Source organism: Acartia tonsa, chromosome 11 (genome assembly GCF_053477335.1).
Source record: "Acartia tonsa isolate MP-2025a chromosome 11, ASM5347733v1, whole genome shotgun sequence".
Classification (NCBI taxonomy): Eukaryota; Metazoa; Arthropoda; class Copepoda; order Calanoida; family Acartiidae; genus Acartia; species Acartia tonsa.
In genome coordinates this window covers 32,147,425-32,209,347 of record NC_137270.1, presented here as the reverse complement: position 1 = coordinate 32,209,347, position 61,923 = coordinate 32,147,425, and the positions used below count along the sequence as shown (strand labels likewise).

Below are 61,923 nucleotides of genomic sequence, written 5' to 3'. Positions count from 1 at the left end.
ATCTAACATCACCAGGAATTGATTGCATGATCTTCATATCTAATAGTCAGCGCTTTGACCAGCATACCACAATAGACAACATATTAAGTTCAAAATTTTTAAGATGTACTCAAAGAGAGAGAAAGAGTAAAAATTGAAAGAGGCAATATAGACAATGTTTAGATTTTTTTATTATTAGTTTAAATTGACTATACTAATATGATATCCTCTATAGCTCAGTGGTTAAGATCAACATTTAATTTTGATCCCAGCAGTCTGAAGCACATCAGATCAAAACCACTTCAGAGATCAAAAGAAAAAAATATTTTTCTAACATTGTGAACAATGTCGATAAAAAATAAAATAAAACTAATTGTGAAAGATCACTCAAAATCTTTTTTAAAAAGCAATGAAAAAAAAAATATTTTCAACAAGATTCGAACCGGCCACCGTTAAACCTCGAAATCTAGACAGAGAGAGAGAGAGAAAAAAAGAAGAGAGAGAAAGAGGGAGATATTTTGAAGGTGTGATTTATTGTTTTTTTTTTTTTTTTGGGGGGGGGGGAGTCAACCATCTACTATTTTTAATTTTAGTTTTTCAAAAAAATAGTTAGAAATCTTTCCAGGGCCTATGATAAGCTACCCTGTAAAAGAGAACCATATCGGTTCAGTGGTCAGCGTTTCCTCTGGTACAAACAAACAGACAGACAAACAAACATCCGGTTACTTTATTATATGGATGATATCTATAAAAGTTAAGATTACTTACAGGGAATTAAACTGGAATTTTTAAATAAATCATGTCGTAGGTTTGAACCGGCGACGTTCGCGCTACGTGAACATCGTTTTAAAATTTAACTTTTGGGGATACTTCTTATAAGAGGATAAAAAGCAATAAAATTTTTAAAAATTTCCCTGGGCCTATTGAATGCTTCACTGTAAAGAAAATATTTCGGTTTAGCTGTTAGAAGATCCTTTCCTGCAGATACGAAAAAGCTTACTACTTTATATAATGGGATATAGTTAATAGATTTAAAGGGCGAATATAGGTTTGATATAATATGAGCTTATTTCAAAGGTGCCATTATATAGATTATAAATAACTTAAAGATATTGACATATCTAATTGTATAAGTCTGTTTATAGCTTAAAACCCGTCTAACTCAAGATAATATTATGTAATTAGTGTGGTTCCCTAAAAACTCAAACACCCTAGCATCACACAAGGCTACGTAGCAAGGTTGAATTAAAAAGCTTTCGTTAAAGGATAGTCGTAATAACGTGGAAACCAATTAATCAGGGGTAAATATACCCATCTTCTACCTTCATAAAAATTATATAAAGTAAAATATTTAAAAGTTTAAAAAAACATTAAATAATGTAAAAAGTAAAAAAAATAATCGATAAAATTTTCTTGGAGGAAGAATGATTTCAAATCCCTGTTTTTTAAGGTTCGTGTGTGTGTGTGTTAAAATGGCGTACTGAGGGTTTTTATATTTTCCAGAATTAACCAATGATCTTTGTACAGAAAATAAACTTTAAGACGTATTATTTACCCTAATCAAAACTATTGGCGTACTTTTACGCAAATTATTTGTACGCTTTTCAAAAATTGAATTAAAGAGTATATAATCTAAAATAATAAACATTTAAATTATCATTTAAGATGCGTGCCATTGTAATAGTCAATCAAACTTAAGCAAAATAGTAAAAAAAAGTCTTGTAAATATATATTAGTCAATTTTTTATTTTAGTGTGTTGTTGATTTATCATTTAATCAAACGCCTTGTTTAAATCCAAAATACAATAATTGAGAAGTACTCGCAACTTGCTTAAGATAATCGATCGATTGAGCTTTTAATGGAAGCAAAATTCAGCTTTTTAAAATTAATAAAAGAATGGTTAATGTTATTCATAACACAAAAAATTGAATTATATGAGTATTTTCAAACAAGAATTAATATACAATTCAATAAAAGTTGACTCTGTAACAAGTGAAAAAATCAAGCATTTGTTTAGAAGAGGAATAAGAGAGAGCAATTGAAAAAGAGAGAGAAAAATGGATAGATAGAGAGAAAGAGTAAGAGGGAGAGAGTGTGAGAGAGAGAGGAAAGGACCTCGACGTAATTTAGTGCCAAGGGCTTGTTACATTATTGTTGGCAAATTAATAGATTTATTGATAATACCTGCCAATAAATAGTTGGTTCTTTCACTTAAACTTATTAATTGACCACCGAAACCCATACCCCATATTTTCATATAGCATATAAAATTAATATGCTCCTATATGTACACAATCGTTACAGTAAAATACATGAAAAGTTTGAAATACCTAACTTAACATTCAAAGCTATCCGATACGGACCTACGAATACACTCTCAATGTAGAATCTGGTTCCTTTATAAAAATGACAGTGGGGTTTCTCAGAGAGACAGAGGGGCCAATGGGCTGTTTATTGCACTAGTCCCCAAAGTTTTATAATAACGTTTTCTTATTCGTTAGCTTAACAACTTTGGGGACTTTAGTAAATTTTGATTGGTTGGTTTATTAAGTTGCGTGTCCAAACGTTTCAACCACTAATATTTATTCTAAAGAGCTCGAAACTTTATGCATTATTATTGGGGAAGTACATCAATTTATCGTTAATTGTTTTATACCTTTAGATACCCGAGATTGAGGGTTCTTGAAAAAGCTTCTTAATGTTTGTATATGAATGAAGAGACGATTGAACAATGACTTTGTTGAGTGTCCGAACGTTTCAACCACTAATTGTAATCTACAGAAGGGGTAAAATTTTGTAAAAACATTGGATATGTACAATTTATCGGCCATTGTCCTATCCCTTTACTTACATCCCTGCGGGTTTCTAGCTTTGAAACAAATATCCTAATAAGTTTGTATATTGAGAGAGGTGTTAGAGAATTAAACTAGAATAAAACCAAGGCTTGAAAAATATCAACATTCTTGATATCAATAATGAGCACAGAAATCAATTTATGTTTTTAAAAATGTATCATTTCTATAATTACCATTGCAGGTAACTAAAACCATCTATTGAAATTAATAAATGATCATATATTATCCATAATTTAATGATAAAATATCTTTAATGGCGCTTTTCTAACATTGAAAAATGTAATAAAACTAATATTTGACAATGAATTTATTATTACATGGACGTTGCACCAGATTTTCATGTGTTCTCATAAGGTGATGCTCGCAGCTGGCTAAAATAACGACACCCTCCATCCCCTACTACTGGATTATCGATGCGACCAATAAATAAGTTAAACTAAGGACAATATTTCCCCTATCAATACTTTCATGCAGCGTTTCGGAGCCGTTTGATTTTGGTGCGGCTCCGGCCTAAAATCAAGAAAAACTCGACATATTTTTTCCCCCATAAAAAAAATATTTTTACTTTTGAAGGTTTTGAAAGTTCAATTTTTGATAAAAATGGACTTGCAAAACTTAGAAAGGGCATTTGCACATGACATAACAGAGTTACCAAATTATAATTTATGATAAATCTCTTTATTTATCTAGTCCGGAGCCGTTTTTTAACGAAAATTACGGCTCCGGCAAAATATGCTCCACGACTCCCGGCTCCGAAACACTGCTTTCAAGTATATCCTATATCCATTTATTGGACAAATTTGATATTACCATTTTAAGTAAGACGACAATTTGCTTCTTTTCTATTTCTATTATATTTTGAATATCTCCATCCTAGCGGGCACAGGATGCCAGCAAACCTAGCATCTAGGTAAAGAGGGTTAACCAAATAATACATTTTAGCAGAAATCAGCGGCCGCAATATTGCAAGCCGAGCGGCAGAGGGTTATATAGTTGTCTAGTTCAGCAACTAGATTTTTTTTTTATTTGTGGGGGGGGGGGGTAAAGTGTATAAACTAGTCCTTGTTTTATTATTGTATTAATGGCATCTAGAGAGGATAGAAGTGGTTATGAAAATAGCCTAGACTATCCAAAGACATTTATAAAGCTTCTATAAAAAGTACATTCAATTCTCACCAGTATCTTGAAAGAACTTTAGCTTAAGACAAAAAGACTATACTAGCATATATTGTAGTAAGGATACAGAATGATTATACTTAATACCTTTTTACTTTGAAAACTAAACAATGTTAAGGGTTTCATAACAGATTCGTACCTTGTAAAATGCATATCTTCAAAACGCAGACTAACTGACATTAATAATCCCTAATTATATGGTAGCTTCGCTAATAAAAAAAAGTTAAAGTATAGTTTGACTTTATTGCACACACTCGAGACAAAATCATTTTATTTTACAAATATATAAAAATTTAATTTACAACAATTAATAAAAAAAATATAAAAATAATAATAAAATAATTATGTATATTTAAATAATAGGGTTACGTTTGAGAATTTATTATTAGAAAAATTTTTGAAAGATATTTTTTGTTGTATTCAAAATGCAATCATAAAATGATTGCTATTAAATCAATGAAAGTAATACAATTAAAAAGCTTAATAGAAAATAATCATAAATGACGTCTAAGCTTGTTTTTTAGGGGGGAGGAGTTTTCAAATATTGAGTGGGAGGGAATTTAATGTATTCCCAAATATTTTGGGAGTAGGGAATTTATAACTTTTTTGTTTCTGTTCTTTAGATTTTAAGGCACTTTTTATTTAAGCTTCACATTTCTTAAATATTAATATATGTAGAATTCTTTTAAAAAGATATAAATGCTTAAAAAGATACATTTTGGTACATTTATGTAAAGTATTGATATTCCAGTATAGTTCAAAATCACATATCGTATAAAACAATAAAAAAATCATAGGAGGGGTTAAATTTTGTTAACCCAAGCCTTTGGCCTCTCGGGGCCAACAAAAAAAGTAATTTTCATTTTCAAATTCGTCTATTATTACTGGTCATACGATAAATATATATTATCTAATTTTTAAGTAGAAAAGTTATAAATCACATAATTGAAGAATGTATGTAAACATGGAAATGAGTATAAAAATATAAATGCATAGGTAAAAGGCACCCAAGATAAAAAACTATTATACTTTTAAATTCTTTATAATTTCAACTTTTGCTAGGTATCAAATACAGAAAATAAAAAACATTTTGCCTCAATGATGATTATTTAGAAGGATAGAAATATTGCTGCTAACATAGTTAATATCTCTAGATCCCAAATTGAAGTTCAAGGAGGGAAATTACATTGGAAAATAAACTTGTTTTAAAACCATATTCTCTCATTCGTGGGAATCTAGGCTAGTCTATACAAAATAGTAGTGCTCAAACTTTTCCACCAATAACTTTATACTACAGAATAAGTTTATTTAGGTGGTAATTAAATTACAGTCCATTGTCCTATCCGTACAATACATTTAATCTTTAAGTAGACATATAATAAGGTAAAGTTTGGAAGACTTTATTATTGTTGTTGTTTCATATTAGAGATTTTTATGTACATGGAAGAAAATTGATTTTTTAAAAACATGAAAAAATAATATTTTAAATTATTAGGTATCACTTTTTAAACAAAAATGAAAACATTCTTAAGCAGCGAAGCAAAAAAGAATTTGTATAGATAACGGGAAAAAACTATAAAGCAGTGTCATAAAAAAATAGAGTAGCTTCGCTACTAAAAATACAAGTAAAGAAAGTATCTAAAATTTGTTTTTAGTTTCCTGAGCTGTGTTACAGCCGGAAATATAGACGTTTTAAAAAGTACTTCGCTACAAAAACATTTAAATGCAATATTTTTACTTATAGAATGAAATTATGCTTGTACAAGAATAAACTTTAAAAACTAATAAAAATTTCATGATCAAAATTTAACATGGAATGATCTTTAAGATGCTTTAGGACTAGCCGATTTTTCAACAAAAAAATAATCAAATAACTCATAACAATGCGGGTACTAAAAGCTGCAACAAAAAAATGCCTGTTTCAATTATTGCGATTTGTTGAGCGGCGTTAGTGAGATTGTCCCAACTGACAACGGCATCATAAACTTTGATGGCACGCCGTTGGGTAGGGACCCAGCCGCCGAGCCTATCGGCGGCCCATGATAGGATAATTTTGGTGGCAGCATGTTTGGTGTGGCTGTGGCTATAGCTGCAATGGTTGAGTTGGTGGTGGTAGCTGCTGGGGAAGGTTTTGTAATTCGTTTTAGTGTGATGACGGAACCAAGTCCAAGCTCTTTCTTCAGGGTTTCTGCTATATCAGGCTGAGGTACAGGCACTGGGGAATAGCTGCTTATTTGTTGTTGCATGGATAACTGAAAATAGAATAAACAATATATTTTTAATAACACATATATAGTATAGCAGTAAAGTTTTATTATTTGTAGTCTATCAAGAGATCTACAGTGACAAGACAATTGCCAGAAAAATCTAATGAAGATTCACAAAATTAACCCCTTCTGTATTTAGTAGTTGAAACATTTGGACACTCAATTTAATCTAACAAACCAATCAAAATTCAATAAAAGTTTCCAAAGTTGTAATAAACAGCCGCAGCTATAGGTTCTAAAGGGAAGGGAGTTTCAGAGATCGATATAGATTTAGATGAAAACTACCATTCATGAAGCTAATGTCCCTGTTTTGTAAACAAAACACCAAAAGCAAATCTCACCTGTCTAGCTAAATCTTCAGTATTTAGTTGACGAATAACTTTATTGAGTGACAGGCTGCTGACATCATGAATGCTGGGTATTGTTTTAACATCTGCCATGCTAGACATTGCAGCTGCAATGGCTGGCTTTCCGAAGGACGTTGGCGATATTTGTTGGCTGCTGGCGATTGTTGTTGGTTTGCTGGGAGATGGCGTTAATGGTGTTATTTTGCTTTTTCTTCTATATTCACCGTGCACTGTTCGCATGTGCTTGTTTAAATCGGAAAGCTCCTGCATAAAAAAACCTGTATGAAAACCATGGTGAAACCATAAGGTATATTGAATATCAATTAAAAGTCTTTAGTTATAAGATAATACTTTTAACAATTCTTGTCCAATTATAAGTAGTATATTCAATATACATTTACTCATAGAAAGATAATGTCTAAATAATTGAAATTGTGAAATTTGCAGGGAGGGAGGCGACAATGTCAGATTAATCAGTTGAATACAGAAAGTGGGTAAATTACCTTATTACAAATCTCACATTTCCTTCGGACTCCATCGTGCACCATAGCTATATGAGGCTCTAGACTGGCCCTAGAAATAAATAAAAAATCGTAGATTCAATTTTATTTAAAATTTTCGCAAACAGATTGCAAGGAATCCTAGATCTATAGAAAAATCATTGCATATAACAAAAAAAAGGAGAGAAAATGAATCCTAGATTCTATTAATTGAAAAGTTCCTCGTAAAAAGGATGAAAGGGATTCAAAATGATAAAAAAAACATGTTATATTTTTCAAAAAATTTTCGTAACAAGGATGTAATTAATCCTAGATCTTACCTCGTAGTAAATACTTTTCCACAATAAGGGCAGGGATCACTGTAGTCCTTAATTCCATTGTGAATAATCTTGATATGACGGTCTAGATGTCCTAAAATAATGTGAGGGTTAGCCAGAGCAAAAACCAAAACTTGTGGCGTTTGAATTGTGAAGTTTACTAACTAATTAGTTAATCGAAGCAGCTTATAGTGCCTAATAAAAAAGGTCAGTATACATTTTAATTGACCAATGGTAAAGTGTATAATGGCCTATCATTTGCCATTTGAATTGAATGACGTCATTTTTTATTGGGCACTATAAGCTGCTTCTAGTTTATGATATGAATTACATAAGCCTTAGCCTTATTTAGTACTTTGTAATTATGTAAGGCTTAAGAAACCATATTTGGTGGGGAGCGTTGAAAATTTAAAGTATTTGGTATTTTAATACCAAAACTTTATAAGTAATCTTTCCTACTTAAGTCTGGTTTAAATGCCAGGAATTTATATTATAAATATTGTGATCTAAAATTCAAAGAATAAGTTTATAATGGATATATGAAAATATGGATGTCACTACTTAATAAAAACTACCATTTTAACTTTACATAAACATTACTGAATATCGTCTTCAAGTGCATTTATTACAATATATTTCAGCAGAACAAAGCTTATTTCCATTTTCGGCTAGTGGGTATAATGATGAAAATAACAAAAATCTCCTAATTACAAAGAAAAAGAATATTTACCTTTTTTACTGAAAACCTTTTCACAAATAGGACAAGTGGCGGGCTTGTGGATTTGAATGTTCAAATGGACCTAAATCATTATAAATCAGGAATAAAGCATCTCTTTAATAGAAATTAATATATTTAAAAGTGTGATTTCTCGTCTGTTCTTTGTTGAACTTAAAACAATGCATGATAATGAGTTGCTCCTGTTCTTGGGCCAAGGCATTTCACCCACTTTAACTATTCATGTCGCGCACCTGACATAGCAACAGAAGAGCCACTTTAAACGTCTTTGATTATCACGTGGTGTTAGGCTGAGATTCGAACTTATCACCTTCCCTAAAGCGAGCGGATGCGCTAAATGTCACGCCACAGTTAAGATATGGCATTATTACCCTGCCACCAATAATGATATGTACCTGTTCTATATGTCTGTTGAGTGTGCACCTCTTGCTGAAGCCATTGCCGCAGGCAGGGCAGATGGTCCCCCTATATTCCCCGACGTGGTCCTGGGCCATGTGTTCCACCAGGTCATGGTAGTCCTACATAAAAAATAATTAAATTCAAGGCATATGTCATAGATAATCTTCCCCCTTCCTACCCATTTTTCCATCTTATCTAAAAAAACTAATTTTATTCAGATGGCCAAATAATTCTAATTTTAACATTTACCCGCATTTGTTTTATGCATTGATTTGAAATTTTTTGAGCAAAATTTTATTTTAATCAAGCGGCTATACACCCCTGATTGCCTTTTTGAATAGAGGTAATTTTTCTTAGGAGGATAGTAGTACTCTTCCAAAGATTAAATAAAAATACCAAGGACCTTTACAAAGCATGCAAGCAGCGCCATATACAATATATGCCTTAATTATTTAGCTTTGTTTTTATTGTTTTGTATTTTGCACCTTTACATTAAAGGTTTGATACTTTACAAAAAGCATGTGTCGTTTTAAGACAATTTTATGAGAAAATTTTATGTTTACCTCCGAACAGATTGTACATTTCACTGGTTCGCCTTTCATTACATGCACCTAAAAAGTAATGAAAATTTCATAAAATAATCTTTAAAGATAGATAAATATATTAATACTCGGATGTTACACCAATTTTCATGTTTAATAATTAAGTGAAACGCGCAAGGGGCTAATATCATGATACCATCATCCACTCCCATTAACCAATCGAATCCCACAAGATGAACGAACTGACCAATAAAAGTCTTCCAGGTCAGCAACCAAAATTGACACAGTTTTTTCCCTCTCATAATATTACGTATTCACAATTGTGTGCCATGACTTCCACAAAATGATCAATAACCTTATGCCGTGATTAATGAGAAAAATTACTACAACACAACAAAAATTTTCTTATTCCCTTTGCTCTTAATTAGTTGCAGTTTATTTAATCTATATTTAAACCCCAAAAATAAGTATTTTTAGCGCAGCAAGTAAGGATAAAACTAATTTTGATTATTTGTTTATTATAAATATTAGACAGACTGACATAATAATGGTATATCAATCTAAAAAAATGATGTACAGATAAAAAAAATACCTTTAATCTATGAAAATTTAGGGCAGTTTTAGTTTTGAAGGCATCTTCACAGTCGGGACACTCAAAAACCTGCGCAGTTGGGTCTACAGCCAATGTAGACAAGCTTCCCTGAAATTGTAAATTGTGTAAATTTTGTTCATAAACAATGAGCTAGTTGACAAAATTTTATAGCTATAGTTAAAAACAAAAGTAAACAGTAGGTAACAGTTGTAAATACATTAATAATGATGAAAATTTTATCAGTTTAATTAATGATTATTTGAATTTAATCCCCCCAAACCCCTAATTTATTAACTATTATTTTAAATCTGCATAGGATGTGTTAACTTATCAATTTGGAGGAAATAATCTCAAGAAAATGGGAGAGATATAGGACTGTAATTTATACTAGTACCCAAAATTTTCTGATTTGTTGGCTTAAACTTTAAGGTACTTATATTAAATCTTAATTAGTTTGTTCAAAATTACAGTCTTTTCAATCAACAATTATACTATACAGAATAGATAATTCTATTTAAGAAACCCTAGAAGAAATACACGGATCTAACTGCTGAAAGACTGCCACAAGTAGATCCAATAACCCAAATTTGAAGCCTTCAGCTTTAATAACAAAAAGGCATTTTAAAATGAAATTTTATGTACAATGAAAATTTGGAAGATTTTCATTGCTCATGTTGAAAACTTTGAAATTAAACTACATAGCCTAGAAAAAAAATTATAGGCTTATTTTTATCATAAATTTAGGTTGCCAGTAACTAATTATATTTTAAAAATAAAAATACCCATTGTTATAGTCAAAATCATTAAAAAAAATTAAGTTTAACTTACATCGTACCAAGAGTACTGTAGTATTTCCAGTCAATCAGAAGGCTGAATCAGCTCAACGACCAATGACAGCTGAGCATATGTTAGTTTGATTTGTTTTTGCTATGATTTTATGCTTAGAACAGTTAGGGAGTTGAATCCATTTTTATAGAAGCAGAAATATAATCTATGATTATGGTTTGGACCCTCTAAAACTGTAATCTACCCTTCCACTTTCCCCTCTCTTGGTGAAGATATCTTCAACGCCGATACGATTTTTGAAATATAAGATTCCACTTTTGTCTCTCTTGAAGATATCTTCACCAAGAGAGGCAAAAGTGGAATCTTAAATTTCAAAAATCGTATCGGCGTTGAAGATATCTTCACCAAGAGAGGGGAAAGTGGAATCTTACATTTCAAAAATCGTATCGGCGTTGAAGATATCTTCACCAAGAGAAGGGAAAGTAGAATCTTAAATTTCAAAAATCGTATCGGCGTTGAAGATATCTTCACCAAGAGAGGGGAAAGTGGAAGGGTAGATTACAGTTTTAGAGGGTCCAAACCATAATCATAGATTATATTTCTGCTTCTATAAAAATGGATTCAACTCCCTAACTGTAGAAACGCAAATTTAACTGAATTTTTTTCAGAGATTTGGCAAAGTGGTGTTTTTATTGTAAAAAAGTAATCAGTTACCAGCAACCTAAAATTCTGACAAAGATAAGGTTATAATTTTGTGTCTAGGTGATGTAATTTAATATTGTAATTTCTTTAATAAGCAATGGAAATCTTACAAAATTTTTATTGTAGATAAAATGTAATTTTGAACTGCCTATGACTTTTTTGTTATTGAAGCTGAAGGCTTCTAATTAGGGGTACGGGGTATACTTGTGGCAGTCTTTCAGCAATTAAATTGTTGTACTACTTGCAGGGTTCCTTTTATCATCATTGAGAAATTAGGATGTATAATAATTTTTTGTGGTGAAGGTAGGGATGGAGGTGATGGCTTGTTTATCAGTTTACAGCAAGAACCCTACATACCAATGGCTGATGACATTCGGGTTCACGATGAACCACATAGAATAAGACAAATTCAAGAGTAACTAAGTTCAAGCAGAGCATGTGGCCACATATAAAAGGGAATGGTGTTCCTAGGCCTGCTTCATTAATTCGCTTAAAATCCAGTTTTATCAAGTTGTAAACAAATTCAAATTACCTTGGATTAAGACAGATAGAGATATCAGGCAAACCTTTTATTTTAATTAACAGAGTTTTGGAATATTCAGAAATAAATATGTGAGGCCAGCCATTAACCATATTAATGGCCAACATACCTTTGATGAAATATCAGGTTTTATAGACCAAACTTTATAAAGACACAGACTATTGGATAGGCGAAATTATATACAGCACAAAGATATGTTGGAACAGTTGGTTCAAAACTGTAGTTGGATATGTGTTCCAACACCACCATTTTCTTCAACAAAAGAGAACATTAGATCCTACAATAATTAGACGTTTTTCGATCAATGTCATCAAGCCACAGTAGGTGATACAAGAACCACTGCAATAAATACAAGTTGGATGACCGATTTTGAAAGAAGGAGTAATCTTTCTCTGAATAACCTTAGGTTGGTTGTCATCCCTATCAAACCCCACTTTCCATGCCCAAAGAATGTCAAACAGCACCAAAGGCAACTGTATCAATTCGGCATAGCCATACCAAATTTAATGAAGCTATTTGAACAGAAATTAATAGAATAAGGAGATGGTTAGGAAACATAAAAATGGCAAGTGTTAAAGGAAAAACAGTATATGTATTGTACATGGTTTCAGAGTCATTACCACCATCCATGACAAATGAAAAAATGCTAAAGTTCATCTTTAAAATGGACTTTCTAGAAAATTCCTCTGTAACATTATTGTTGCCCTGGCTCCTGGGGGTTTATATATTTTGCACCTTTAAAAAGGGCTTTGCACCTTTTATTGATGTAGTAAATAGTTTGAAGACTATTCTAGATAATGTTGAAAATCAAACAGGAGGAAGGGTGAGATATACATGGCCTACTAAGTTTGATGAACAATGGGTGGACAGAACAGGAGTAAAGCAAGATATTCCTCCACCAGCCAATGTAAGAGGAACTCCTATGGACGTGCAAGTGAGCAGTGCAAAGACCTGGTTGATCTCAACCAGGTACAACAGTGAACAAGCATTTATTTCTGACTGATGATATTTTAGTGGACAGTAAAAAGTGCTATTGAGAACAAATTTTGTAAGGGTCATTCTCTTTGCCATGAACTGCCACCTAGATGTTCTTACACCAATGTAGGGTGCAGAATAGTATACAATGTAAACACTATCAACTGGTTAAGACTCTTTGCCCCATGAGCCCAATACTTTTCATCTGTCACATATTTATGGAAAGCTAATAAACAGGTAGATAGACAACCTGATACAGCAAGGACTGGCACAGAAAGTAAATGTTACTAACAGTGAAGATACTGGATTTCTTGATCTCGACTGAGCCATGTTATATAAGTTCTGTACTGGACCTTACTTGGCAAGGATGGTGGACACATATGACACTGATTTGAGGAGAGATATGGTTCTGGAGCAATAAGAGGAAATGCCACAAAATGTACCAGGCGTGATACATTATTAAAATAACCAGCCTCAGACATTAGCAAATATCTACAATGATTTTTATCCTAAAATATTTGTTGTCTGAAAAGGGTTTCACCTGTAAAAAATGTATTGAAATTTATAAAAATTATGCATTTGATATTAAAATAGTCAAGTTTGTAAAATCTTTAAGTAAATTTCACAACTGGATAAATTGCCAAAAACTTCTAATTCCTGGTGTACCAAGCAGGATGACAGGAGGGGTTGAAACATCAGTTCTGATTGCATACCAGCCTGCATCAGTAAATAATGATGATATGAAAATCCACTTGGATTTAAAACACCAAGTCTAAAATGAATTTAAAGTATGCCTGTGAACCAATGGGTGCAAATCTGGGACAAGGGTGTCGGCCCCTTGCTGTCATGTTACAACAGGTGTTGCCCTTGCTGCCTGCCTCAATCATATGAAAAACAAATATTAGAATTAATTTGTTGACCCTTCTCAACTAGTTCTTCAAAACCTTGAAATAATTCAGGGAGTTGTATAATTCTTCATTATTAAAATGAAATTAAATTAAAAATCATTGTTTTAACTTATTGCTATAATTTATTGGTTTTTTTTTGTTATTGTTATGAACTATTGTTATTATTGTAATGTTATTGTATTTTGGCCGATTAAAGCTGACAAAAATGTACTTAAGTTAAAGAATTTTCTAACAAAATCTAATAGACAGGACAAGGATATTTAAAACAAATACAAGAACACCAATGATCTCTTTGCCCACCTCTCCCCCGAAGACCATCAAGTCATGGACCTTTATAGGGACACTTCTACACTTGCTGCCAAGACAAAGAATGATTACTGTAGTCAAATTTTCAAAAATAAAAAGGATACATTATGGTCAGCACTACACAGAGCTGGATTTTCTATCAGTGATTTTATTGCCTGCAAAGGTTATCCAGTAAAGGATAAAAAAGATAAACATTTTGATTTCCAGTTTTGCATACCAGGACGAGAATTTATTGATACAGTTGACTTGAAGGGGGAGCAGTGGGCAAATGTAAGAATGAAGATCTATGCATACACAAATTTTCTGAAATTTCTGGGGGGAATAGTAGGCACAGCACTTTTTCTCAACAAGTATAAACACAAGGAACTGCTTGGAAACTACAAGCTTGCTGTAGAGATCACACTAATGAAAGAGCTCAGTGAAAAGGAAAGGAGGGTGAAAAAAGGCGAGGATTCGATGTCATCAAAGAAGTTTGATAAAATGGTTACTGAAGAAGGATCGATAGAAGAATTAATAGAGAATATGAATTATGTAGGAACTAAAATCATCCCTCTCATCCAAGAGAAGCTAACGGAGATAAAACATGCTATAGATCAGGCCCTAGCAGATGGAGAGAAAATGTCAAAAACATATGAGGAGCACATAGCTAAGATTTGGAAACATGTTATTTATCTGATGGCTCTTGTCATGAGCACGTATGATGGCAACCGGCGACAGAATTATCTCTACCTAACACTAAAAGGTTTGGGTACCTGACCAGGTAGTAACATTATAACTATGCATGCCTAAACCAGTCAAAATCCATGCCAGACAAGCAACCAAAGAGGTGCATTAAAAACCAAAACTCCAAACCCGACCATCTCTGTGCATAGTCACATATGTAATTTCGTCATTTCACAATTCATGCCCACCAATAGAAGAAACTATTACAGGTATTATGGGATAACCATAGAGTCACATAAGAAAGAGTGGATCCACTTGCTGGTACTATCAAGTGGTACTGACATTCAAATTGGTCGTAGTGGAATTCCAAGGACGGTTATTGCGCACTTGGATGGTAAAAATCTCATAAATATAGTCTGTTTGTTTGCTGATATCAATGAAAAAAAGATCAACTCGTTCACCACAAACCGCCTCGCACAGGTAACTGGTGCGTGGAAGGTAGGTGTTGGTGGCGAGTTGGTCTTTTGTTAGTTAGTTGACCCTACCTAACTCAAGAGGTTAGAAATCAGGATCTTACTGAGTTGAGTTCAGAATTCTGAGTTCGAAACTCAGTTTTAGGTAGGTTAGCGCAAGTTAGGTATAACTACATTTACTATAAATAACTATACCTGTTCAATGGTGACCAGTGGTTCATGGGGAGGTGGGGAGGAGGACATCAGTGATGGGGAGGATGATGGCGGAGAGGTGGGTGGAGAGTTGGGGAGGTTCAGTTCTGTCCCGTACCCTTCCCTTTTTAAATCCTGCACACAAAGTTATTTATTTCAAGTTGACGTTCAACAGGGACAATAATGTCTATAAGTAGCTTTGATGAACATAAACAGTAAAATGTTTCTTTTAAAATAAAAATATGAAGTTTTTAAAAGTAAGAAAATAGGTAAATACAAAAGTATTAAATTTTCTAGTTTTTGAAATTGTAAAATTTTGAAGCAAGTTACCATTATTTTCATTAGTTTAAGCTAACCTATAGTAATCATTTTGCGAGTTAGAATAACTAATGAAAATAATCGCCACCCATCTTTGGAGAGGCCCCTAGAGGCTGGTGACGAAACAGATATTTTTTTCTTTACTTTAACATTATTTCTGATCTGCTTTGGGATAAAATAACTTTACCTGTATTGGAACAGGTTGGCTTGGTAGAATCCCCTTTAAACTGGGGAAATCAATCAAAGATGTTTTTGTGTTGTCCTTTACAAGATATTGTGATATATTTGAATTTGTGTTTGTTATACATTTATTTCCAGTATGGCGTTGAAACAGATTAACATCCGCTGGATTAGAACCGGTACTTAGTCATACTGAAAAATTATGTATTGCATCGTATTACAGACAATTTTCAACGAATGTTAAAATAAAAATCTTAAAACTGATACCAGTTTTGGTAGCCCGGGCTTTAAATAATGGTTTATTCGGAAAGCTGTCTTTAAAACAATGCGCTAAAAAACTATTCTAGTATGATTATCTTACATTCTGTCTTAATAATGATTATCTTTTACTCAAGTTTGATTTGATTTTAAAAAGTAGAAGGTAGGGTTTCTCTTTGTCCGTTAAATTCTTCCTAACCACTGAAACGTTTTAGTTCTTCACTTTAGGGAAGCTAAGGTCACTATATAGATGGTTTTTACCTTATTTATATTACAATCTAAGTCTTTGTATGGTTTCAGGCTATTGAAGTTTCTAACACGAAATAGACCCCTAGAAAGATATGGCGTAGCAGCTAGTATATAAATAAATCACAAATGCCTTGATGCTAGTTGTCTGAAGGCTGCTGGGTGTTAGGGCAATCCTCTTGGAGGGTGGGGTATCAGGCGCCGCTATTTCAGCCTCCAAATTGCTGCGTGATATTGTGCTCAGGTTTGGTACCAAAATCTGAAATATAATTACATTCCCAAAGATTTAAAACAAAATGACCCCTTCAGTAGATTAAAGTTAGTGGTTCAAACGTAAGAACTCTCAACTTATTGAACTAACCAATCAAATTCACTTAAGCCCCCGTAGTTGTAAAGCCAGCCAGCTTTATTTATATGCACAATCTCTATGTCTATTTTTCGTACGTCTGTCTGTACTTTAAAGACACTTACCTTATGAACATTGATCATGTGTCTCTTGCAAGAATCCACATCGCTTAATTTCCTGCCACAGATTTCACAAGTGGTCAGTGTAGCTCGTTCATGCACTGTTCGGATATGCCTACAATGTAAACAAGGATGACAATATTTATAAGTAGCGAAGCACTACAAAAAAAACCTGGATGGACTAATGAATTAAGTGAGTTAAAGAGCAAATGTTCAGTTGTAAAACAAATGAAAATTAAAAATCACGAAATATTTATATATTGATATTTTTATATATTGTGATATGATGACAGACAGACCGGCGGACCAAGTATACTGAATGGTCATTGGAAAAGGGTATCTTAACCCAAAAATCAGCTAAATTAATAGACAAAAACATGTTTCTAAGAACACAATGGTGCAAAATCTAAATAAGCTGTTACTAGCTTTTATTTATTGGGTTGGGAGGTGATTGGTAAAAGCAATATATTTCTAACAATTTTTGGTGAGGGGGGAGGGGCTTACCCACCCCTTTTTTCTTTCATGCCTAGAGATAACTTTGTTACAGAGAAGCTGCGCTACTGAAATAATGACGATACCTGTACAAATGTTTTCTACCAGAGAATGATTTATTGCAAATTGTACATGTTGGACTTCCATTCCCATTTATTTGGGCAGCTCCCCTGAAAAGTAAAATCATAAACTTAATCTAAGCTTGAACAAATAAATTAATGAAACATTCAAAAAGTCCTTATTTAATCTAAATATGTCGACCTGTCAGTCTGACAATATAAAAAGAAAATTTTTTAGGGCATTCAATATGTCTTTATAAATCTAAATGTCGGCCTGTCTGTCTGATGATTGGTGTGTAGTGAAACTTACTTGAGATTGTCACTTTCTTCTTCATAGGTGCAGGGTAGGATGTCATCTTCTGTGAATTCATCATAATCAGAGTTTATATCAGGGGTGATCTCGATAATACCATCATCTACAAATATAGATAAAATTATAATTGCATATTTTCTTAGGGATCTAAAGGGATAAGACAAACGACAAAATTACCCCTTCTGTAGATTATAATTACTGGTTGAAATGTTTAGACATTAAACTTAATGAACCAACCAATCAAAATTCAATAATAGTCTCCAAAATTGTTAAGCCAACGAATAAGAAAACGTTATTATAAAACTTTGGGGACAAGTGTCATGAACAGTCCAATGTCCCCTACCTGTATTTTCTGGTAAGACACTTTTTAATCCCCCCCCCCCCCCTACAATTGTTTGAGGGATGATAACCAAGTTGTAGAGTAGCTAAGCTAAAAATATTTGCCCTATAATACAAAAAAACAATGTTTTGAATATAAGACAATGTTAGTTATGTTCATATGTAGCGCAGTAAAAACAAATTATCTTGATTAAAATGATAGTAAAATGCAAAATATTATAGAAAATGAATTCCTAGTTTATATGAAAACTGATACCTTTTTAAAATGAAAAACGATTACTATCCTTTCAAGTAAAGACATACAAACCCCTCTATAAAAATATAGAAATAATATTCTGAAACGTACACACAAAATAAGTTTGATATCCATATAGCGACTCTTTGCCTCTTTAATGACATCAAAATCGACTTACAACAACAAAAATTCTTAACTAGACTGTCCCCCCGAGCGACGTCAGTATTCACATAAATCAATTAGGCTTGATAAGCCGATATTAAAATTCTTCTAGTCCTAATATAGCCAAAGTTAGATTTTTGTAACTTACTCGTACGGACGAATAGAACATATACTAGTTATAGAGTAGCTGCTCGACTAGAATGCTGATAAATGTAATTTAACACTTTGTATCGTAGATTAACAGATAATAGGGAAAGCTGTTTCAACTTTAAAATCAATATTTTATGTTTTTCAATTAAATAAAATCCTTTTTATATAAGTTGTAAGATGTCTGACTGTATGTGTGTCTGTCTTTTGAGATCTCGCTAACCGCTTGTTCAATCTAATTATCATTACTCTGAAGCTTCTTATATGTCCCGAGAATAATTTTGTCTATTTTGTAAGAAAAAAAAACCAACTCCCCCCCCCCCCCCCCCCGAAAATAATAAGAGAAGCCTATAATTTAAACTAGTTAGGCTTTTTTGCCTATTAAGTTGCCTTAACCACTGAACCGATTGATTTATACATTTTAATAAAACATGTCTACTGGTCAAAATACCATCCCTAAGTGATATTTGTTATATATGTCAATAAAATACCCAATAGTTCAACAGAGATATCGAATATATCAACAATAAAACAATAGTTATTTATCGCATTGTATTATAGACAGCTTTCCTCGGATATTTAGTTGAAAAAATATAAGATTAAAACCATGGTTTTGATAACCCTGAGGGGCCGAAGGCCCTGGCCTGTTGAACAAAACTAGTATTAATTTTGTGATTTCTAAATTATTAGTGGAAAATTGTCTATAATACGAAGCAATACATAACTGGTTATATTGCTGAGGACCGGTTCTAATCCAGCGTATCATAGGCGTCCAAGGGGGGGGGGGGTAATTACCCCCCCCCAAGCAAATTTTACCCCCGGAGTAAAAATTTTGGGGGGGGTAAAAAAAATTTGAGGCGCGCTTCGCGCGCCATTTTACCCCCCCCCCCCCAAAATAAAAAGCTTGGACGCCCCTGCAGCGTATATTAATCGGTTTCAAAGCCATAAAAAAACTTACCATCTTCCTCTAAATACTCTTCTGTATCATATTCTATTTCATCCTCCATTGTAAATATATCTTTCTAAAACTTTAAATTAATTTATATATTAAGGAACTTTTAAAAAAAAACAGCGTATAGTGTCCCATAAAAAATGACGTCATACAATACAAATGACCATTGCTAGGCCAGTATATAATTTACCATTGGTCAATTACAATGTATTCCCGTCATTGGTCATTTGTATTGTATGATGTCATTTTTTATGGGACACTATACGTGTTTCACTTTTTAAGTTTTTACACCAAGAAGTATTTTTAGTTAAAAAAACAAGGATAAAATGTCTTTGTGTAGCGAAGGATCTCACTGAAAACTAAACCAATTTGGTTCTCCTAATAAAGTGAATTTTCACTTTTTGGGGAAGGAAGGGTACCTCCAACCTACCAACAGAAATTACCAAAAAAATACTCTCAAAAATATATTTTTCTTATTTTAATTAAATTTATCACCCTATCATCTACAAGTGCCCCTAGATGACTTTAGGGGCGTAGACACCAATCCCTTAAAATTTTAAGATATCTCTTCCAATGAACCCGAATAATTTTTAAGTAACTTAAATTCACTATTCTAAAGATATTTTCACAATTTAAAAAAAAATATTGCTTAGCCAGCAAAATATATAGATAATAAACACATAAGTTTGAATTAACAATGTTTCAATTCACTAACAAATGATTGAAGAAATTAATTTATTTATTTACAACTACTAACTGACTAGCCTAGTAGGCTAGCCTACAAGACAGTCTGTCCTGTTTTACTGTCCAATATAACCCTAGGGAGGGAGGTAGAGGGGAGTATTTTCTAGGTGGGTCCCACATATACACCCCCTCCCCCCTTCTCAATCCCTCTTACTAAGTCCCACAGGTTTCTTCATCCCCGCACTCCCCAATTGGAATTTTGTACTCCCCCCAACCCTTTTCCTTCCCCCGATGTATTAAAGTTAATTTTGATGATAAGAAGGCCCGTCTGGGACCTTATACTCCCTCCTCCCTCTTCCCCCCAACTTCTTTAAATTTCTCCCAATATTTCCCAAGGCCTGTATTAGAAGAGCGCTGCGCCCTAAGCCCCCCCCCTTCCCTCCTCCCTGCAAACAACTTGTCTCAAAGACGTATCGTATCGCTCAGTTGAAACAAGTGTAGAAGAGAGACGTCGCTCCGATGTAACAAAAAAATCAAAACAGCGAATTACTAAAATTGAAAAAAAAATGATTTCAAGGAATATATAAGTAGGACAATTTCTAAACCAGTGGCGTACACAGCGATTCACGATTAGGGTAAGAACCCAGCAAGGTATTTCGCCATAGAGTCACCTTCGAGTTGTGCAATATATGTACCGAGTCCTATGCTACCTTGAAACCCATTCGCCATGAATTAACACCTAATTTTTGGCGATAAACGTTGGAAAATCGGCCTTTCAAGCAAAAGGTAGCATGCAAGTTCGCCATCGATATCGTAGCAGAGTATAAAGCAAAGTCGCACAATAGTAGAAGTGAGAAAAAAGAGCTGAGAGGCTTTTATACTTTAGAAAGAACCGAATAGAGAGCAGCACTATGTTACTCTGCTACGATATCGATGGCGAACTCGCATGCTACCTTTTGCTTGAAAGGCCGATTTTCCAACGTTTATCGCCAAAAAATTAGGTGGTAATTCATAAGCTACCATTTGAGATATCGAACAATGTAGCATGCTACCTTTTTTTAAAGTTTCGCTGGGAAGTCATTAGGAGTGAAAAATTTGCAAGATGGGCTTGCTAATTTCGATTTTACTGTTGTTGTTGACGACCCTCCTATCACACTTTTTTCGCCAGTTTAAAAATGATCATTAATGAGATAAAATATATTATTTTCGGGTATAAAAGATAACATTCAAATACAAAGACATTTCTTTTTAGAAGATGTAAAGACCTGTTTATGTGTTTTTTTAGTTGGCTTTTCAAGTAAGATTATCCTCTTAAAATAACTAAATTTTCCTTAAAATAACGTATGTATATAATCTATTGTTTTCATGAGTCTTTCATTTTTTTTGCTATTTTAGAAAAAATATTTTTGCGTTATTTGAGGAAAACTATTCCAGAGCTCTGAACTCGCAACACAACACAACAACCTGTTACACCATCAAGCACACACACACACACACACACACACAAATACACACAAACAAACAGACAGACACACACACACACAGACAAATAGTGAACCCTACCTACCTCTGTATATAAACCCTCCCACCCACCCTACTCTCTATACAGAGTGGTCCGTCCGTCTGTCCGCCCGTCCTTATAGGACTACGCCCCGCATACGGCTAATAAGGCGCAGCTCCCTATATATACACACGGTTTAACTCTCGCCCTCTCCTTCTCTTTCTCCCGTTAATCTATCTATTTCTGCATATTCTTCCAATTTTAATCTTCTTCAAAATAAGATTTGTAGTAGTTCCAAAAGGATATTTTGTATAATTTATCATTTTTAATAGTTTTGTTCTTCTTTGTTTCATTTTTATTTGTCATACTTTTTGTAAATCTTCAAAACTGCTTATATATTTGTTTCATATGGCCCACCTAATAAAATTCTCTGGAACTTCTCCCCCCCCCCCCTTCAAATTTTTCTCTCCTCCTATTAACACACACACACACACACACAGACATACCCCTTCTGCCTGTCCCCTTCAGAGAAGCCTAGACACATATAAATAAGGGCGTATAGCGTAGAACTTTAAATTCTGAATATCCTACACCTCTATAATGGAATTATTTAACTATTAACAAATATATATGATTACAATTATATCTTATATTATATATATCATTTTTCAAGGTAGAGAGGGTGGGAGGATTAACCCCCTTTTCACCTGTTAAATACAGGTCTAAGGGGAATATATATTATGGTATGTGTGCTGCATTGTAAAGGTAGATGGTTATCGTTTACGGTAGGCTGGCTAGGGCCCCCCGGCCCCCCCCCCCCTCCCAAAAACTTCTAGAACCACAACTAGTCCCCTTCCCCCACCACACCTCCCCCATACACAATCCCCTATCGAAACATTACTTTTAAAATATCTTAACATTTCTTTATTTTAACAGAAGCAAGGCTCCTATATAACTTTCTTTACTGTCTGTATATTAAATTCTAATATAACTAAGGGATATGATAATGGAAGATACATTAATATACATTGTACATCACGATTGTAGAAAAATTAACCCTTCTTTAGATAAAGCTTATTAGTTGGAAGGTTTGGACCAACTAATCAAGATTTATCTATAGTACCCAAAGTTTTAAGACACCTTTTAAAACATATTAATATGCATATTTCGGAATAAAACAGTATTAGGGGTCGGGATTGCTTTTTGACTGCTTTTATCATATGTTCTTGCTATAAATGCTGTTTTGTCTTAATTTTGCGCTGATTTTATTGACCTTCTTATCAGGGGACAATGGGTTGTTTATTACACTAGTCCCTAAAGTTTTATAAATACGTTTTCTTTTTCGTTGTATTTAAAACTTCGTGATATTCGTGAATCTTTATTACTTGATTCATTAAGTTGAGTGTTCAAATATTTCAACCACTAATTTTAATCTACAGAAGGGGTAATTTTGTGTATAATCATTGGGTATGTGCATCAATTTATCGGCCTTGTTATCCTTGTTGTGAAAATATCCCTTCGTTTGAAAACTATGGAAGCCCACATATGTTAAAACTTATAATTTCTTTGTTGTTCATATAAAAAATATTCCCTCAGAACAAACAATTATATGATACAATATAAGCCAAACTAGCTGCTGCGCCCCTATCGTCTATTAAAGGGGAGGAGTAAAATAGCTTAAAACTACACCAAGACCTCCATTAATTAGAAAACTTCAGAAACATGTAAAATTTGTGGAACAGCTTTTCCTTTTAGACTTAAAAACTGCTAAATATCCGCAGGATTAGACCCGGTTCTCATATTAAAAGATCCATGTATCGTCTCGTATTTTAGACAACTTATTACTGATAATTATATAAAAATCATAAAATTAATGTTTTAATCTTTACCATCCGCGGAAAACTGTCAATAATACGATACGATGAATAACTATTCCTGTATCGCTTCGAAACCGATCAATACCGAGACCGGTTCTAATCCATACTGAAAAATTATAATAACGTATAATATCCAGTTTTCCACGATTATAAAAATGTATAATTATCATTAGATCAATCTTAAAATTGTTCATTTTTATATCCGCGGAAAGCTGTCTATAATACTATGCGATAAACTACTGTTCTTGGAAAGTAACAAAATAATTATATATTCATATCTTTATTTTCTATAATCTATATAAATTAATACATTAAGAAATATACATTTTTATAATTCATTAGATATTCAATGATTCAAGCTTAATATGTAAAGAAAATATATTCTTTTATATTTTTAATATTTTATATAATACTTCTTTACACTGTAAAAAAAGCTCTTTTGCAATGAAATCTCTCTTAAGTGTCTATAAAAAATGGCGTACCATACAATACAAATGACCATTGATAAGCCAGTATACATTTTAATTGACCAATGGTTAGTCAGAATGACGTCATTTTTTAGACACTGTAAAAAAGCCTCTTTGAAATGTTTAAATTTAATTCTAAAAAACAAAAATACTGTAAAAAAATATTTGTATTTAAAGCCTTTCTTTTGACAAACCCATATGATTCGAAGTTAATTGGAAAAATAAATATAAACCTTAAAAATAATTTCTTACATTTTTTCGCAGTGTATATATAAATAAAATACAAAAATTTCAAACAAATATTTATTTTCCATTTCGAATTATTTGTTTAAATATGTAAAGTTATTCTGTAAAGATTCAAAGCAAATTTGTCAAAATTTTCATTTATTTCATTTTACTTAAATATAATTCAAGTGTGTCTCAAAAGATTTTTGTGAAAGGTGCCATAAGGGATAAGGCAATGGACGATAAATTGATATACAGAGTCCAGACATAGACGTCCAAGGGGGGGGGGGTAATGGGGCGATTATCCCCCCTAACAAATTTTTTTTCATTTTACCCCCCCCCCATTTAAACTTTACCCCTACCCTGGGGGTGCCGTAGGCACCCTCAACCATTTAGGAGGGGGTATTTACCCCCCCCCAAACAATTTTGGAGGGGGTAAATACCCCCCCAAAAATAAAAAATCTCTAATAAAAAAAAAATTTGCGCGCTTCGCGCGCATATTAATACTATATATTTAATAAAATTTAAATTACCCCCCCCAAAAATTTTACCCCGGGGGTAAATTTTGGGAGGGGTAAACTAAATTTATCCCTGCCAACAGATTTCAGGGGGGTTAATTACCACCCCCAAGCATTTTTTCGCGCGCCATTTTACCCCCCCCCCCCCCCAACTACGAATTACCCCCCCCCAAAAAAAAAGCTTGGACGCCCCTGTATACAGATCCCCATTCATTGCAAACAATAATACTCTAAAATCAAAATCATTTGTTAAAATTTTTGACATTGCAAGTTTGTAACCAACCATGATTATAAAACTTTGGGTACCATTTAAATTTAAAATCCAATGTCCCTAACCCTTCTGGTAAGTACCAACAATTTTCACATCGTCCTATCAAAACTTTTAAACCTTTAAAATTTCAAAAAATAGACAAATTTTTAAAAATGCATCTGTAATCAAATTAAATATATAATTAATATTTAGAATGGATAAAGAATACGTGGATCTGATATTGTTAGGGATCTTCTCAAATCCTGATAATGTTTCTCCCAGCTGGCTAAATTAACGATACCCTCTCCCTAATGACATTTCCCATCCCACCCTGACCATGGAGGAACGCATTGACCAATATCTGAGGACTATATTAGCAACCTAAATTTATGACAAATATTCCCCTGTCACAATATCCACGTAATCTATATCCATTTATATCATTGGTATCATCAAAAAAATATATTTTTAAGATTAATAGACAAATTGACGGAGTAAATTGTACTTTAGGTATTATAATCTTACAGAACTAATAGGAATAAAATTAATTATAGCGTAGCTTTGCTATAAGTAATATAAACAATGGACATTCGTTAAAATTGAGTAAATTGACGGACGGCTAAGATAATTTAAATTTTTTTGCATAACAATTTGGTCAAGGAAAAGTCAATGAAGTATAATCATTATGTGGTAGAACCAATCAAAGCTCATTAGTAGTGCATATAAAAAATGACGCCATACAATAAAAATGACCAATGATAGACCAATAAACAAACTAAATTACCAGTGACAGGCCAGTATAATAGTAATTGACCAATGGTAGGCCAGAATGAAGCCATTTTTATCAGCACTATAAAAAGCCTCGATTAAATCATTTAATTTTGTATACTGGTTTTGTTTTTACTTAATGTTAATTAAGCCAATACAATTAGTGCCCGTTAGGTAAGTATGTATACATGTTAAATTTTGAGATGTTTTGCATGATACAATTTATTTTTGTAATGATTATTTCTAGGACGATATACACTTCTAATTAACATATTATAAACATATACATTTTTCATCGGTAGAAATTGGTCATTTTTAGGTTTAGTACTTTTTTCTCTCCTTTTTAAAAATAAATCACATTAGATTTTTATAAGAGGAAGATTTATAAAACAAGGATGACAACATTCATAAAAGCGAAGCTATGAAAAGGTAGGACAAACGAACATTAACACTTGTAGAGTGTCAGAACTGAATACCCAGAATATAAATGTTAAGTCTAAACAAAATTGAAAGTAAATTTATTGTAAAAATGGTAAATACAGGATACTGTTTAAGGACATATTTAGGACATGATTATAGAAATGCTTCGCTCATTACTTTGTACCTTGCTGTAATAGGAATTAGTATTACAAAAATCAGATAAATAAGATAAATAGATCACATTTAAAAAGTTGTCAAAAAAGTAAGAAATCTGCATGTATTAAATGGACGTACAAACTTTCTGGTAACGATTTTAGAGTTGATACGCTTACTTAATCGCGCCTAACTGTTATGGGAATTATTATGCAAAGTTTGAAATCATTCGTACAATTCTAACATGTCTAAATTAATTAAAAGAGCTTACCGTTCCGGACGGACGGACCGACCCTAATCAAAGAAAAGCTTCACTTTTAAAAATAGTATAGTATAATACAGACAAATAAATACAATTTTGCCTCCAACTTTTCTACCAGGTAAAATTAGTGGTCAGATTTTCTTTGTTGCTTATAAGGAAAGCTGAATTTACAGTACTATTCTACAAATTAAACATTGTGTCTTATAAATGATCATTTCTGTAAAGCGGAAATCCTGGAGGTTAAAGAAAATATTTTTATTCACAGTTTTTCACTTGTACAGTTTTCTGTTATAAAAAGTAGCACAGCTACTATATAAGTAGGTATAATATATGTTTCTATAGAGAATCTCGAGTTTCTTCCAGTGTTAATTTTCTTAGTACAACCTGAAAAAAAGATAAGTTAATGGGTGGTTAGATAATAAGATAGATAGTAAGTTTCAGAGAGATAGTTAGCTATTTATATATTTTGGGGGGCTGTAATTTTGAATTGAAATGCAAAAAGAAAAAGTAAAAAAAATTCCATGTATATAAAAAAAGCTTACTACTTTATATGATAGGACTAGCGGCTACGCCCCTAGAAGCCTCTAATAGTTTTACTGTGGAAGAACCATATCGGTTTAGCTATTAGCGAGATTCGTTACTACAGAAAAAAAACCTTACTAATAAGATATGTAGAATGTAAATATTTCTTATTGGCTAATCTTTTTAATCAACTTAAAATTTTGCAAAATATAAGATTCCTAAATGATACAAAAATACCATTTGTTTTTATGACAAACTAACGTTTGGGCGTTAATTGTCGAGAAAATACGCTTTCACAACAAAACGGCTTGATATCTGTGGATTATTGATAGAAAAACATAATGTATATGACAAAAAATGAAAAAATCACGAAACTTGTATGTTATGTAGTTTACAATTTTGACGCTAGGTATCGCCTTTAATTATTTGTTTTTACATTTTATCTATGTTTCTTTAGAGTTATGGTGTAAAAATAATTGACAATTTGAGCTTTTTTAAAAATTTTAATAAAAAGATATAAAATTTTAAAAAAGAATTATTAAAAACTTTTGGTCAAGGGCAACATAATTTATCTGTCTGACTGTAATTTAAGAGTACCTAATTTCTATACAACGGACATACTTACGTAACGATTATAGAGTTGCTATGCGTACCTAACTGTTACAACACTTTTAAGTGTCGCATATGCAAGAATTTTCTTTAGGGGTTTGAAACAAAACCCGTTTAATTGCGGAACTTAAAGGTAATCGATTAAAATAGTGACAGAACAAAAATACATATTGTAAAAATCACGCAACCTTCCAATCAAGTAATATTTCATTACAAAACCTTTCTACCCTACTTTTAAAAAGATATATTTGCGTGTTGATCTCCCAAAAGATCTCTTGAACGGCTTAACTGATCTACCCGAGATTTAAGGAAGTTTAGTCCATTAAAGGTTATTTTGAAAATCGTAAGGGGGGGGGGGAGTAAGACAACCATAAAAATCCATTTTTATCACAAACCAATATAAAATAGGGAAAGGTTGGTTCATGGAAGGAAACGAAGTTGCCGGTTTTGTCATATTTTCACAGTAGCTTTCCGCCTATTTCTAGCTCTAACACTGCGGGGCGAATTGACTAACCCTGCGGGGCAATAACTTAACCTAAAAAATAACCTTTCAAAAGTTACTGTAAATATACGATGAAACCCGCAACTTCGTTTTCTTCACACGATCCAAGATTTTTTTATTAAATCTTTTATGATTTATCATAGCTTGGTATTAAGAGCTATTAATGTCCTTGTTCAAATTCTGCCTAAAACACAGAAAATCCATTATTTTGATTTGTTGAAAATTCATTTGCATTTCTGAAACTATCTTTGAAACTAATCTTTTTATGTAATTTTAAATTTTATATTTTAATGTGGGCGTAAAGTCTTAAATACATTCTTTGGGCGTTAATGGGATTTGAGCTACCAGCTCCCCCCCCCCCCCAAAAAAAAAGGAGGGTTAATTAATAATTTTTTGGTTCTGATCAAAGCATGGGAGAAAAAAGGGAAGGGGGGGGGATTCTACTATTTACTTTATCCCTTGGCAGGTAGGGAGGGGACACTAGACTGTTTTGTTTATTACACTAGTCCCCAAAAATTATACAAAATTTAATAAAGTTTTCTTATTCGTTATCTTAACAAATTTGGTGACTTTATTGAATTCTGATTGGTTAAGTTGAGTGTCTAAACAATTCGTCCACTAATTCTTGTCTACAGAAGTAGTAATTTTTGCATGATCATTGAGGATTTAAGTCAATTTATCGGCCATTGTCTTATCAGCTTGACCCCTTAGACTTTTTTAACAATGACAACCCAAATATGTGATCATTTAGTAGTGGTCCATATCGTACATTTGTCTGGACTTACATAATACACCTTAAACATAGAGTAAGTGCCCTTCTAAAATATTAACTTATTTGGTTACAATACCACTTCATAATTTTAACAAAATATATTCTAAGAATAACATCTATTTTGAGCTAAATTATGATCTAAAGTAGATAAGATAAAAAAAACGATAAATTAAAATACATCCCTTCGGATCTTGGACAAAGTAGCCTCGGACAAAGATCTTCGGACAAAGTAGCCTCCGGACAAAGTAGCCTCTAGGACAAAGTAGCCTCAGGACAGTTACTTAAGAAAAAAACAATAATTAAAATTATAAAAACAATATTAAAAAATTGTAAAAATCTACCAACCAACTTTTGTAAAATTCACGAAATTCTATACCACCTATGTATTTTCTTTAGGAGGCTACTTTTCCTAAGTAAATGTCCCGAGGCTACTTTGTCCTAGAGGCTACTTTGTCTGGAGGCTACTTTATCCGAGGCTACTTTGTCAGAGGCTACTTTGTCCGAGGCTACTTTGTCTGAGGCTACTTTGTCCGAGGCTACTTTGTTCAAATTCCACCCCTTCCTGTAGGTTCATTTTATTGCTGGATAAGTTTGTATCGACAAAAAGATTCTAGCTAACGAATGAGAAAACATGTTGGACGGACAAATTTATCACAGATGTCTCAACATTTCATTTCACGGACATACTTGAGTTGTAGAGTAGCTTCCCAGTAAAGATAAGTTGTTAGTATGTGGAATATCGTAGTGTCGATATTAGTTATTTATTGCATCGTATCATATACAGCTTAAGCGGATATTAAAATTAAAAATTATAAGATTAAAATTAGTTTTGTTAGCTCTTATTATTATATTTTGTAATACGATGCTAAACATGATAACCGGTGCTAATCCAGCGGATATTAATCGTTTCGAAGACATCATTTCATGACCAATTTTATATAATGGTGTACAGAAGGTAAACATGTAAACCTTATGATAAGGGAAAGTGCCATATTGTGCCCCCCCCCCCCTCCATTAACCTATTACCTATACAGATTTTTCATCACCCTTCCCCCCCCCCCAAAAAAAAAAACTCTCGGGTTGTTTAGCATCTGTGTTAAGAAGTCAAAACTAACTGTAAAAGACACCCCAAATAAGGGTTGGTCGGACGTATATACCAAAGTTGTATAGTAGTTGCGCCCCCTAAAAAACTACCTAACAAACAACCTGCGAATTTTGAGCTTCTGTGTCGAGAATAGTTGTTACTGCCGTGGTTGGAGAACTTCTGCTAAATATATTCCAACAATTTAGTTCCCTATTTGATCATGTATAGCATTGTATGTCAGACAATTTTCCACGAATATTTAAATAAGAATTATAAAAAGTATCCCAGTTTTGTTAGCACGGGCCTATATTTCACTATTTTCTTCCATTGCTCTACCCCTTAAGATTCCTAAAGAAAGAAAATTTTTATGACAACCACCACAGACATTTCCATGCCAAATTGTTTTTGAAGCTATTCTACAATATTAGGAAATAGGTTTGTTGTCATTTCCTGTGTTCTGTTGACGTACAGCCACCATGCTTCAACTTGTAGATGTAGAAGTTTACTAAAATAAAATAAATTGTTACATTAAAATATACTAGTAGATGTTTAAATTGATATGTGGAGAGATTGCTTCATTAATCAAAATTAGTAGGTGGATAGATTAATAAACGTTTAAATTAATATATGGATAGATTGTAAGTTAAATATATGGTAAAATTGTTATAAAATGATTAAATTGATATGCGGATAGATTGATAGATAAGTAGGTAACAAATTTAGTAGGTGGATATATTTATAGATATGTGGTTAGAATACTTTATGAATAGATAAATAAATTGTTAGAGGGATAGATAATAAATCAATTGGTGGATAGATGAGTGGATGTTGAAATTGATAGGTGAATGAATTTATATGTTAACAGATATCTACATGAATAGATGATAAAATTGATATGTAGATAGATTGACAGATGAATAGATAATAAAATTTATATGTGTTGACAGATTTCTACATGAATAGATGATAAAATTGATATGTGGATAGATTGATAGATGAATAGATTATAAAATTAATATAAAGATAGATTGCTTCATAAATAGATGTAGATAGGTGAATAGAAAAAATATAAACGTTTATTGTAAGATATATTGTAAGTGAAAAGATAGTTTAATAAAACTAAATTCATCTCTAATTAAACTCAGAGAGGGAGGGGAGAACGAAATGAAAAATAATCCACAACCATTTTATCTCCCTATAATTATAACAAAAGCATTATTCCACACAAATCAATCTAGATGAAGATTAATTTAATGTCCCTTAACCTATCTCTATACCCGTGACCGTGGCTCAACACGTAGCGCATCCGCTCGTCGTCGGGAAGGTGATAGGTTCGAATCTCGGTCCGACACCGCGTCATAACCGCGACGGTAAAAATGGTTCCTACTGCTGCTATGTCAGGTGCGCGACATAAATAGTTAGAGTAGGGGGAATGCCTTGGCCCAAAACAGGCGCAACTCAATACCATGCACAGTTAGGACTTCTCAGCCAAAGGTCGTGCAATCAAAGGGTTGGTTGTCTGATGGGCAAATGGATGCTTTACACCGCAATCATAGGGCTTAGGGCTGACAACCCTATCCCATATCCATAAAAAGCCACATTGTTACAGAAACACTGACAAATTGTCAGCGGCCTATGCTCCCCCTGTGGAGTGAAAAGGGCTTGTTACTGTTACTTAACCTATCTCTGTATGACTGGAATTAAACTTAATTAAAAGTGTCTAGTGTATTTGTTCAGAGACAAGTTTTATAAAAAAAAAAATTTAATGGACAGACAAAATTTACGGATGTACAAATTGAAAATGGATTTATTATTACTTGGATGTTACACCAGATTTTCATGTTCTCCAATAAAGTGAAACTCGTTGTGGGCTAAAGTAACGATACCGGCAATCAACCCCCTTTACCGCTATCCCTTCCCCTTCTACTAAATAAACGAAACGAACTAACAAATGAATGAGTTTCTTAATATCCACGTTTATTCTGTATCTATTGCAATGAATCAACTTTCAATTATCATTATATTCACATATATTTCATATGCAAAAAATAAACAGGCATTAATAAGTGAAGGACTGTTTGACGAATGGTTTTATGCTTTTTCCTCCCTCCTTGCTCCTTTGAATACAGAGCCCCTTAATCTAAGGGCGCAGTTTTATCAAACAATATGAATTTTAATAGAAAAAGCTAACAATAGCAGCCGGCTACTCTATAATTCAGATGTTTTCTTAATTCGACCAACTCCCTGTATTTTTACTTAACAGTTTACTGTTCTTTTTCATCCAAGATAACAATTGACTAACACTTCTGCGCAACTAATAGACACAATTGTCCTTGTTTTGGAATATCCTACCCTCCCATGGTTAAAAAGAAATAATGGATGTAGAATATACGTGGACATTATGGAGAAAAAATTGTCGTCAATTTAGGTTGCAATTTCCCCCTACAGGGTTCACTTTATCATAGAACATGAAAATATGATGTAAGATCCAAGTAATAATATATCCATTAAAGGAAACATTTAATTAGAGTAGTAAAGTTGTAAAATTAGATAACAGAATCTTCTTTTTTTAATATAGTCTATTCAAGCTACCCCACCCATCTTATTTCCCTATGTCATTTTGGGTATAGTCCCTTTCGTGGCAACGCACCTTAAGGGGCGATTCTTCGTATTTTTCACCGAAGCTTTTCTCCTATTTCTAGCCCCTGTGGGGGGCCCTAACCCTGCGGGGCCATTTGTCTAATCCTGTGGGGCAATCACCTAACCCAAAAAAACCTAACCTAAAATAACCTATAAAAAGCCATTTTGAAAATACGACGAATCGCCCCTTAAGGGTCGTTGCCATGACAGGTACTATTCCCGTAACTTTTTTCTTCATATTTTAAGTACTCGTATGAATAAGCATAATTGAAAAAAGTATTATTGTTTTTTGGATAATAGCGAAGCTACTCTATAAATAATTTTGACCCTCTTTCAGTCCGTAACACCATGAAAAAAATAGGCTTCTGATATTTCTCTAAAAATTTCAAATTTATTTTTATTGCAAAAAAATGCAAGGTGGGAGTGGGTCTTTTTTCACTTGATTCTAAGAGGATTCCCCCCCCCCCCCCCCCCCAACTAATTAGTTAAATTAGATATATATTACAGACTTTTAAATATGGTTACATACTTATACATATTTATATTACATGTGTAATGTTTTAAAGTACTTCAAATACATTAATTTAGGTAAAACTGTTTTAATGCCGTTTACGAATTGCTAGAAATTTAGAATCGACCTTAAACATGTCTTTTTTGAATGCATCCAGAGGCGAATTCTTAAATCTTTTTTTGATTCACTACCTCACTAAAACAGTGAGGCAAAAAAATCCCCTCTAAATTTTAGCGAGCCTCACTGATTTTAGTGAGGCAAAAGTTTTTTAAGAATTCACCTCTGAACGAAGCAGCTTATAGTACATAGTAAAAAAAGACGCCATGAAAAAACAAATGACCAATGATAGGCCAGTATTTATTTTACCATCAGTCAATTATAATACATACTGGCCTATCATTGGTCCTTTGCTTTGTATGACGTAATTTTTTATTAGGCACTACAAGCTGCTTTAACCAGAATAATTACATAAAAATGAAACAGGGAAGATCGAAAAAGGCATTCCCCCCATTCTGATAATTTACGTCGCGCATCTGACATAGTAGCAGTGGGAACCATTTTTAACGTCTTTAGGTATGACGCAGTGTCCGACCGAGATTCGAACCTATCACCTTCCCGACGACGAGCGGATGCGCTACGTGTTGAGCCACGGTCGCGGGTTAAACATTTTGGTATAACAAAACTGTTATAAGTTTTTATTTTTATTTTTTATTTTATTATCCGTAGAAAACTGTCTGTTATACGATACTATACACGATTTTATCAGTATGGCTGAGGACTGGTTCTAATCCAGCGGATATTATTTGGTTTCGGAGCCATACTGGAATAAATATTTACCTGAAGAATTAAATGTCATACAGAGATGGGACACAGCTGTAAGCAAACAATTTTATAACATTTTTTTAAGTACTTCAATCCTCCTAACGTGTCTTATATTTGCTAAATAAGGCATTAAATAGTTGAAGTCTTCATAAACTCGGAGTGGCATAAACTTGAACAAAAACGTTACCAACGATATTCCAGTCTTATAGTTGCAGCGCTTCTATTATACGTCAACGATAAGATTTCATGATTTTTAGGAAAAAAGTAATTAAGATATCTTATTTCTTGTTATGGATTATATTTACAGCCAAGGTAATCTATGACAAGAAATGTCCGTATAACCGTTTTTATTGTAACTGTAAAAAAAACAATTGTTAAGTGGCTTTGCTCAACATTTTGCGACTTATTAGCTTTTTATACATTTTAAAAAAATTGCTATAAATCTTTTCCTTTTAAATGAATAACATTTTGCTGTTCTTTTCAATAATAGTTATTTCTCGCATCGTATTATAAACAGCTTTCCGCGGACATAGAATATACAATTATAAGATTAAAACCAGTTTTTAGCCCTGAGGTGCCGAAGGCACTAGCTAAAAAAACTGGTTTTAATCTTATGATTGTACATTTTTATATTCATAGAAAGCTGGATATAATACGATGCTAGACAAAGTTTTTTCGTATGGATGAGAATCGGTTCCTATCAACCGGATTCGAATGAATACGAGAATAGTTATTTATCGCATCGTATTATAAACGGCTTTCCGCGGATATAGAAAGTACAAATATGAGATTAAAACTAGTTTTTTTAGCCCCGGGGTGCCGGAGGCACCGGCTAAAAAAACTGGTTTTAATCTTATGATTGTACATTTCTATATTCGTAGAAAACTGGATATAATACGATGCTAGACATAGTTTTTTCGTATGGATGAGAACCGGTTCCTATCCACCGGATTCGAATGAATACGAGAAAATGTTTTTACTTCTTTCTTTTTGCGGTCATTCCATTGCTACTTGTAGACTTTTTTATACTTGTATGTATATTTGAGGTCGTACTATTAACATATTATCCAAAATCTACTCTACTATTTATTATACTAGTTGCTTCACCCCTAGCCTCTAGGCGAGGACTATCGAGGTTTGGAAAATAGCCTTAAACCACCCCAAGATATTTATAAAGCTCCACAGAAAATTTCAACCAATTCGAGCCAGCAATTTTTCCGAGATCTTTAGCTTCAGACAAAAAAACAACTTCTTTGTATCATAAAGCTTTACAGGAAAAAATAAAACTAGGAAAGGGAAGAATAGGGATTCAGGGAAGTACTGGATAAAAAAGAGGGAATAATTATGCAGTGCAGTGTATGACTTACTAGCGGCTTAGCCCCTAGCCTCTAGGTGCTTTGCCCCAAGAGATAATAAAAAAAAATAAAAAAGTACTACTGGTTCTGCCCGTAGTTTAATTTTCCCCAGAAAACATTTTTTTTTTTTTGGGGGGGGGGGAGTTTCATTTTTGGGGAGGTTTAGGGTGTCCCACACCCCAAGAAAATAGCTTAAAACCACTAGAGGACCAATAGGTATATACCCTGAAAAGTAGAATCTGATAGGTTCAGTGGTTACCGAGGGACGGACGGACAGACAGACAGACAGACAGACATCATTCTACTTTGTATTATAGATAGAGAAGTTGTAAATAAATGTTATAAATATCCCTGAAAAATAATCCAACCATTGCGGCCATTCATTCTAAAACAAAATTAGATTAGATCAAATAATAAATATAGTAAGTCTAGATGATCAATTACTCAAATAAAAGCCAATAGAAACAATATAGGAACTATCCCACCACATTATTGGTTATACACAGTTTGATACAAACGGTCAGCTGTAAGTCAGCTATAATAGTTTTTTTAGATGAAGCCCAAACTGTACCACTTTTAGTTCCTGTGACGTCATAAAATGAGGGAGATGAGAGGAGAAGTTGGAAAGAAAACGGCTATACTCAAAAAACGCCTATCTCAGAAAACGCCTATCTCAAAAAACGCCCATCTCAGAAAACGCCTATCTCAAAAAACGCCCATCTCAGAAAACGCCTATCTCAAAAAACGCCCATCTCAGAAAACGCCTATCTCAAAAAACGCCTTTTTCATAAAATGCCTACTACATTTTTAAAAATTGTCTTGTAGTAAAACATGTCAGTTTAAGAAGGTATTGTGAATATTGTACAATATGTACATTATAAATCTTCTTATTGAAATATCTATCCCTGAAGTATAATGTCACTCTTGTACATTCCTTAGGCACTTTTTATTTTTTTAAGCATTTTGAGCAACAACATACTAAAGGTTTGCTTTTTGAAAATTGATCACAATTAAATAACAAAAACTTTTACCTAGTTAATTCATGTTTGAAGTTTCTTTATTTTTTATATCTACTGCAAACAACCAAGTTTACTTTTCAGATATTACAATAATATGAACAACTATTAGCTGTATAAAGCATACTTCTTATTTATCTTCTTTATCATTTGACCTTATATCATAAATTAAGAGAACATCAAGTTGAAATATTGTAAACTTGACTAAACCTAGTAAATTTGTTAAGAGATATTCATAAAGATAATGTGGAATTTGGGTTGGGTGAATTTCAAAATAGGGTTGTGAAATTTGGGTAGGGTGTAAGGAAAGGATAAATAGTTTGGAAAACACAAAATTTTGTTCTAGTTTTTATTATGCTTAAAAGAAATTTTAGATTCATGTTTTATAATTATTAACATACACAAATAATATACAAATTATTTATTGAGTTTGATATGCTTTAATATTATCAGAATTATATAGCTGTTCCTCAAAAAAAAAGATTTGTTTAGAATAATTATTATAAATTATAAAGCAATTTAACATTTTTTTTAGATTTTACTTTCCATAGTTGATGAATTTTGGGGAAAAAATAGGGTGAGGTTATTTTAATGTCTTATCCCTATATTCCATCATATTTTTATTAGATTAAAAAATGATGTACTTTTGAATAACCTTTAATAATCAAACCCTTTCCTCTAATAAGTTCTCCCTCCAATAATTTTCTCCCATCCCCCATTTTCCATTTATTTAAACCTTCCCTATTCTCTTAATATAGCAGCTACTCTTTAGTTTACCATTTCATCCTTCTTTTTACATAGTATATTGACTGGTTGATTTGGTAACTGTTTATTTGTGTTTTAAATAAGAGATCATGAATGACAAGTATTTTATTATTCTATTAAATGCTAGTTATAAATTAGGCTTTATTTTTTTTAAATGTAGTGGGCATTTTATGAAAAAGGCGTTTTTTGAGATAGGCGTTTTCTGAGATGGGCGTTTTTTGAGATAGGCGTTTTTTGAGATGGGCGTTTTTTGAGATAGGCGTTTTTTGAGATGACCCAAGAAGGCTATACTCAAAAAACGCCTATCTCAGAAAACGCCTATCTCAAAAAACGCCCATCTCAGAAAACGCCTATCTCAAAAAACGCCCATCTCAGAAAACGCCTATCTCAAAAAACGCCCATCTCAGAAAACGCCTATCTCAAAAAACGCCTTTTTCATAAAATGCCTACTACATTTTTAAAAATTGTCTTGTAGTAAAACATGTCAGTTTAAGAAGGTATTGTGAATATTGTACAATATGTACATTATAAATCTTCTTATTGAAATATCTATCCCTGAAGTATAATGTCACTCTTGTACATTCCTTAGGCACTTTTTATTTTTTTAAGCATTTTGAGCAACAACATACTAAAGGTTTGCTTTTTGAAAATTGATCACAATTAAATAACAAAAACTTTTACCTAGTTAATTCATGTTTGAAGTTTCTTTATTTTTTATATCTACTGCAAACAACCAAGTTTACTTTTCAGATATTACAATAATATGAACAACTATTAGCTGTATAAAGCATACTTCTTATTTATCTTCTTTATCATTTGACCTTATATCATAAATTAAGAGAACATCAAGTTGAAATATTGTAAACTTGACTAAACCTAGTAAATTTGTTAAGAGATATTCATAAAGATAATGTGGAATTTGGGTTGGGTGAATTTCAAAATAGGGTTGTGAAATTTGGGTAGGGTGTAAGGAAAGGATAAATAGTTTGGAAAACACAAAATTTTGTTCTAGTTTTTATTATGCTTAAAAGAAATTTTAGATTCATGTTTTATAATTATTAACATACACAAATAATATACAAATTATTTATTGAGTTTGATATGCTTTAATATTATCAGAATTATATAGCTGTTCCTCAAAAAAAAAGATTTGTTTAGAATAATTATTATAAATTATAAAGCAATTTAACATTTTTTTTAGATTTTACTTTCCATAGTTGATGAATTTTGGGGAAAAAATAGGGTGAGGTTATTTTAATGTCTTATCCCTATATTCCATCATATTTTTATTAGATTAAAAAATGATGTACTTTTGAATAACCTTTAATAATCAAACCCTTTCCTCTAATAAGTTCTCCCTCCAATAATTTTCTCCCATCCCCCATTTTCCATTTATTTAAACCTTCCCTATTCTCTTAATATAGCAGCTACTCTTTAGTTTACCATTTCATCCTTCTTTTTACATAGTATATTGACTGGTTGATTTGGTAACTGTTTATTTGTGTTTTAAATAAGAGATCATGAATGACAAGTATTTTATTATTCTATTAAATGCTAGTTATAAATTAGGCTTTATTTTTTTTAAATGTAGTGGGCATTTTATGAAAAAGGCGTTTTTTGAGATAGGCGTTTTCTGAGATGGGCGTTTTTTGAGATAGGCGTTTTTTGAGATGGGCGTTTTTTGAGATAGGCGTTTTTTGAGATGACCCAAGAAAACCCTTAAAAAAGAGATGGAGAATAAAACTTCGAGAGATGACATCGGTAAAAATTGGAAAATTTCAGGTTTTGCAATATTATGAAAATGCGATGAATATGTTATTCTATTTTGGATGGATTATTGCGTCTAATTAATCATCTAGGGTAATGTATCTATTGGTTAAGTAAGTAAAATTATGTAGATGAAGAAAGTACCAATTTTTACAGTAATCTAAAGGGATAATACATTGCCCGATGAATTGTTATACATTCCCAAGGCCGAAGGCATGCAATAACAAAACTTGTTTTTATATTATGATTGCACATTTTTATATTCGTAGAAAACTGGATATAATACGATACGATACATGATTTTCCAGTATGGCTTAGAACCGGTTCTTTTACAGCGGATATTAATCGGTTTCGAAGCCATAGTTTGAAAAAGTTGACCTACCTTTGTATCGCTGTTCAAGGAATTGAGTTCATACATGTTGGGTATCCAGCGGATGGAATGGCATATTATGAAAACTAAAAATAATGAAAAATTATTCATTTTTAGTTTTATTCAACCAATTAAAATTCAATAAAAGTCCCTTCATTTAACGAATAAGAGAACATTATAATAAAAATTTGGGGAATAGTTTAATAAACAGTCCAATGTCCCCTCCCTCCCTGCAACTTTTATGTAGGGAGGGTACTCTATAATAAAATTGCATTCATATGTCTGTCCATAACTAGTTATACAGTTACTACTCATTCTACAAGTAAATCTATGAGCATTCAAATGAAAATGAATATTTGGATCATTTGCCAGGGGGAGGGGTTTGATCTATAAAGTAGAATGATGTCTGTACGTCTGTCTGTTTGTTCGTCCATTAAGATCTTGGTAACCAATGAACCGATCGGATTCTACTCTTCAGGGAATATACCTACTGGTCCTGTAGTGGTTTTAGGCTATTTTCTTGGGGCGTGGGACACCCCCAACCCACCAAAAAATAAAAATCCCTTCCTCCCCCAATTTTTTTAAGGCAGTTAATTTAAAATATGGTGGTGGCAGAGGTACTTAATTTTTTATAATTACCTCTTGGGACAAAGCCCCTAGAGGCTAGGGGCGAAGCCGCTAGTTCTAATAATAAAGTAACAAGATCTTTGTCTTTCTGTCTATACCCAAGGATCTCGTTATCCGCTGAACCGATATGGTTCTTTTTCACAGTGTAAATTTATAGGCCCAGGGCAGGTTTTTAACTATTTTTGGGGAGGGTACCACTAGCATCCCAACATAAATTGCCAAAAAATATAAAAATAATAATTTAAATGTCTGCTAGGCGGCTCTAGTGGCATAGAAAAATGAATAATAAATAAATCTTACCCACGACAATAAGAAGAGATACTTGACTGAGCCTAAACGACCAGCTTTCTTATTAGATTTCATATTAAAATTTTTACCATAAAATCCATACATCCATTTTAAACATGATGATTTTTAGCTATATTAAAAACAATATTTCATTTAATATAATCCTATTTACTAGATTTTTAGGTTGTTGATTCAAAAGGCCATTATGAACAATATTATTTGCAAGGCATTTTAAAATCAAGGCTTAAAATGTAAGTATGTCCAATTTAAGTACATTAAAGTAATTTGAGTGGATTCATACATTTTTTCAGACTTTAAATAATGTAGAGGTGTAGAGAAGTAGGGTGTAAAGGATGTATCCACACTAGGGTAATATTAAGTGGATGCACCCCCAACATCCCCAAATATAATGGTCTTCACTCCCCTATACAACCAACTAACATAGCCAAAGGGGTGAAAGTTAAAAATCCAAGCGTAAATTTACCGGATAATTGTGTAGGGAGATGTATCCAGCCCCACTGACAATAAAATAACAACCTTCTTGTTTTTATATCACACCCCCCTAAAGCTTACACGCTCCTTGATTTTGGTTTCAGTCAGGGGGGTGTCACTGCTTTTTTGGAAAGTTGTCAACCTTGTTTATATTTATATTGTCAGATAGGAATTTGACAAGTGCAATATTCTCATGTCAAAGATAAATATGTATGGGTAAATTTTGCAACAAAAAATTCCTAAAATATTATGAAAAAGTGTATAACATGTTACAGTATGTTATATATGAGTAATAGTAGGAGTTTAAAATAAAAAAGAATAATCGGGTATAGTCCCTTTCGTGACAACGCCTGTTAAGGGGCGAAACGTCGTGGGGAAATCACCTAACCTAACCTAACTTGAAATAGTCTATTAAAAGCTAATGTAAAAATAAGACGAAGCTCCCATTATGAGGCGTTGCCACGAAAGGGATATGTTTTGATATTTAACATGCATGTCCACAATTTAATTTTTTTAACATTAAAGTAACTTTTAAATCATAAATGCACAACTATATAAAAAAGCACAAGAGCTGTTTTCATTTTTTCTACACTTATAAATACACGATTTAAGACATATAAAAATACATTGGCTGGCGTTACCAATGAACAGAAATCCATACTAGTATGTTTCTTAGTACAAATCTGAATTTACAAATAATTCCAAAGAATACTGTGATTTTGTAGATTCATTGTAGGCTTAGCTAGAATTTTATGTTTCTGTATGTTTAGCTAGAATAACCCCAATATTTATGCATGTCTTTGATGTGTTAACAATATACTGTCATGTAAGGGTATACAGTGTGTTATATTTTAAATGGTTTCAGATAAAATTATTTGTGTATGGTCCTTTTGTAACATCGCACCTTATGTGGCGATTCTTCGTATTTTTAACAGTAGCTTTTCTCCTATTTCTAGCCCCTGCTGGGCCAATCACCTAACCCAATATAACCTAACCTAAAATAAAATAACCTAGAAAAAAACATTTTAATAATACAACGAATCGCCCCTTATGGGGCGATGTTACGAAAAAGACTATTCCCAATTATTTTTATAGATTTTTATAACCATTTTGTGAATATATTCTAGAATTAGTCATTTGTGAGCATCTTATACAATAAAAAATTGCTAGGAATAGTTATTTATCGCCTCGTATTATCGAAGGCTTTCCTCAGAAAGTAAAAAGAAAAATTATGATATTAATTCCAGTTTTGTTAGTATGTTATCATTTACATGTATACGATACATGATTTTTCAGTATGGCACAGTAACGGCTCTAACTGATCTTAAAATCAAGAAAGTAATGATCATTTACAAAAAAATGTCTACCCTGTATTTTTTTATTTGTACAGATTGGAATCTATCAGTCTGCTGCAAAAATGTTGTGTAATCAATGCCAAGAGTCTATTATCCGCAGCAAGGTTACACTTTTTCTGGGACTGTGGCCTAACACGTAGGGAATCTACTTGTTGTCGGGGAGACATTAAAAAAGGTGCCTACTGCTGCTATGTCAGGTGCGCGACATAAATAATTAGAGGGGGAATGCCCCGGCTTATAACAGGCGCAACTCATTACCATGCAGTTAGGACTTCTAGAGTTGGTAATATACACTGCAATTCAAAACCCAGAGTATGTTCAAGGTGGCGTGGAAAGGACTTGCACACAAAGAGTCATCAAGTCCCCAAAAGGTCATCAAAGCTACTCTTTTCCTGGGAAAGTCTGTGTGTCGGATGATGGTCAACATACTGCAGTATAGATGTATAATGTATATTCATGATAACTATCTCCCCCAATCAGCAAGGACCTTTTAGCAGCAGACAAAAATGATTGTATTAATCTTTTCTCTCTCAATTAAGTTGTTAGAAGCTTTTATTTTTAATTTTCAATGTTTTAATTAGTATTTCACTGAAGGGTTAAAGTGGTGACAAAACATCAAAAATCTATGTTCTATTAGGTTAGTGTCAATTTATAAGATCAATAATTATATTTAAAAATATTTTAGTTCACATTTAGCCTGTTGTTCTCTTGTATGGACCTGACATTGTTACAATTCCAGAATCTTGAAATTTACCTATCAGATTCAAAGATCCAACACAAAATCGACCAGGGTCCTTATCCTTGTAGGGAAAGTTATAGATCTTGACCACTCTTTTCTTTTACTTTAATTTCAACATAAGAATAACTTTCATGTTAATTGGCAAATTTTAAGAAAGCCAAAAATTCATGTTTACATGAAATAAAAATTTTAGATTTAATTTTACATTTCTCCTTCAATAGAAAATGTTGTTTGGTTGCTGTTGCTTACCTACTTTTCCTTGTCTCAACTACATTCTATCACTTTGTCTAAGCCTTGGAGATTTCCACAAAAAGAGAGATTTCCTAAACTTTGTAAGCAGGCAAAAACAAAATCAACAAATCTGAGGGGAATAGTCTGTTTTAGGAAAAAGATGGGCGGTTTCCCAGGGTTTGACATGTAGACCACTGAAATCCCACCCCCACTCCCTTCTTTTTTATTACATTCTTGAAAAATCTACCTTAATGCTTTTTGAAAATTAAGTTTAGGGGCTTTTATAGCCCCCTACAGGTTAAGAAACCCTCAAGGAAAAGATTTTTTTTATTTCAGGCCGAGATTTTTTTTTTTTTTTGGGGGGGGGGGGTTATGTTCGATCCCACCTTCCCAACCCTCCCTCTATTAAATTTTAGTTTTTTTATAATTATTTTTTTGGAGGGAGGGATAATTTTTTTTCTAGGGGCAATTTCTCCTGAGATGGTAAAACATATCGGTTCAGCGGTAAGCGAGATAATTCGGTACAAAGAGACAGACATCCTCTACTTTAATATAAAGGTAAAGGGGAGTTCAATGGTCTAACTTTCAAACATAGGGAATTACCTAAAGATGTCATAGATAATTTAGAGAAAGTAGAAGAGTAAAACAAGTTGAGGTCATGCATAATAACGTTATTCTATCTACTTTTTAGAATTACTTCTTTATTTTACTACTTGATTTTGATGTTAGATGTGGTTTCATGTAAAGGTTTAATTTGGAAAAACTCTTCAAATTAACATTTATTATGTAGTGTAGCCGAATAATTATTTAGTTTTGTTAAAGCTTTGAACCGATACTTGTGAAATTGTTGTGGATGATTTCAGAGCGAAGCTTCTCTACAAAGTATAAATTCGTGCGTCCATTGTGGACCGCAACTGACGTCCAACACAGTACAGTACATTGTGGACAAATTACAACGGCAGCAGACAGGGGCGTTCAAGCTTTTTTATTTGGGGGGGGGGGTTAAAATTTTGAAAATAAAAATTTTTGGGGGTGCCTACGGCACATTTGGGGGGGGTAATCTTTATTTTATAGAGGCATTTTTTTATTTGGGGGGGGGGGTAACCACCCCGTTACCCCCCCTCCCCCTAGACGTCTATGGCAGCAGAACCAATTTTATCCAGATAAAACGGCTGTCAATCCCTGATTTAAATCTGCAACTTTGCAGCCAAACATTTTCTTACCAACCAAACTTTAACAAACTTCTAACTCGTGAAATCCTTGGTAATTTTTATTTTTTTTTTGGGGGGGGGGGAATTTTTATTTTTTGGGGGGGTTGGGGGTGTAGCTTAAAATCACCACAGGACCAATAGATAAATTTAAAGTAAGAGGAATTAGTTTTCGTTTGATTTTTACTTTAAGTTAGGTTATATTGAGTATTGGGTTGTCCCGTAGGATCAGGGCTTTCCGAGGAGAAATAATAACCCTACCCTGGTCCCTTTATTTTTAAAACTTTAAAAAGGGAGGTTGGGGTGTAAGTTTGAGGGAAAGCACTGATAATTTATTCATTAATATTTCAAATAATACACATAAGCGTCGTTGCTTTTCTGTAAGTGTTAATTTTTATTGTTTTAGTCATTAGGTTGTTGTCATCCTTGTTTTTATACTATGCACTTTTCATTATAGCATACAATAGCCTAAACTATTTCTAAAGGTATACCCAATGCATATACATATAGTATATCAAAAGGCCTAGAACCATTTTTCAAAGTAAGGAAATATAGTTTTTAAAAGCAATAGAACTTTATATTCTCGATAATCTTTTTAACTTAATCAATTCATTTTCAATCGACAATCATGCCACATTTTTTCAAATTTCCAAACTTTCAAAATTTTGAACGTATAAACTATTTATACATTCAAAACTTTAATTTAAAATTTTTTTTTTTAAGTTTGAAGCTTTTTTAGCTAGTAATAAATATTGAGATAGGATGAGGAAAAACCGCGAAAACTGCGTACACATTTGGAAATTAAAATTCAGCACATCCAAACTTTACTTTTTATCCCTTCAGTACCGAAGGATCTAGAAAATTGAGGGTCGACCTTTATCCCCCCTCTCTTCTATTAAGTGTCCCTAGAAGCCGATAGTAAAGTAGCCTCTAGTATATATGTATATCTATAATACAAAGTAGCTTGATGTCTGTCCGTCCGTCCGTCTGTCCGTCCGTCTGAAGCTTAAGATCTCTGTAACCACTGAACCGATCGGATTCTACTCTTCAGGGTATATACCTATTGGTCCTGTGGTGGTTTTAAGCTATTTTCTTGGGGGGTGGGACACCCCCAACCCCCCCAAAAACCAAAAATCCCCCCCCATTTTTTTTTTTTTTTTTTTTTTTTATTTGCTGAAGATTTCCTAGGTCCTTTGTTAAAAAATATTTTTTATTCCAGCATTTATTTTGAATGAAAGAATAGCAACATTCTCTCACTAAAAACAATAAATATTATTTTTTTTATCACCTCTTGGGGCAAAGCCCCTAGAGGCTAGGGGCGAAGCCGCTAGTATATATATATTGCAATAAATACTATTGCAAACTATAAATAATGCATGACTATTTTATCTAGATTGAATTTACAAAAAAAAAAACAGAAAGATTATATGCATAAGAAGCGCCGTAATAACTAAGTGACGTAATATTTGATCACCAAGGCAGTGTTTTTTTTACTAGAATGTATAGTTTAAGTAGTTATGTTTAAAATATACAACATATTCCATTTTTAGATATTTCGCCCAATCTAAAACAATTTATAATCTTTGTTTGTATTCTGTCAAACTTACTAAATGTTTGACGTACCGACGGACATAAGAACATACACAAGTTAAAAAGTATTCACATTGCAAAAATTCCAAAGAAATATACTCTCTAAGTAAAAATATCTAAAATACATTAAGAATTTTTACATAAATGCACGCTTTTTTGTAGAGCAGCTATAATATATCTGGATTTATTACTAAAAGATATCCTGGTCAAATCTGAGAAACACTACGTCATTCTGAAGACGTTCAAATATCGATGGCGTTACATTAGAAGTAAGAAATAAGGGAAATACTTTTGTTTAAAAACAGGTAAGAAGGGTATATAATTGTTGGAGCAATTAATAATGTTGTCTGAGTTAATCGGATAAATTTTGGAAATTAAAATTGACAAAAACAAATAATCTTACTGTCCCAAAAACTGCTCTGTAACTTTATTTTTGCCAGCTGTAAAAATGGCAGAAAACCTGGGAGAAGTTTGTGTCATGAAGACGACTAACAACTGTACAAGAAATGAATATTCATAAGTATGTATACTGTATAGACGTATAAATCAAACAACTTCCTCCCAGATTCTAAATTCTTTAATTTTGTTTTTCTAGCTATTGCAATGTAAATTATCTAAGAAAGCTGCCTTGTTTCTCTTCTATGCAGTTCACTTCTAGACTCCTGTCCTCCAATATCATTCACCTTTCTCATCTACATAGATAGATAGATAGATAGATAGATAGATAGATAGATAGATAGATAGATAGATAGATAGATAGATAGATAGATAGATAGATAGATAGATAGATAGATAGATAGATAGGTAGATAGATAGATAGATAGATAGATAGATAGGTAGATAGATAGATAGATAGATAGATAGATAGATAGATAGATATATAGATAGATAGATAGATAGATAGATAGATAGATAGATAGATAGATAGATGGATAGATAGATAGATAGATAGATAGATAGATAGATAGATAGATAGATAGATAGATAGATAGATGGATAGATAGATAGATAGATAGATAGATAGATAGATAGATAGATAGATAGATAGATAGATAGATAGACAGACAGATAGACAGAAGATAGAGATGGTATTATAAATGATCATAGAACAGTTTTGATTTTCTCAGCTGCTATTCAAGATAAATGTAAAATTCTTGATTTCCTATCATAAATTAATATCTGCTTAAAAACTCAGTTTTAATTCCGTTACAATCCTTGTATTTGGAGATACAGAAAGTGTCATGTGTGACGTCATAAAAATAGATCTAAGAAGTATGAGAGGAGAAGTGGAGATCCCTAAAAAATATATGGATTTAGACGTATTTTTATGACGTCACACATGACACTTTCCGTATCTCCTTGTATTTACAAAGGTACTAATTATTCATCCAAAGAATTGCATTCAAAGTATCATTACATAAGTGTATATGTAATGCAAGAAAAATTTTTGTTGAAAAAAAAGTAATAAAAAATACTTTGTTGTATGTAATATCAGCAGGAATAATGGAAAAAATCATTGGTATAAAAATAAACAGAAAGAAACAGCATCCATAAGTAAGGAGGCAAAAAAGTCGACTGTATGTTAAAAGTTTTAAAATACGTTCTCTTATTCATTGGCTTTAAAAACTTGCAAACTTTTATAAAAATCTTGATTGCTTTGTGTTTTTAAACCCTTCCATCATAATTGCACTCTACAGAAGGGGTAAGTTTGCATATCTTAATTGAGGTTGTACATCAATTTATGTATTAATCATTAAGATCCATTTACATTCTAGTTTTAGGGTATTTAAGAAAATTATTGGTCTGGGGAATTTTCACAGAACTTACAAAAACAATTTTCAACCAATTAATTCTTTAGTTTTATGTAAAATAAGAAAAATATTTGTCAGGGGAATCTTTCAGGGAATTAATAGGATTAGACAATGGACAATAAATTGACGTTCATCCCCAAGGATGATACACATAATTACGCATTCTGTAGGACACTCAACTTAATGAACCAATTAATCAAAATCAGTAATTAATCCAACAAATAAGAAAAATAAAACTTTGGGGACCAGTGTAATAAACAGCCAATGTTGCCCCACTTTTCAATTTCAACCCTTTCAATTTTCAACAAATTACTTTTTCCTTCTATTCCTGATAATAATAAAGAGATTATTACATACATTGTTCACAAAATAGCATTCTATTTAGTAAACAATGAGTAAGCTGAAAAAAAGTTCTTATAACAAGGATGAACATGTTCAATGTTCATTTATGTCTAAAGTTGAAAACTGGCTGAGTGTGTTAGATTTTTAAATCAGTATGTGAAAAGCAGCTTATAGTGCCTAGTAAAAAATTACGTCATACAATACAAATTAATTTTAAACATACATTTTACCACCGATCAATTACAATGTACACAGGCGGATATCTATTATTCAAACGTATGGACTAATGAGTTGTAAAAGTACGTTTCTGTGTGCTATAGGAATCTCTGTAAGATATTAGCGGCTGTGACACCAAACATCATAGAGCTCTGTATTTGAAGGACAGAAAAGTAGCCAAAATCCATCACGGGACACATGTGCAACTTCTCTATAAAGATTAACTCATTCGGTTCAGTAGTTATTGAAAAATAAAGCTAAAGACAAAAAAAACCTTACTACTTTATAAAATAGGATATAAGAAGTATATCTCAATTAGCAGCTGATAAAATGAGTAGATTATAATCTTTTTTTAAAAAAACTATACCTGTCTATAAACTGCAGTATTCAACAGCACTAGAATATCAAAAATATTTATTGCCATCCATGATTATGTGATTGTGCAAGGTATCCCAAAAGAAAAAAAAACCTGCGTTTCCATTTTTGGGAGAACAATCAAAAGGAATTTGAAAGAAATTATTATAGATTCTTATTCTGTTTAAACACATACATAATGTCTTAATTCATATTATTGTTTAAAATTTAAGAAGTGTGGTAGCTGCATGCCTCACAGTGCGTTCGAAGGTGCTTTGACTTTTGTGTCAGAACCTAAATTGGGACATAGTGCATTTCTTTGCCCTAGGTTAGGTAACTTAATTTCAATTTTCAATAAAATCAAAAATGCAGCCGTTTTTGAGAAAATTAGATTTGAAAATTTCAAGTTCAATTTCCTCCCCTAGGAGTTACCGCATAATCATGACAAGAAAAGCAAAGATTATTTATTTAAAATTTTGAACAAGTTTGATTTTATAAAGTTCTTCATAAAACCACTCCTGAAGTGAGTTAATTCATGGCCATTTTTATCAGTTGCTTTGCTAAGGTCACGGAAATTCAGCCTTAAATAAATCATATATAGAGAGGTTTTATGAAAGACTTCATAAAAGCAAACTTGTTCAAAATTTTTAAATTTCTGACACAAAAGTCAAAGCACCTTCGAACGAACTGTGGCCTCTATTAAGCCTGAATGTTCATGGATAGAGGGGAAAAATACAATTGCTTTAGAAATTTAATGAAGATAGAAATTTCTCTCAATCGTTTGTTTGAAACTTTTAACAAATTTTGATGGCATTGTACACACTAGCAATGTCCACACTTATCAACCAATGCAATGGTTTAAAATTACAGAAAAGATAATTTTGGTAGATAAATTTATTGTCCGCTGTTTTATCCCTAAAAATCCATGGGTTGAAACTGACATAAAATCGACTTATTTACATCAATATTGTGCACAACATTAATCACTTCAACTGTAAGAAAAAGCGATTATTGTGATTTATTGACAGATTCATGTTTTAATATCTAATTATGGACAGAATTTTCCTTGGTTAAATAAACAATATCTATTTTTTCTATTGGATGAAAAAAATTGTTTTTTTTGTGAGAAATAATATTATGAAATGAAACAAAATGCTTTTGTTTTTCTCCTTGATAATAAATTTTTTATTGGCTGATTTATTGTTTTAAATATTTACAATATTAAAAGAACAATTATGTAAAAAAAATGCATGTAAAATCTTAAAAAGTACCTATTGTATTTATTCAATACTGAGAAATGCTGGAGCTTGTTGAGCACACCCCCCCCCCCCCCTCCTCCAACCTCATTTTCAAACATATTGAAAAGAAAGTTTGGGAGGTGAGGAGGTTTTTTAGAAGTTTTTGTTGATTTGTTTATTATTTTTGTCAGGTTTGGTTAGGTAATATTGGTTTTGGGAAGCCCACGAATTTATGCCCATTAGGGTTAAAGCCCCCTACGGACAGCTAGGAAAAAATTCGTCAGTTTATATAAAAAATAAGGGATATGTTTTTATAGAAAATTCTTTTCGATGTTTAAGGGAATAATCGATCACAAGAAATGATACAAAAGTTGTAAGTCTATACCGTTGTTTGATGTACAAAATCTTATTTTATACAAGCTTCACTTTTAATTTTTAAAATGTATGGTAATAAGCAGGGGCGTCCAAGCTTTTTTTTTGGGGGGGGGGTAAAAAATTTTAGGGGGGGGGGTAATTCGTGTTTGGGGGGGGTAAAATGGCGCGCGAAGCGCGCCGAAATTTTTTTTTACCCCCCCCAAAATTTTTACCCCGGGGGTAAAATTTGATTGGGGGGGGGTAATTACCCCCCCTAAAGTCTGTTGGGGGGGGGTAAATACTCCCCCCAAATCTGTTGGGGGGGGTAATTACCCCCCCCAAACTAATTTACCCCGGGGGTAAAATTTTTGGGGGGGGTAATTACCCCCCCAAACTAATTTACCCCGGGGGTAAATTTTTGGGGGGGGTAATTTAATTATGTAAAAAAAGCACCTACCTAATCTATTAAGTTAATAAGTACTATCCTATAACATAAAGTAGTAAGTAAGGTTTATTTGACTATAGCTTCAGATTTCATTACTTTTAATACTGAGTTCTCCTTTTTAGGAAAGCTTCACATAGATCCCATGATGGTTCCACACTATTATAGGTCAATCCTTTGAGTGGTTTTAGGCTATTTTTCTCCTCCCTTTTTGCCCTTTAGAAAACACGAGTTCATAGATGCTAAGGGCGCCACTACTATTCAAATATATAGTAGTATCTCATTCTTTAGAACATAAAAATACAATAATTAACTCACTAACCAATGAACCAATATGATTATACTTTAAAGTGAAGCGTCTTATAGGTCCTGGTAAGTTTTATAACTAGTTTTGAGACACCCTGACATCCTCCCAAAAGAAATCGCCTATAGAAATTCTTTTTCATTATTTAATGAAATATTTAATTTAGTTAGGTATCTATTTTATGGAATCTTCAGTGCTTTGCAATTACATCATAGATCCCCGGGATGGTTTTAGCCCTTATAAAGGCCCAAGCAAATAAAACATGATCAAACTATTAAATTTTTTGTTATCATGGTTAAGAACTGTTTTAACTGGTTGGACTATATTGGGGTATAGTCCCTTTTGTGGCAACGCTCTTTAAGGGGCGTTTCTTCGTTTTTTTCACACAAGCTTCTCTCCTATTTCTAGCCCCTGCGGGGCCCAATAACTTTAAATCTTTTTTTTCAATTAAAATATAACTTCACTTTTTTATTCTCGTTTAGCGTGTATGATGAAATTTGTAAACAATAACAATCTGTCTGCTATGAACGTATTCGTAAGAAACCTGTTTTTTGGAAGCCGGTTTAAATGTCGTCTTCAAGATCTGATTTAATTGAAACATTAGGCTCGAGTAACACTATGACTTTTTTCAGTAAAATTTTTTTTTTAAGAACATTCAATTTGGGGGGGTAAATACCCCCCCACAAAATTTTTTTTTTAAAGAACATTAATTTGGGGGGGGGGGAATTACCCCCCCCAAAATCGTTGGGGGTGCCTACGGCACTCCCAAGGTAGGGGTAATTTTTTTTGGGGGGGGGTATTGTTCAAAAAATTTTGGGGGTGCCTACGGCACCCCCAAAATCGTTTGGGGGTGCCAAATGGCCCATTACCCCCCCTCTTGGACGCCTATGGTAATAAGAATGGAGAATATATATACTACTTAATATGAAATAGGGCTCGGCAGCTGCGCGTCACCCACGACTAAGCCTCAAATTTTAACCCGTTTTTATGCTTTGATTTTTTTTAAAACATGGATTGCAATATTCAGGTTTAGACTTCCAGCTGTTTTTTCTTTTAATTTTAAAATAATGATTTTCCTGATGATTACAGGCGGCTAACGCGCGGCTGCCGAGCACTGATATAAAATCAGTGCTTGATATGCGACAATTAGATACAGTAATTTTTTATTCCTAAATTTTGATGAACTGACATGTCTAAAAGTCATTTTTAAAGCTATTTGTTGGAATGGCGAGGGGCGTTCCAAACCTTTTTTATCAATTAAATAAAAAAAGTAATAGGTGTGCCTCTTCCAAAATTGCAGGGAAAAATCCCTGTATAAAATTACCATTTATATTCAGTGTAAATGGCGAAAAGACCGTTCTTAAAATATACACATTACATCAGAAAACAAGGAGGAGTAAAAAATGATAGCGTTGCTGTGTTACCTCTTAAAAATCAATTAAAAGCTCCATATACTGGACATTTTCTCCCTCCCCGCCATTTATAGTTTTAACTGATAATTTGTGGTCAAAAAAGACCATTACAAATATGACTATTTAGATTAGGTTCGTTAATTATTTTTAATAGCGAAGATACTCTATCATTCAAAATGTCCGAACGTCTGTTAGAAAACGTCAGGGCGACAACTTGAATTATGGACTGCTATTAAAGATAGATTACTGAATTGTTATGTAAAGATTCCCTATAATGAAGAGGATCCAGTTTATAATTCACTGTGTCAGTCTGTCTGTGGGTAATTCTATGAAAAGGATTTTTTTTATTTTACTCCAGTGTTATCTTTGATTATCATGTGTTCTTTCTGCTCCTTATACTTTGTCAGTAAGTCTTTCTGTAATGCTCTAAAACATAAAAACTTTCAATAGGGAATGGTTTGTATTTCTCTTTTTTTTCCTTTAAATTGAACTCTGCAGTACTTAATAAAAATAATGGACCATAATATTTGGTAAATGGGGTATAGTCCCTTTCGTAAAAAAAGTCTCTTAAGGGGCGTTTTATCATATTTTCACATTAGCTTCTCTCCTATTTCTAGCCCCTGTGCAGTGGTGGGCTCTAACGCCGCAAGGCCAATTGCCTAACCCTGCGGGCAATACCCTAACATAACTTAAACAAAAGCTACTGTGAAAAATTGCTTTCTGCTCTATTGTAGATTCTTTGCTGCGTTAATATTTCCGACTCTATTGGCTGATATTCAAAGACCCAATTAAAAGTGGCACTGGGTCCACGGGGTTGGGATATACATTTATTAAATCCTTTTCCCAATTGTTTTACTTTAATGGACGGACGATGGATGGCAATAGATTTACTTTCCTAGAGAGAATAGAGGAATAATACAGTGAATAATCAGATTCAGATAAACCAGGTACACCTAAAAAGAATAGAGAAATAATACAGTGAATAAACAGATTCACATGAACCAGGTACACCTAGAGAGAATAGAGGAATAATACAGTGAATAATCAGATTCAGGTAAACCAGGTACACCTAGAGAGAATAGAGGAATAATACAGTGAATAATCAGATTCAGGTAAACCAGGTACACCTAGAGATAATAGAGGAATAATACAGTAAATAATCAGAGTCAGATAAACCAGGTACACCTAGAGAGAAGGTTCCACGACAAACGTAAGAGTCCCAAACGTCAGAGTGGAAAAACATCAGAGTGGACAAACGCAAGAGTCCCAAACGTCAGAGTGGTAGGCCAGGGTGCTGAGTGCTGCAGCCAGAGTCATTTTCTTTATGATTAGGTTAGGTTAGGTTATAGGCTAGGGGGCCGAGCGCCCGCGGCTAGGCAGGCTAGGGGGCCTAACTGTCTATTTTTTGTCATATAATTAAAATAGCATAGACTCTGATGTTTTACTTAAGCAATGTCCACTCTGACGTTTGTCCCACTCTGACGTTTGTCCCACTCTGACGTTTGGGACTCTTGCGTTTGGGACTCTTGCGTTTGGGACTCTTGCGTTTGTCCACTCTGACGTTTGGGACTCTTACGTTTGGGGTAGGACCAGAGAGAATAGAGGAATAATACAGTGAATAATCAGATTCAGGTAAACCAGGTACACCTAGAGAGAATAGAGGAATAATACAGTGAATAATCAGATTCAGATAAACCAGGTACACCTAGAGATAATAGAGGAATAATACAGTGAATAATCAGAGTCAGATAAACCAGGTACACCTAGAGATAATAGAGGAATAATACAGTGAATAATCAGAGTCAGATAAACCAGGTACACCTAGAGATAATAGAGGAATAATACAGTGAATAATCAGATTCAGATAAACCAGGTACACCTAGAGATAATAGAGAAATAATACAGTGAATAATCAGATTCAGATAAACCAGGTTCACCTAGAGAGAATAGAGGAATAATAGATAATAATCAGATTCAGATAAACCAGGTACACCTAAAAAGAATAGAGGAATAATACAGTGAATAATCAGAGTCAGATAAACCAGGTACACCTAGAGAGAATAGAGTAATAATACAGTGAATAATCAGAGTCAGATAAACCAGGTACACCTAGAGAGAATAGAGGAATAATACAGTGAATAATCAGATTCAGATAAACCAGGTACACCTAAAATAACTAGGATGTTAACATTAATAAAACCAAAGCTAGATTGTTATTATAAACAGGAACCATTATGCAAAGGTTGAAAAGTTTGGGACAATTCTAACGTGTCTAACATAACAAAAAGAGCTAGGACCTTATACAGACAGACGGGCAGACAAGGTTTTTTTTAAAGTAAAACTTTATAAATAGCAAATAATAACAAGATTACAATATTAATTGATAAAAAAAAATATTTTTCAACTTATATCTTTCACTCAAAAACGTTTAAAATATTATAATGTGCTCTTTCTAGGAAAGCTGCTACTCTATAAATAATACTCTAAAAACCTAAAAATTAATAAAAAAAACTTTTAAATTTATGTAATACATTGATAATACATCTTTTTTGTTCAAAATTACTATTAGCTGCGCCACTAGTATCTATATAGAATTATTTTTAAAGCTATAAAGATATATTTTTTTGAATTTTTTTTTAGTAATCCGTTCAGATTTAGTGGTTACCTATATTTTAAGCTTCAGAAGAACATACAGTCAGACGGACGGACAGATATAATTCTACTTTGTATCATTTAATAGTTGTAGCGTTAATAGTGGTTTTCATTGTACTTGTTTGTTTATCTTACAAAGCCAACCCCATAAAAACACAATAATATGCAATTTTATCTCAAACTTTTGGCCTTTAGGATGTTTAGTTTTTTCAACTGCACCAAGGTCAGGATTAAAAGAAAAAATGGAATTTTAAAAGTCAGTAAGCAAGAAATCCTTGTTTGTTTATATGACAAAACATATTATTAGCTTGTAATTAATCACTAGTAGCTGTGCCCCTAGCACACGAGGTCTCTATTCAAAATTGTAGGGACAGGTAGAACACAGCTTAAAACCATCCCATGACTTTAGGCGAAACTAAGTTAAGCTACCCATAAATAGAGAATACAATTGGGTCAGCATTTCTTTGGCTACCGACAGAAAAACCTTATTACTTTATATAATAGGATAAGGTATACATTGACAACTTCTATGTTTTATAATAGAGAAAAACAGAATGTATCATAATAAATCATATCAACATATGATTATGCATCGAAAATTAATCATATTTCAGAAAAAAAACATATTATTATGTACTATTTTCCTTACCAAAATAACCTAATTGAGTTACTGAAAAAAACAAGGATTAAGATATCCAAAACAAGAGGCGTTATATCAAACGATTAATTATAGAGTAAAACCACCTTTATAATCTGAATGTTTGTAATTAAAAAATAAGGATTTTCCAAATTCCTTTGAATTCAGTTAATTTTACTGTACTGCTTGGAAAAAATATAAAAATGGGCATATTAAAGTATTTATGGAAGATCAATTTCTCGTGGATCTGAAGGGATAAGACAATATCCAATAAGTTGACGATACACAAAATTACCCATTCTTTAGATTATAATTAGTGGTTGAAACGTTTGTGCACTCAATCAATTCATCTAAATACAATAAAAGAAACCAAAGTTGTTAAGCCAACTAATAAGAAAACGTTGGGGACTAGTGTAATAAACATCCCAATGTTCCCTAACTACTGGTTAATTTATCCTCCACTGACATATCCCTGTTTCCCTTACCGTAATGTAGACAGGATCCAAACGTAGCGAGGTTGGTACTATTGTGGCCTCTGTCCGTTCCCCTCCTCCTGGTATCATTAACCAACAGGTAAAAATAAGTAACAGGATGTCCGTCTTTCTTTCTTTCTGGCGAAATAAAGCAATGTTAAGTTTAACCTTTGTCTTCTGGCTACACTGAATTAAAACATTACAATATCTCTAGGCAAATTTGGTAAATTATTTGTTAAATATCATATGATTTTTTCAGATTAAAAGTTTACTTTTAACATCCAACTAAACTCAAAACTGAAGAGGGTGCAATGTCCACCGAAATATATTTCAATAAAAAATAACTAAGAAGTATCAAAGACTTTTTCACTCAGTGAATTTATCATTAAAAGTTTAAGTTCCTCTATATCACTCAATAGACCCATAATTATAATTCATGTTGTCCAATATTTGATATTTTTTAATAACTGACGATCAACACATAAAACTTTTAGAATAGAACTGCTACCATTAATGTAGAAAATCGTAGTGCACTGTATTGGTAATCCCTGTCATGTTATATATTTGTTCAGGTACTAAGGTTGTGTAGCCTAAATATTTTTTACATTCTGCATATTTTTAGTTACACCATTTCCAGCTATAACTGCATGGTGTTGCAATTTAAACTAAATATTTGAGTTTTTAAAGTTTAGAACACTAGGTTTAATTGAATGTCCATAAAATAAATGTATAGGTATAGATGTATAACCTAGACCACTACCTAGTTCCAGTGGTTGGGACCTTTTTTATTTTGCTGTCAAATTGCTTTCTGCTCTTTTGAAGCGCTTTGGCTTCCGACGCTATTGGCTGATATTCAAAGACCCAATTGAAGACCAATTGAATCCAAGCACAGGGTCGCCACCCCGTGAACATAAAGTTATTTAACCCCTACCCCCTCTATTCTTTACTTTAATATCAATGAGAAAATTATTTCACATGATAACAATTTATTTACCAAGTGTATCTAAAACTTTAAAGAATGTATTCCTAGAGAAGTGTTGACAGCCCTAAGTGTATAGTTGCCAACTTCACTCATCATCATATATTCAGAATCATCAGAAGAATTTGTTGTTGGCCATCCTGCCACAGAAAAAAATTTAATTTTAGGTGTATTAAATGAAAGAAATGATCAAATGTTTTAGGCTCCAGGGATATGTTATAATAGGTCAAATTATTTTATTCTTTTCCAAGTAAAAAATAGTTTAATTTAGCAAAATAAGCTGATGGTTAACATACATCATAAAAATGAAATTGAACCTGATACTTTACTTTGATTTAAAGTAAATATCAGTAAAAAAAAAAATGTATATAATATATCTCATAAATTCTAAAATCTAAAAGTAATTTAGCTAGGCTCATTAAATTTTGCTTAAATGGGAGTTATAAATATTTTAATTCATATGAATTAAAACTTGTCTGTGCCTGTCTGTGAGGAATTGAGTTGTTGTTGATGATAGAACCAGTTATCATCATCAGCATTAGTTGGTATTTCCACAGGCTGATGCTCCACTCTGTTATTATCCATTTCAACATCAAGGAGACATAAAATTTCTTTATAATTTTTAAAATTTCCTTTTTCATCAGGGTTTAGCAGCCACCTGTAAGCCTAAGGGAAAGCAATATTTTTAAATTTTAAAAAGCTGCTGGAAATCTAAACCTGACCCAATTAGGACAATCAATGTTAAAAAAAATTGTCAAAGCATCCAAACAATTAATTTTCAGGCTGCCAAGCCCTGCTTTTCATATACAAAAATATCATTAAAAAAAAGGAAGATTTAAAAACATTCTTTCAGTATTTCTTTTATGATCAAACTACAAAAGAAACAATGCTCTATTATAACAATTGCATTCTTTTTGAAAGGAATTTTACAAACTAAATCATTTCCATGCCTTTGCAGATGATAAACAAAGTAAAATTTATAAAAAATATATAAATTCTTGATGGAAAAAAATAATAAAATTTTATAATATCTTACTAACTCACCTTACATCATATATTGTGATATATAATTCATTTTGTGGAAAAAGCTTTTAAGTTCAGATTTATCAAAACAAGAAGGTAATAAATTTAATTTCAACTTTGGAAAATATTTTACTTTTTACTGTATAAAAAATCTATTTCATTCAATTATTTAAATTGATTTAGTTAAAAGTGCATAAGAAAATTGTGTTGAAAATAAGTCTGGAAAAAAAGAGAAAGAGTTAACTAATCAAAGAATAAACCATTCAGATCCTTCATTTCAGTAAAAAAAGTAAACAATTTGGAGCTTTGAAAGGAGAATGTCAAGGAGGAGGAATGATGTAAAATATTAAACAAATTATTAAATGATTAAAGTTACTGAACATCAGTCCCTATTCTGGAGCTGGCAATAGATTAAAGAATTATTTGGTTCCATTCAAACTATGTTTTCTTATGCCAAACTCTATAATTTTTTAAGGAGTAATAAACAACTTCTCCCCTAAATACTCCCACCCCCAAATTCTAAATAAGCATAAATAAGTTTTCATGGAAATTATGTTTGGTTTAGCAGAAAAGAAGCACTGAGCACCAAACAACAGGAAAATTAAAGGTTATTATTTTAAAAAATGGTAAAGAAAAATAAGATAGAAAACTTAAGTTTTTTATCACTATAGTTTAATAACTAATGCTAAAAATAGTAGTTTTATTGTCATGTAAGATAAGTCCTTGGTGGTTTATAAATATTGGAGAAAGAAGAAGTTGTAGACCAATTTGACTCTCTCCTTTTTTTCCCAATTTTTATTTCTTCTACTTTTGAAATTTTATAACACTGCTTTCCATATTACAATATTCAGTATTTCATAATTTTAGATAATAGAGAAATAAGTAAATATACCTTGCTGGGCTAACCAATTTTTTTTATATTTTTGATGACTACAGTAAAACATTTGACTGTTATCATAAACGATTACAATTCCATTAACCTCTCTTTTTTTCTGGTATTTAGTATAAAATTTGGCATAAGGTCTACATTTGGTTATATAAGAGTATTTTGTATACATTACACAGTTTATGATGTATGTAAAAATGAGGGGATATCTGTTAAAACTGCTGTTTACAACAGTGGAAAAAGCACCTTTGTATATGTTGAAAAAGCTAGCATTTAATAGCCCTAAATAATAGATATTTCTGTTTTACTTTTAGAAATTCAATATTTTGTATTCAATACCTGGGCAACAAATCAATAGGCACATGTATCTATTGAATAAAAGTGTTTAATTTGCCTTTACAGGTTAAGGTTTAGCAAGCTCTTTTAATTATGCTAAAATTTAAATTTTTGTACAAATATCAAACATTGTAAAAATCCCTTATCAGAGGTTTAAAAAGCATTGCCAAAACACTGACAATTTTATTGCAACAATTGAACAATTTTCTCTAGAGTTTTAGTTTAAAATCTGGGTAAATTATCTTCTTCCACTGCACTGCTTGAGTTGAATTCAAACTATTCTTTTAAAGTTTGTTTTAAATGTAAACTAATTCTTTTCCAGTATGGCTTCAAAGCCAATTAATATCTGCTGTTTTAGAACCGTTTCTCAGCCATATTGTAAAATCATACATCAGATCATATTATAGACAAGTTTCAACAAAACAGCTAATCGTTTCCAGTAAAAAATGACGTCATACAATACAAATGACCAACGATTGTAATTTACCAATGTTAAATTGTATACTGGCCTCTCATTGGTCATTTGTATTTTATGACGTCATTTTTTATTGGACACTATACACTGTTTCAGTTTCAATGAATAGAAAAATGAAAAATCATAATATTAATACTAGTTTTGTTAGCCCTGACCTACTCATAATTTATCGTTTTACTATTCGCAGAAAGTTGTCTATAATACGATGCGGTAAATAACCTTTTTTCTAATTGTTTTTTGCTCTAGATATTTATAAAAGGTTAATTCTTTTTTATTTAAAACTAATTTTTAGCCTTTTTTAAATAGTTTTTATTTAATTTTGTCTTCTATTTTTTTTTTACAAAATTTAAACTTTTCACCAAATTTTTCTTGTTGTACTTTATTTTTCTGAAATGCATAGCTTGTTACAAGTATAATAATGTACATGATAGCATTTCATTTGTAAGATTTATACATAATATCATAAATGTTACAATGCATGTTTATTGGGATAAAATGCAGTTTGGGGAACAATTAATGTATATAACTTTTATCAAATTCAGATTTATTAATAGTTAAATTTATAGGAATTATATTCTCTTATTTATTATCATATCCGCATGTAAAATGTTTTTATCAAAATAATTTGTTAACATATCAGGTGATATTAATTCAATAACTTGTTCACTATATAACGCTATAGATAATCTCTTGAGTATAGAAACACTGCTTAGTCTAGATTATCATAAACCAATTACCTTAATAAGTTATCAAAATTTTAAAGGCAATAAAATGCTTGATTTTGAAGACTTTGTCTCAAAGTCCTGGTTATGAAATTGGATTTGATCCAAGATTATGCAGATTGATACCATTTACATGTTTTACTGCCCATAGTTATGAGCAGTTTCCAAATATTTTCAATCAGAACTAACCCCCCCCCCCCATAAAAATTCATGAGATATAAAACTGTTTATTTGCTAGTCTCCTATAACAACACTTTTACATATGTAATTAAAAATTTTTTGGGTGGGTGTTTTGTCAGCTTATACCAATAACGAAATTAATTCGGAAAAAAATCACGAAACTTATATGTCTTTTTCAGCTGTCGTTGGGGGGCAACACATCGTAAAATTGACGACCTCTCCATTTGCCCCCCAAATATTATTTTAGATTATTTTCGCTTGTTGGTTATACCTTATTCCTGGTGTTTTGTATGGACCAGAGGAACAATATGGGATCTTGTGAAATGATGTAATAATAAAAGATGATTTGGATGCATGTCTATTATTCCCATCAAGGTCATAAAAACAAGGATAAATATTAAACATTATGCATTACATATGCAAGAATAAAACAAACAAAAAAGCTTGCTTATTTTGTAATAATAGAAAAATCAAAATTGTTGCTTTTACATCAAGAGAGGTATTTCAACTGGATTTCCTTTTTTAGGATATAGGTTAACTATGTCAGGCAGCTGATTAAATTTTATGACCTAGAAAGATGTTACAAAACATCCCCATACAATCTAATCTAATCAATTAACTTTAGAACCATCAATATGATCTCTTTCCCCCTTTAACAAAAAATTATAAAGAAATGCTACCACTAGTGTAAAAATTAGGTGGGGGGTGGAGGGGAAAGAAAACTTTGCACAACAGTTTACCACCCCTTCCTCTAAAATTGTATTTGACCGCTATTTTTTAGTTCGTTAATCCTAACCCTCCCCCCCTCCAAAAAAAAAAAATAACAGAAACTTGGACGCCTTTGGTCATAGAGAAATTAAATTTTAAATCAAATTAGATTTTAGATATATCTGGTGGATTTTTCTTTTATCTTTTCTATACATATACATAGATTCATTGTTGCTAAAAAAAGTGAGAAACCATTGAAAAAACAATAGACATAATATATCTAGATGGTCAATTCAACCCAAAAATTCGTCAAACATGAAAAGGCATTCCAAAGCAGACAAACACCCAAGAAAATCTTAAGAAATGCAACTATTATGCCCTTTACTACCAAAATCTTTCTACACACTTTTTATTGACTAATTTATAGAGTTTATCTCTAGATTATCTCTATTGAAATAACGAGTGTAAGAGAGATAAATCAGAATTTATAGACTTTTGTCTGAAAAGGAAATGGAGAGAGAGCAGAGATAAAACAAGAAACAAATCATACAATAGTCAGATAAGTA

The 61,923-nt window shown here is 32.4% G+C and overlaps 2 protein-coding genes across 2 annotated transcripts; both read right to left on the bottom strand.

Annotated features, from left to right (window-relative positions):
- Positions 1–4,240: 4,240 nt before the first annotated feature.
- On the bottom strand, positions 4,241–19,510 carry LOC145331065 (uncharacterized). Its single transcript, XM_080175683.1, has 15 exons — positions 19,430–19,510; positions 17,586–17,691; positions 17,303–17,386; positions 16,731–16,839; positions 16,393–16,518; positions 15,763–15,837; positions 15,261–15,392; positions 9,712–9,819; positions 9,141–9,188; positions 8,574–8,696; positions 8,173–8,242; positions 7,446–7,536; positions 7,129–7,198; positions 6,620–6,889; positions 4,241–6,263 (listed from the first exon to the last, which is right to left on the bottom strand). The coding sequence occupies exons 1-15, from the start codon at positions 19,476–19,478 to the stop codon at positions 5,937–5,939; spliced, it is 1,788 nt and encodes a 595-aa protein (XP_080031809.1). The 5' UTR covers positions 19,479–19,510; the 3' UTR covers positions 4,241–5,936.
- A 5,476-nt stretch (positions 19,511–24,986) lies between these two features.
- LOC145331763 (uncharacterized) lies at positions 24,987–56,130 on the bottom strand. The gene is made up of 11 exons (XM_080176602.1): positions 56,061–56,130; positions 53,934–53,991; positions 48,550–48,578; positions 46,441–46,505; positions 40,211–40,242; positions 39,296–39,369; positions 35,720–35,750; positions 34,026–34,064; positions 30,491–30,542; positions 30,160–30,220; positions 24,987–26,932 (listed from the first exon to the last, which is right to left on the bottom strand). Exons 4-11 carry the CDS (start codon positions 46,503–46,505, stop codon positions 26,885–26,887), a joined length of 402 nt encoding a protein of 133 aa, XP_080032728.1. The 5' UTR covers positions 48,550–48,578; positions 53,934–53,991; positions 56,061–56,130; the 3' UTR covers positions 24,987–26,884.
- Between the last annotated feature and the right edge of the window lie 5,793 nt (positions 56,131–61,923).

Bases quoted from the DNA above. Each gene is read 5' to 3' on its own strand.
- LOC145331763 (XM_080176602.1), bottom strand. From the start codon at position 46,505: ATGAGAAAGGTGAATGATATTGGAGGACAGGAGTCTAGAAGTGAACTG. The intron at 30,543-34,025 runs GTAAATATTTAT...ATTTTATTTTAG, and splicing joins TATGACATTTAATTCTTCAG to TAAACTTCTACATCTACAAG. The intron at 30,221-30,490 runs CAGGAAATGACA...GAATATATTTAG, and splicing joins GGCTGTACGTCAACAGAACA to CAGAAGTTCTCCAACCACGG.
- LOC145331065 (XM_080175683.1), bottom strand. From the start codon at position 19,478: ATGGAGGATGAAATAGAATATGATACAGAAGAGTATTTAGAGGAAGAT. The intron at 15,838-16,392 runs GCATTTGTGATT...TATCTTGTAAAG, and splicing joins TTCAGACAACTAGCATCAAG to GACAACACAAAAACATCTTT. The intron at 9,820-15,260 runs GTATAGTTATTT...TTACAATTTCAG, and splicing joins CACTGGTCACCATTGAACAG to GGAAGCTTGTCTACATTGGC.